Source organism: Papaver somniferum, unplaced genomic scaffold (genome assembly GCF_003573695.1).
Source record: "Papaver somniferum cultivar HN1 unplaced genomic scaffold, ASM357369v1 unplaced-scaffold_8, whole genome shotgun sequence".
NCBI classification, from domain to species: domain Eukaryota; kingdom Viridiplantae; phylum Streptophyta; class Magnoliopsida; order Ranunculales; family Papaveraceae; genus Papaver; species Papaver somniferum.
This window is the reverse complement of record NW_020650970.1, coordinates 589,806-650,753: the sequence shown is the minus strand read 5'-3', so window position 1 is coordinate 650,753 and position 60,948 is coordinate 589,806. Positions and strand designations below refer to the sequence as shown.

The window sequence follows — 60,948 nt, the reverse complement described above, 5'->3', positions numbered from 1 at the left end:
TTTGATGGAAGTTGCATATGTTGACAGGCTTTGTTAACATCAAATGCTACGTCAGGTCTTGTGACTGTGGCATATTGAAGTGCACCAACTGTACTTCTACAAAGAACTGGGTCCTCAAAAGGATTTGTATCAGCATCTGCAACAGAAGGTAATATAAGAGTGGATGTAGACTTAGCAACATGCATTTTAGTCTTGATGAGCAGATTGGTGACATATTGTTCTTGAGATAATAAAATTCCCTTTGAATTACTGATTGCTTGAATACCCAAGAAAAAATGTAAGGAACCTAAGTCTTTAATATCAAAATCTCTCCCCAATGCAGCAATGAGGCCATCAATTTCATAAGATGAACTACCAATATATCATCCACATATATGAGTATATAAAGAGAAGATTGGTTAGTTATCCTGTAAAAGAGAGAAGTATCAATTTTAGATGGCAGAAATCCATTTGAGCTGAGAAATTTACTTAACCTGTCAAACCAAGCTCCGAGGGCTTGTTTTAAGCCATATAAAGATTTCTGAAGCTGACAAACATGATTAGGAAAATTTTTATCTGAGTAACCAGGTGGCTGCACCATAAAAACCTCCTCATTCAAATGACCATGTAAGAAAGCATTTTTCACACCCAGTTGTCTGATCTGCCAATTCTTGTAAAGAGAGATTGAAAGAATAATCCTCACTCTGGTTGGATTCACTACTTGGCTGAAAGTATCTTGATAATCAATGCCTTCCACTTGATTGTAACCTTTAAATACTAATATAGCTTTATATCTCTCTATAGAACCATGAGCTCTTCTTTTTATTCAAAAAATCCTTTTGCAACCAATAACATTTTGACTATCAGAAGCAAGAACTAACCTCCAGGTTCCATTTTGTAACAAAGCAGTGATTTCTTCATCCATAACAACTCTCCATTTTGGATCTTTGCAAGCTTCTGTGTAACAGGTAGGTATTGTAATATCTTCACACACAGATTGAACTTCAGAAGCAAATATTCTTGGCTTAGGTTGGAAATACCCATTTTTCCTCTAGTATTCATTGGATGAGCATTAACAACTAGTGGAGAGAAAGTATTAAGAGTTGTAGAACTATCTGGTGAAACAATTGAAGAAGACTCTGGTGTAGTACTTGAAGAGGAAAGATCAACTTCATTTGAAATAAGAGCTGGTGTTGATGAAGAATCAATTGCAGGTACTGTGGAGGGTGTGAGAGAGATAGTTGCAGAAGGACTTGAAGAATAAAACAAAGAAGCATATGGAAATAAATTGTCATCAAATTTGACATCTCTGGAAATGATAATTAAATTTATTTGTTTGAGGGTTGAAGCATCTATATCCCTTGTGCATATGACTGTAGCCAAGAAAATGCACTGAACTGATCTTAGTTCTACTTTATGATGGTTAAAGTTTCTCAAACAAGGATAGCAAGCACATCAAAAGGTGTGTAAAAATAGGTAATCGTGTTTGAGATTGAATAAACATTTCAGAGGTGACAGTTTATCAAGATTTGGTGTAGGTAATCTATTGATCAAGAAATTGGCAGTTTCAAAGGCATATGACCAAAAAGATATTGGTAAAGAGGCATGATGCAATAGAGACAAACCAGTTTCTGCTATATGTCTGTGTTTTCTTTCAACTGTGCCATTTTTTGCATGATCATGAGGACAGGAGACTCTATGAGCAATACCACAAGAATCTATATAAGTAGATAATTCCTATATTCACCACCCCAATCAGATTGAACAAATTTAATTCTTCTATTTAGCTGATTCTCAACAAGTTGTTTGAATTTAATAAATGTGTCAAGCACTTCAGACTTATAAGCTAATAAATAAAACCATGTGAACCTACTAAAGGAATCAATGAAAGAGACATAATATTTGTAGCCATTAATGGAACACAGTGGAGAGACCCATACATATGAATATATCAAATCTAAAGGACCACATACATTGTTAGTGCTTGATCCAGTTGGATATGGAAGAACATGACTTTTAGATGTTTGACAAGAATAGCAAATTGTAGAAGATAAATGAGAATCAATAACCTCATCAACTGATGATAGAATATGCTTGAGTGTCTGATAGGCTGGATGACCAAGCTTACTGTGCCATTGTGCTGTTGCAGAAACTCTTGAGGATAATGCTTGTTTTATATGATTGGTGGTGAACTCCATGTGGCACAATCCATCTCTAACAGGACCATGAAGCAAAACCTTGTATGTAACCAGGTAGTTTATAAGAAATTTATCAGCATGAAATTCAAAATAGCAGTTATTCTCCTTTGTAAATTGAAGTACTGAGATCAAATTCTTGGTAATAGAGGGAACATGAAGAACATTTGAAATAGTAAACTTAACAGAATCATTGTGTAAAGTAGTTGAACCAGTATGAGTAATATGCAAACCTGATCCATTTCCAACTCTCACTTGATCAGTTCCTTGATATTCAGAGTGCAAATTGAGATTGGACAAATCAGAAGTTATATGATGAGTAACTCCTAAGTCAGGTATCCACACAGAAGAATATGATGCATTACAAGACTCTCCATGAAACAACAAATGCTTCAGGTTCAGGGCACCAGTAATCATCATAATCATCATAGTAAGAACCAGTGGATAAATAGTAAGCTTGCACATCATTTGGAACATATCTGTATCTGCATTCTGGTGCTTGATGTCCTGGTTTCTTACAAAGTTGACACTCCACATTGTAGTTATATCTTGGTGGATAAAAATTATTGGAGTTACCTTGGCTGCCAAATATGGCACCATTTCTATCACCTCTAAAACTTCCTCTAAATCGACCTCCATTTTTGTTACCTCTAAAACCAAAATTACTAGATCTTCCATAATTGCCTCTTGCAGGAGCAGTATGCCAAGACTGATTTTGAGAGTAGTGTGGATAATCATTGGTAGGATAAGTGTGATGTGGATAATTGGTGGAGCCACCATATTGTTGTTGTTGCTGATCAAACTGATTTGGCTTTTGCTGTTGAGTGACATTAGCGGAAGCAGCATTGAGATCAAGTTTTGATTCAACATTCACACGAGCTTCTTCTGATAATAACGATCCTAACACTTCCGATGATGTAATAAGGTTCTCAGTTTTTAATTGTTGAGTGTAGATCGACGTTTTGAAAGCATTATACTTAGAAGGTAAACCTTGGAGGATATGAATCACTAAATCTTCATCTGAAACAACTCTACCTATTTGTGCTAATTGATGAGAAATTGAACGACCTTTATTGAAGTAAATTAACATTGAATCTGAGCTTTTCTTCAAACCAATTAAATCAGTTTTGAGTTGTACAAGACGAGGTTTAGTAGAAGAGTTAGAATTGTTCTCTAATCGATTCCAGATCTCATGAGAAAAAGTGCAATCAATAACTTGAGAATGAATCTCTTCTGTACAAGCAGAAAATAACCAAGATAAAAAAGCAGAGTCTTGATTTACCCAATAGTTATAAGATGGATTCGGCACAAATTCATTCTCAGGATCATTATCGACAAACTCAGAATCAACGATGATCTTAGCTCCTTCATCAGATGTACGACGATAATACTTCACAGGACAATAAAGAGATCCATCTACAAATCGAAGTAGGTTATAGGTTTTCAGTAACATAGCGATTTGAGATTTCCATAAAGGATAATTGTTGGTTGATAATTTGGATGGTGGTTTGAAAGTTAGAGGAATGTGTTTATCAAAAATCTTCCATTGAAAATTGGTTGATGAAGATGTTGATTGTGAAAATTTAATTGAGTTAGGGTTGTATTTCAGTATTTGATACCATATTGAGAAGATTAAATGTCGTTAGACATTCTTCTCAGATTTGATTTAATTTCAATTTTGAATTGATTTCTCTTACAAACAAAGACAGGTAAACCTTGACTATTTAAACACCTGAAACTAACAACCTGGAGAGTCGGTGAGCAACATACATTTAAACTGTCAGGTGGCAGTTATCACACACACACTAAGCACATGTACACACACACACTAATTTCACACAAGTACAAAGTGATTTCCTAGCAGAGGTTTGGAAGCCCTAGCACATTGTTGTTCATCCTTAGAGATGGTTAACCTCTCATGGTGTTCGCCGGTTACTGATTTAGGAATAAGGTTTCTCTTACAAAACATCCGGGAACTGCGAGCACTATATATTAACTCCTGCATCATTATAACAGGTATTGGCTTTCTTGGGTGTCCAAAGACCTTAACCCATCTTGATGCCTGCAGGTGCAAGCTTAAATTAGAGGGGATTAAAGCAATTGTGAAAAACCAAAAGAGAAGCATGCAAATTTCAGTGTAGGAGCATCTGATAATGAAGAAGAGTTGAAATTATTCTAATGATGATTATTTGATGATGTTGATGCTGATGAAGATGATTATATGATGTTGATGGTGATGATGTACGGTGATGATGATGAAGATGTTTGAATTATGGGAGGATGTTTGAATTAGTTCAAACCGGTCAATGGGTTATTTTCGATATATTTGAGATTTAAATACTTTAGGGTTCGTGTAATTTTAAATTTTGAATATTTTTGAATTTAGTCTCACAATTATCCTAGTCTTTTAGGAGTCCAATTTTGTGCACACTCCTTTGAAGAATGTGCACATAACAAACAAATCTTATTGGTTGTCCTACACAAACCGTTATCTCATGTTATTAAATTAATTTTTGTTTTATTTTAATCTAATTTAAATCCATAAAAGGCAATAATACTAATTCATATCCTTAATGTTGTTACCAACTATAGACTGTTCGTCCTCCGATTTTAACGATTTTGTAGTTTCTTTAGCCAAAGAATGAAGCGTGGTGCAGAATCCTTCTTTGTCTCATCAAATATTTAGAGATTGCGACATAGCTATGATATTATTGTTAAACCAAAAGATATTGCATTTGCTGGTGGTGATTATTTCTCCCCCTACAGTAGGATTAACTTTTTTAAACCTGGGTTTATTATTCTTGCTCGGGTTTGAGACGATGGATTTGATGGATACTTGTATACACATTCCACGGATTATGTCCTCCAGATGTATACTGATCATTTGATGTTTTGTTTAGTTAATTGATAACTCATAAGCACTAACGAAATCAATTTTATATACATTTTGATCCAACGCACTTGTGTGATTAGGTAAAATAAGAACATGGAACATGGAACTCTTCTAATTCGTTCAATCAAAAAACAAAAAAGAGAACCTGGAGGAACCCGAAGGAGGATGTATAAGACCGATCTATGGTAAACTTAATTACCTTTTTTTTTTCACTATGAAATCACTACAAATTAGGATAGAATCAGCACGAATTAGGATAGAATATATGATTTCCTATTTTAGGTTAATATTGAATTAAAAAATTAATTTATTAATTTAAGATAACCTTGTTTTAGAGAACCAATCCTATTGGCTTGTTTCGTGCACAAAATTGGACTCGTCTTTTAGGAAGTTTATTTCCGTTTTTATATTTAGGAATAAATTGTTACCACGGTTGTTTTTAAGTGTTTTAGGGTTTCATTAAGCCTATAAAAGGCCGTATCTATTAGTGAAAAGATACGGAGAATGTTTAAGTATTTTTGTTCAACAAGTTTTCTCTAAATCCATTTTATATTTCACTGCTAAATTTTCTACATTTCTTGCCCTTGATAAAGAATAAGGGGCACACCTTAGGGTTTGTTTTATAAACGAACTACACTCTCTCTCATTCTCACCGAACCGAACTGAAAACTTCGCCGTTTTCGTCTCCCTGTTTTGGATCTCTTAAACCAAGAAGCTCAAGTGGTTAGCGTGTAACTACTGATGAGGATTTTGTATGTCTAGTGAGGGAGAAATGGTGCATAAACCACAGCTTGCGTCAGTAGGAACGTATTGTTTGGTGTGAGGAAACTTATTAAAACTTCTCTCCGAGAAGCAGCAAAAAAAGAGAGGATGAGATGCTCTGACTTTAAAAAGATCAAGCGAGGAGTGACTAGTGAGGAGCCATTTCAACGACGATATCATATTATAGGTTTGTTCATAGACCATCAATTAACTGATCAGTACTAAGAACTCTTGGAATGGTGTGGCACGGTTTCTATAAGAGGATGGGAACTCTATTCTGCATGGTCCCCGTCCATCTCTTGAACTTCCCCCCCAATTTAAGGCTCTCAAAACTGGAGACGGTAGTCGAGCTGGGAGATGCTTTAGGAACAAACTCTTCCCTTGTAACAGTTGCCTAGAAAATGGCAAATGAAACTTACAAATTTATATCATTTTGGTCTTCAGAAAAATATTTAAGACATTACTCATGCTTTAGGAAATTACTCGGTATTGGTAGACGTTTAATCTTTCTTCATAAATCAATCACAAGTTCTTCAAGCTATTTTCAGTTTTTATTTGTTAGAAGTTTAGAAAAGTGGCAAGGAATTCTTGCCAGTGTATTCAGGCGCATGAACCAGATAACCTTTCTCCAAGTGGCATAGTTTTTCTAGTCAATGGCTTATTGATGAAAATTTCTGAAAACAGTATCATTCAAATCTAACTTTACATCTCCATCCACAATTAAAGTAGATTTTTGTTAGAGGGAGAGCAAAATATGATCTAAAGAGTGCAAAAATCGTGGTTGACTCATTGACTAGCTACGATTCAAAAATTTTACGCAAATTGGACTTAACTAACCTTGTTAAACACGGTTTCATCACAAAGCCACTATCCAACATTAATGATTAACCTAATCGAAGATGTTTGTTTCATGAACTTCTATCCATGTCGCTGTACACCACCACTGCCCTCCTTCTGGTAACTACCAACTTCTACATACCTATAGCATTTCCAAATATTAAGCTATTTTTCTTTTCTAACTCCGTCGAAAGTCAAAGACCGGAAAGAAAACCAAGGTTGTGATCTGTTCTTCAATCTCTTTCGTTGTAGTTTCCGTTAATTAAAACTACTTACTAAAATAACAGATTTTACCATCTATTTCCCAATCACTTCTACCATTTAAAACTCAATCATTTCTACCATTTAGAAAACTGGTGCCAAAGTTGAATCGTTATCGCTATTTATAAATTCAGTAATCAAAGTTTTTTATCTGATTGAATCCCTTTTTCCTTTGGAATTGAATAGATGATACATTTGACAGAATTTTCAATACCCTTCTTGCATAATTAAATAGCTAGTTCTCTAGTAGTGGCGGAAATTGAGCAAGTGGTGGTGGTGGCGGTGGCGGTGGCGTCATGCCAGTGATGGTGGTTGTGGCTGCGAAAGCGGCGATGAAACAAAATTTTAGGTTAATCTGTTTAGTGAGCGTGCGAAGAATCCATGTGTTATTAAGGTTATTTTTGTCAGAGTCGCATAAAGCATAAATATATTAAATCGGCCTAAATGAATGAGTTAACAACGATTTTTGTGCTTCTTAGATCCCATTTTGCTCTCTCTTTAACAAAAATCTTAAAGTAAGAGTAGTTGTTCATGAACCCTAATTTTGAACCACGCAAAAACTACCTATACTGATAAAATGTGGAACCCACCGGCTGGAAATATACATGGATCCTGCTTATGGTTTTGGTTTGAGGGTGCGGTTTACATGGAGTCCAAAAACTCGTCTGTTAAGACTTTTTGTTAAAGGAAAAACCTAGTCAAGTTATGTTGCAAAGACATCCCTAAATAAAAACGGGGTCATGAAATATCATTTTGGTAGTGTATAAAACCAAAATAAAAACGTCTCAATTTAGGTTTTTAGATTTCAGAATCCCCTTAATCTTCCTCCCAAAGGTATATATATATTTAGATTTTTACTTCTGTTAATAAAAAAATAATAACATACTATAATACAGCTTTTGAGTTTTACAATATAAACCTGGTGTAATGTCTCTATTTTAATCTCATTGTAGGATTGCGACTTGGATGTGCAGGAAACATTAGGATTTTTGGTTGGCTTGTGTAGAGTGGAGGATGGTGAGTATGTCAATCAGTGAGAAGGGCATCAATGGTCTGGGGAAGATCTATATCTCTAAAGCAGTACAAGCACAAGGAGAGTATAAAACTGGTGATGGCAGTCTGCCTAAAGGCGGTAAAATCTCAACTTGTATCACAAACCTCCCTAGTGATTGTCTAAATCATGTATTTAAGTCTACAAAAACTAGAGATGATCGTAATTCCTTTGGTTTAACTTGTCATCGACTACTTCATATTCAAAACAATAATCATGAATCCTTATGGTACGTGTATGGTTACGGGTCACTTATGTATCCAAAAATGAGTCCTGAGATCTTTCCAATGATGCTTTGTAAGTTGCTGACTCGATTCCAACACCTCAAATATTTGTCTCTTAAGTCTAAATGGTCGTCCTAAGATAACAAATTTTGTTAAATCCCGGTCACAATTCTTTGGATCCGAAGTTCAATCTCTGCGCTTAGATGATTGCTTAGGGTATTCAGATATTGAATTGTCTTCAATATTTTCTTGGTTCCCTCGTTTGACATATATAAGGTTGAAATTTTCTCGTATCACCGATAAAGGTTTAAAGCCCCTGGCAAAATATTGTTTATCCTAAGAGACGGTTGAACTCTCATGGTGTCACTCGATTACTGATTCAGGATTAAGTTTACTCACACAAAACTGCAGCAAACTCCGTAGCCTCGAGGTTGACTCCTGCAACAAAATAACAAGGTACTGACCTTCTTGAGATACCAGATTTTGATTCATTACAGTTGCTATTCTTCGGATCAAAAGTTCGAACACCTACTCATAGATGATTGCTCTGAGTATTCAAATGTTTCTGGATTATTGACTACGTATAAGGTTTCTCTTATAGTATTGCCACGAACACCGTAGACCTTGTATTGGTTCATGCAGCAGTGTAACAGGTGAAGGCTTTATTGGGTCAGACCTTAACTCCTCTTGAAGCAGATGTGTGTTAGAGTTAAACTAGAGGGGATTTAAGCAATTCTTTGTGAAGGTGGGCTTGTATTTTTAGATCTGTCAGAACCTGGTTTCCCATAAAAAAAAATAATAAAAAAAAATTAATCAATGGCAGTTGTTTTTCATATTCGGTCAATCTATGCCCTCTGCTGCTACTATATGAGGTTGCTAATGCTGTGGCTCTATATATTGCAGTTGAGTGGTCTTATGGGTGTCATGCAAGTAGACTTCATCGTATATTTTACAGTGACATAGCTGAGGAAACAGAATTTTGGAGTACACCCACTATCTTGACGATTCATCGGATTTAGTGCAATTCGTTTTTGTTATCTCTTTTCCAGCTGTTTGTCATGGGGATGGACTCTCACTGAACTTATATTGGGGTTGCTAATAATGTCTTTGTCTCAACTGTGGATTTAATATTGGTTGTACTACTGTAGTCTCGCCTGCCTTGTTTTGGGTTGCTCCGTAAACTTTATCAGAGTCCGATTACAATAATAACCAAGACACGTCGGTTTATAAGGAAAGCTGATATACGACTTAATATGCGGCTGGCTTTAGTCATTGAGCTTGATGTTCTCCATCTTAGTACTGACTTCGATGTTGGTTATTAAGTTGCTGTCAAGTTTCTCCATGATATGGTTCTAATAATCTCCTTCTGTGCGTTGCTTGCGAATGTGGCTTGGAATTTTTCTTGACTACAATGTGGCTTCACTTGGGTCTTTACTTGGAACTTCCCGCATATACCCAATCGTCGGACTCAATCTCTTATTATTGTTGTTTGTTGTTTCTCGCTCATTTTTCACTCATTGATATTCAACTTCTTGTAACACACCTAAAGGTACTTATTTATCATTAATGGTGGAGGTCTCTGATGCAAATCTCGAGTGGTTATTTGTTGTCATACATTTAACAACTCTAGAGTGCTCCGATGTCTTAGAAATACGATCTGATATGTTACTGGAAGCTGGATAATATAACAAACGTACCGTTGGATTTAGTCGGTCATGAGAAGTTTGACTTTTGTTCAAACTCTACCTTGTATAACTTGTTCCAAAAGTTTAGGAACTTAGGGGCCAAGTTAGGAAACCTTGTTCCTAAAGTTAAGGTTTCTTAAGGGCTAAGTTTGTATTCTCTATATATAATTAGAATTGTAGGTTTGTTGAAATCCAATCTAAAAGAGTGGTAAGTTCTCGTGCTTAGGATTTTGGTCTTTTTGTTAGGGAGGATCGTGTGCTACCGTGGAGGTCAATATCGGTGTGAGAGAAAAACTTGTTGAGAGAGGATTTTGGTGTTGTAGTGTTTAGGGTTTGGGGCTTTGCCCGAAACCAAGTTTCTAGACGGTTTCCATGATTCTCCTCTGTTACTAGCAACTGTGAAGACGGTGTAGAAGACAAGACATGAGGCTGGTTCGGGGAACGGTTAGTGAATTGATTTTTATGGTTTCTTCGATGGTGTTCTCGGGTATGTCTTGTCAACTCTTTGGTTCTGATCTTGGGTTGCGGAAAGAGCATGTAATGGTCTTTGATTAATGGAAGTTTTTCTGATGGTGTTGTCCGTGGGTGTAGCCTGTAAAGGTGAACCACGTATATCTTGTATTGTGGTTGTGTGTTCTTGTTTATCTTCTGTCTCTCTTATTATTTCTCTCACGTTTGGTTTAAATTGCCAATTTCCTTTTGGGATCCTGATTTCCGCTGCGCTTAGGGTGCCAATTTTCCCAACAATTGGTATCAGAGCAAGGACGGGCTGTTGTGATTGAACCTCGAATTGAACGATGGTTTATTGGTCGGGTGGAGAAATATGTTTTGAAGATAATGTTTCAACCGTTGTTGCACAAAGATGGGTTTGTGATGTGATTTACAAATCGGAGGTTCAACTTGGTAGAAGTTTATGTTCTTTGTTTGGTTTTATGATGTAGTATGGGATGCAAAATAAGGCCGAATGAGGTGGAATACATATATACTTCTTGAAGAGTGTTAGTAGTCGTACACTATAAAGGATGGGGCTGTGAAGTCTCATGTAGAAGCAAGATCAGCAATGCTTCGAAGTTATGCATGAGATGTTATAGATTTATGTTCTTAAGTCTATGTTAAAGTATTCTTGATGGCTTGCACGTAATATCAAGAATGTGCCGGATCTCGAAAGCATGTTCCACAATAATATGGGCATTCACATGGTATATATTCTAAGCGAGTATGTTGGGGGTGATGGTGGTAAAGAGTATGTCAGATTAATGGTGGCTTTGAGAATAGCTTAAAGGATTAAGCCTGTTAATCACAGTGGAAATATTTGATGGTTTATTTTCAGATACACAATAATCATGACATGTGCTGGAGTATGATATTGAAGCTAATTCTTCCTTTCTGGGTTAGAGTTCAATATGTTGTTAGCTTACTGGTTAGGTGGAGCTAGCGGTGATTCTTTTGGATGGTTCTCTTGGTGATCAATGGTGGAGAATGTGCAAGAATTTGTTGATGGTGATTGAATATTTTCATGGTGTTTGTTAAGCGTGTCCAGTTTCACAAGTGTTCTTCATCAAGAAGATGGCTTGAAGACTTTTATCAACATCATGGTATTTTGATCGAAGAAATGGTTCTATGAAGATGGAAGTTCAAGTCTGAGATTCATAAGTAATTCTACGGGTATATAGAGATGGTGAATAACTCTGGTGAAAGACGAAGGTGATTTCCTGTGATCGTCTCATGCTTGAAAGCATGATCCGAGCTGGAGAATTGTTGGATTTAGTCGGTCATGAAAAGTTTGACTTTTGTTCAAACTCTACCTTGTATAACTTGTTCCAAAAGTTTAGGAACTTAGAGGCCAAGTTAGGAAACCTTGTTCCTAAAGTTAAGGTTTCTTAAGGGATAAGTTTGTGTTCTCTATACATATGATTAGAATTGTAGCTTTGTTGAAATCCAACCTAAAAGAGTGGTAAAATTCTTGTGCTTAGGATTTTGGTCTCTTTGTTAGGGAGGATCGTGTGCTACCGTGGAGGTCGATATCAATGTGAGAGAAAAACTTATTGAGAGAGGATTTTGGTGTTCTAGTGTTTAGGATTTGGGTCTTTGCCCTAAACCAAGTTTCTAGATGGTTTCCATGTTTCTCCTTTGTTACTAGCAACTGTAAAGACGGTGTAGAAGAGAAGACATGAGACTGGTTCGAGGAGCGGTTAGAGAATTAATTTCTATGGTTTCTTCGATGGTGTTCTCGGGTATGTCTTGTTAACTCTTTGGTTCTTGTCTTGGGTTGCGGAAAGGGCATGTAATGGTCTTTGATTAATGGAAGTTTTTCTGATGGTCTTGGCCGTTGATGTAGCCTGTAAAGGTGAATCACATATATCTTGTGTTGTGGTTGTGTTCTTCTTTATCTTCATTTTTTCTTATTATTTCTCTCACGTTTGGTTCAAATCACCAATTGCCCTTTCGGACCCTGATTTCCGCTGCGCTCAAGGTGCCAATTGTCCCAACACATACTGCATGGTATATCGAGTTCAACCCAACCGCAAAATTACCAGTTTTTAGAACTACCAGTTTTTCAAGCTTCTTGTTGTTTCAAAAATCAACCAAATAAGCACACTAAAAAATATCTCTACAGCCAAACTAAGGGACGGGCAATAGGCTCAGTTAGCACTTTTCTAGTGGTAATAAGCACGCTAAAAAAATCCATGCACCCACTATTGTGATTTCCTAGTGGTAATCAAGGAAGTCGATTGTTTTCACTATTGTCAAATCAGTTCTTTTTTTATGTAGTAGATCCAAGAAAATTTTTCACCTGTCGTCCAAGCCATGTTAAGGTTGATCGTAACAGATAAAAGCTGGGGAAGTATATATGATGTTGATGCCAGTTCAAGATAATCTAAAATCCTAATCTTTAAAGAAACAAGAATAAAACACATGCAATTAACTAAACTTCAAAACACAGAATAATTAAAAAACCAAATCATATAATCACTATTAATTAGTTAATACCAAAATAGAGTCGTCTTGACTACTCAAAAACATAATTTAAACCATAAACCTAATACTTGAACCAACATAAAAGAAAAGAAACCCTATCTATCTAGATGATCATCTGGTTTTCTTAGGTTTCGAATCATTCAAAATCCCACTGGTTCTCCCTTTTGACCTCCTCCTTTTCCTCGGGGGTGAAGTCATTCTTGATGTTGAATGTCTTGAGAATCTCCTCTGGGGTCTTCCCCTTGATCATATCAGCAACAATCTGGCAAGTCAAATCCAAAAACTCCTTGACATTCAGATAATTTGCAGCCAAAATAAGGTCGAACAACGTAGCTTGGTCGACCTTAACAAAATCAGCATCTCAGTTCTTAAGTTTATCATCTTTCTTTTTCTCATCAGCATCACCGTCATGTTTCCTGCAATATTCAATAACTTTAGCCAAAATCTTGCTTGTTACATTGGGTAAAGGTATTCCGTTATCAGCACAATCATTTTCGATCATATGCTTAACTGTTTGAGATTGAAGAGCAACAGATTCTTCAACATAAAAAGTTTCTCCATCAGAACTCTTCAAGGTTACTATCTTTGACGTCGACATATCCTATGAATTAAAAGGTTGCAAAGAAAAAACTAGTAATAGAGAAAAAATCTTCTGAACAGAGAAAAAAAAAGCGAAGCAGACACTACAAAAATAATCACTTTTAGCTACGCCTAGAATGCGTGGCAATTGTTCAAAAATCCTTGGCGATAAATAGTTGGCCACGGCCAAATGGGCGTGACAAATAGTCCAGTGGATAATTGTATTAGCCATGTTCTCTGCCACTTGTTTGTCTGCGTGGCAACTGCCACATGATCAATTGTCACGGCCTGTAGCCGTCACTATTCCTCACACATGTGTGCCATGATTTTCCAAACTTGCCACCTATTATACCCGTAGCAAAAGGTTTGTTCTTCACCTTTTCTTATATATTATGTATTTTCTTTGCATTTCTTGATTATTAGCAGGTATCAACACTTTATACTAAAAGCATTCACCAAAAGTACAAGAAGGAAAGATTATTTACTGATAGACGCATTTATGTGTCTAATATATCTCAATTGTATATAGTGTTAGTGCTCGATTCTATACTTATTTGGTTATTTTATTTATTTGTAGGTGTTTTTAGAAGAATAAGGTTTTGCGGCGAAATTGGCCGAAAATGCGGCGTTTGGACCTCCGTTGATAGAGTACCGGAAGCACCTCAGAAATACCTCGGAGGAACCCCGAAAAAGTGCGGAAAATGTCCCAGAAAACTCACTATACGGACCCTCAATTTTGGATAAGGGGTAACCTAATTACTAAGGGGTGACCCATTTCCAGGCAGCTGCTAAAGGGACACCGGAGCTTGATAGGGGGACACCCTTCTTCTTCACGTTTAAAACAGAATTTTTGCGGGAAATTGATTTTCAACTCTGGCAGTTTAGGGTTCGAATTGTTGGACGTGTTTTATGGAGATTCAATTGCCAAACTCGATTGGGATGGACTTTAATGGACCAAACAGGGTTTATGTGTGCGTTTGGGTCGAGCATATTGGGCTGAATCGTCGATATCAAGCAAAACAGAGGTGATGTTTTCACGGGTCTGCTGTGGAGATAATTTTGGAGATTACGTGGAGGATTAGGGAAGATATCTTCTCTTATTCGATTCCCTTATATCTTGGGAAAGTTTTGTAACAACAGAAGACGCGTACGAGAGTTTGGAAAGGGTCAGCAGCCGTGTAGAAAAGAAAAACCGTAACTTGGCAGGGAGGAAAAAAAGAAAAAAAGATTTCTCGAGATTTATGGATCTGGGTAGTATATAAAGGAGGATACAAGTCTCATAAAGGGGATCAATAGTTTGGGGTCGAGACAGAGCCAGGAGAAGTGAAGAACGGGAGCTGCAGGAAGGAGGAGTTCTGCTGCTGCTGCTGCCATTAAAGAGCACGAAGAACACGAAGAACAGACTCCAGAGGACAGTCGTTTATCAACAGTGACAACGACTTGCTTCCGTGGGTCTTAAAATAACAGTGCAAGCAGCAGCAGCAATCTGTCGTTCTAAAACAGCAGCACAGTACTATCGTTCTTGACGGGTTTTGTGAGTCTCAGAACTACTATTTTTATAACTTTTGACTCTTTTAATCACACTTTGAGCTTTGAATTAATATGTTGAGTGTGTGATTGATATGAATAGCTAAACCCAAATATTGGGATGATGGAGGAAACCATTCTTTATGCATGAATAATTTTTTATTTAATTCTTTTATGACTATTTGCATTATTATGAATTGAATTATGATTTTTTCTTAATTATTTGTGATTTCATTTGATGGTTTATGCTTGGGACTAATCCTTTTGATAGGCCATGCTTAAGATTCACACTTAATATTTTTAAAATCTATTTTGGCAAATAAAGAGTCGATGTTTAGAAGCTATAACTGTTTAGAATAAATGCATGAATCGCATGAGTATAAGAATTGGTGAAATCCTGAGTCCTAGTATCTCTTGATCCTGTGACAATTTTGTATATATTTTTGCTTTAAAAATATTTTCAAGTCCGAGCATCGAATCCTTATTTACAGCAATCGAATTACTACAACAAAATGGCGCCGCCGACGCGGACTTGTATATAGATTTGTTTTTAGGTTTAATTTTTTTTATTATTATTTGTTCCTTTTTACGTTTCTTTTTGTGTCTTCGATTTACAGGCTCGAAGTGGAATACTAAGGACTTGGGAACAAAAAGCTTAAAGCTAAAAGCTAAAAGAGAAGACAAAAGACATAATTTTTGTAGGACTTAATTTTTATTATTATTTTTTTTGTATATAGTTTTTATTTATATTTTTTAGAATTTGTAAATAGGCTTTATTTTTCATAATTTTTGTAATTTTTGGACTTTTTATTTGGACATTATTCTGGACTTTGGACAATTTATTTTAATTTTAAACCCTACAGAAGGGTATCCTTAAATACAAACTGTTTGCAGGGAAGGACGACGATTACGATATCGTCTCGGCCCCTCGGGTTCGTACATGACATAGGAGTCGTGGCCCGAGTCGACGACAACTGTTCATCGCCCGTCTGGTACGGGAGGTAAGTCCAATCGAAACACCCGCGAATCTCCTGCAAGTGGGTTACTGTCTGCCTTAAGGTGATAATTGTTTGAGGACGAACCGGACTGTCTTTATTTTCCTAGTAAAGGGCAAGGCCTGGCCTAAACAAGATAAGGGTTCGGATTTCATCACCGTTCTCTTCTTGCCCGCCTTAGGAAAACGAAACCGAACGCGAACCTAAGCTTAAAATTTGGAATAGAACGAGACCGATAGGGTAACGAGCTTAATAGGAAACTCGTTCGAAAAATATTGGTTGCTCTTTAAGCACATTTCAAAGTTCATGATGGTTTCTGTGAGTTGAATGCGTGACTGCGCCGCCTTGTGATAGCGGTGAGGCCTTGGGTATCAAAGCTTCACTAAGCTTCCCTCGCCTCGATTCAACTTACATTAGCTCGGATTGATTCCAGAGGGGTGTGCTCAAATTGTAACGAATTCCTTTTCGAAGGAATAGAAGCTGGTCTAGAAAACAATCTAAGTGGAGCCATCATGTTTTTTGTTTGCTAGATTCTATAGGTTTGATTTGGTCGAGTCGGACTTGTTTGTGATTGCGTAGAATTCCCCTGCAATTAAGAATGTCGAACTGGTATGATAGAAGCCAATACAATGAATATCGACCTGAATTTGAATATGGACATCATCAGTATTATGACCATAGTGAGAATAGTGGCTGGGGACGCCAACCTTTTCAAGGTTATGGTTCATACCATGGTGATCCCAATTACTATCCGCACGCGCATCAGTCGTATGAGCAAGAAGATTATAGTACTAGTTCTTCGTCTCTAGAGGATACAATCAAACTATTGAAAAGTAGTCCTTATTATGATCCTTCAGTTCCTATTCCTTCTCTAGAAGAGACTCTTAGGAATTTAGCTGAGTCATCACGTCAGTTAGATGAATCGACGTATAAATTAGATGAGGTGAATAACGTAGATATGGACGAAAGAACTGCAACAACAACTGAATCTGTAGAAGATATCCTCAATAGATTAACTCAAAACTTAGATCCTACACTAAGGGAACTTTGTTTGGAAGAGACCCTTGAGAGGATAGCTGAGTCGACACGTAGACTTGAGTTAGAGACGAACGAACGTATTGCTCGAAATAACTTGAATTGCCAATATAGTGTATCCAATAATACCCTTGAGAATGAAGATACTTTTTCACATAATCAAGATAACGAGGTTATAATTGGTAACACTACTTATTTAGATAAGGTTCAATCATCTTCGTACTATTATGATGATGAGGATAGTAGTGATGAAGAATCTGAAATATGTAGGCATAGTAATCAGGAATCTAGTAATCCAATTGAGCTTTATAGTGATTATATTATTTCTACTTCAAATCCAAATAATTTTTATGATTATTCACCTATTCAAAAGGACGAGGATTTGATTAGGGATACCACCGTTTTAGACGATGTAGTTTTTCCTTTTGATTACGAAGCCGATAGTGGTTTAGAGGAACGGGTTCATTTCGAAAATACTGTTTTAGAGTATAGCGACTTAGAAACAATAGTCTTGGAAGAAGAAGATAGACCCGTACAGATGAGTAAAGATGCACTACCTGATAATAACTTAGAAGAATCTCTTGAATATTTTAAGGACTCTGAAGATACGGAAATTCATGAAATAATTAGAGGTCTATCTAGAGAAACTGAAAACTCTAAGTTTGGGGGTGATTATCACTTCCCTAGTGCCTTACCTTTAACTCTCAGAAAGTCCCCACACTTAGGACTTGACATCAATGCCTCAACCATTTTACAAGATTACTTTCATACTCGTTTTCCTGAACCTAGTGATGTCCATAAGGAAGTTCAGTTGTTAGAAACCCATCCTCTGGTTGATGAGGTTAGACCAGGCTATGATACTAAGATCGACTTTGTTTTCCCACCAAATATTTTTCAAAAAATTGTGGGAACGTATAAATTTCAAATGTGTCAATTATTAAGTTCTGAGACTAAACCTAATTACTTTAGGATATTAGAATCGACACATTTTCTTAAGAATGACCACTACTCTCACTGTGGTCAATTATGTAAGTCAAACCTGATTGACTTAGAGGATCCTCAATTATTTAGGTTATTATTTTGTCTTCTAAGTTCTTATTTAAGTATTACAGACTCTAGGACCTAATAATTCGGATCTCAATTTTGAGGAGTTGCAGCCTAAAGAAATATATTTAGACCCTTTTATAGAACCTGAACCTGAACCACAATTAGATATAGATATCTTAATCAGGAAACTAGGTAAGGGCATGCTAGTCTTGTACATTTTCTTGGTTCACTGCAGTTTCCTTTTGTCAGCTCTTTTGGTGTTAAAGACCCACAGTTATTCCGGCTACTGTTATACGGTTCGAGTTGACTAAACTTTTCTTAGTCTGGCTGAAGACTTTAAACTTAGCACTTCTTGGGAGGTAACCCAATCTCATGCAACCAGGTAATATCCTTCCGTAACTCTTTCATTCAAATGGTAACAGTTTCTCCTTGTTCATGCTTTTAATTTCATCTTTAGAACATTGAGGACAATGTTAGGTTTAAGTTTGGGGGTATGGGAGAAACTTTTTAGTATGAATAAATAAACTCCAGAGCTTAGAAATTTATGCTATTTAGGATGCACTAACCAATCTAAGTGGATGGAAGCATTTTGATTGTAGGAGTTTGAGGAACCAATCTGATTAGATGGAAACATCTAAAGAGTCTATTCATAAAAGCACAGAGCTCAGGTGTTAGAAATAACATGATAGTTTCACATATCTCGTTGAGTCCTTTTCACTTCTATTTTTATTTTATTTTGTTTTTAAACTATGTTTCTCTAAGTGATAGGTGGGGCCCACGATTCAAGTTGTTACCAATGCTAGGGTGAATTAGAGTGATTGAGATACCATGAAAAAAAAAAAGTTGAAAAAAAAAGAGATAAAAAAAAAGATGAAAAAAAATGGTAGTTACCAAAAAAAAAAAAAAAAAAAAAAAAAAAAAAAAATTGAGACCAGACCATTTGACCAAAAGGAATAAATTCAATAAAGTCGACCACTGGTACCCTTGTATATGCCAGTTGTGTTGACCTAGAGTTAGGTTATCGACCACTGGTACCCTTGTATATGCCAGTGTGTTGATATTAGTCAGACTAGTATCTCAATCCATTAGGATAGGTTCATTTTGGCGGAGGCCTTCAGACAGATATGGGAAACGCCGTTCACTTAGTAAACATCAAAACCATCTATGTTTTCTATATCCATCTTCTTGATCTATCCATGTGATTAGTTTAGACTCCGAATATGATGTCCATAGTGCAACTATCTGAGTAGAGCTCTGTCACTTTATATGAATTTTAGTATGCTTGAGTGCAAACTCGTGTACAGCAATTGGAATTTCGCATCAGGGTACTTCTTCCTGTAGTCAATAAGTATGCCAACCAAGGAGATTCTTTAGTGCCTTCCAAGGTTCTGCGTAGATAGCTAAGGTCTGGAGTACAGGTTTTGTGGGTATATCTCTGGTAAGCCCTCCCGAGACTATAACTCGGCCACTAGGGCCACCTAGTGGTTTAAAGGCTTATTGCATACACTAAATGCAATCGACGATGCCTGCGACAGTGAGTTAGGATTTTATTTTGTAGTTTTGATTTGCTCGGGACTAGCAAATAATAAGTTTGGGGGTATTTGATAGACGCATTTATGTGTCTAATATATCTCAATTGTATATAGTGTTAGTGCTCGATTCTATACTTATTTGGTTATTTTATTTATTTGTAGGTGTTTTTAGAAGAATAAGGTTTTGCGGCGAAATTGGCCGAAAATGCGGCGTTTGGACCTCCGTTGATAGAGTACCGGAAGCACCTCAGAAATACCTCGGAGGAACCCCGAAAAAGTGCGGAAAATGTCCCAGAAAACTCACTATACGGACCCTCAATTTTGGATAAGGGGTAACCTAATTACTAAGGGGTGACCCATTTCCAGGCAGCTGCTAAAGGGACACCGGAGCTTGATAGGGGGACACCCTTCTTCTTCACGTTTAAAACAGAATTTTGGCGGGAAATTGGTTTTCAACTCTGGCAGTTTAGGGTTCGAATTGTTGGACGTGTTTTATGGAGATTCAATTGCCAAACTCGATTGGGATGGACTTTAATGGACCAAACAGGGTTTATGTGTGCGTTTGGGTCGAGCATATTGGGCTGAATCGTCGATATCAAGCAAAACAGAGGTGATGTTTTCACGGGTCTGCTGTGGAGATAATTTTGGAGATTACGTGGAGGATTAGGGAAGATATCTTCTCTTATTCGATTCCCTTATATCTTGGGAAAGTTTTGTAACAACAGAAGACGCGTACGAGAGTTTGGAAAGGGTCAGCAGCCGTGTAGAAAAGAAAAACCGTAACTTAGCAGGGAGAGCCGTAGACAGAGAAGAAGGAAGGAAGGGAGGCTGCTGCTGTTGCGGCTTCACAGCCGTTTACGGTTTGAAGTTTTGTTTCAATTCCGTTTTTGGATTAGCTATTGTTTTTATTTGAAATTTGTTTATGGCTTTTGAGAAAGCCATGGCTAACTAGATCCATATTAGGGTTTAGGTAGAAACCAATTCAATTGTGTACTCTCTACGATGATATTTTTAATAATGATTTGATTGATTAGTATTTTCACTTCATATAGCTTGGTGTATAATTGTTCATGTGATTATTTTGATTATTTATGCTTTAGGATTGATAAATAATGCTTTATAGAATCACTACCGATGAAGCGAAGGAATTTACAGCGGAGAAACAATATTTTGGAATTTAACATACTATCTTCCGAGACATGAAATTAATTTCAATATTTGTCTTGAGTAATATATAAAAATTAGTAGAGTTCATACGATTTAATTGGTGGAAACCGAAAACCCTGATAACCCGTTTTCATTTTGTTTATTGTTAAAATTATTATTATTTCATTTTGTTCCGGCCTTTTGAAAATCGTTAAAACATTACTTATTTGATTATTTAGTTTTGGTATTAGTTAGCAGAGTATTTCACACTCCTCGTGGGAACGACCTGTACTTGCCATTGTCTACTAGTTAGACGCTGTGCACTTGCAGTATTTTATTGTAGGTTTCCCAACCTATCATTTACAATTTTCATTCATTTATTAAAGAAAATCAAATACATATGGAAGATTCAAATACTACAAATAAGCTACTAAGTTGAATAATATAATCGACAATCCAGGATATTGAAACAAAAGTAAACACGACTGACATTAGGTACTAGAACTGGAACAAATTTAGGGGTGTATTTGTATATTCTAAAATCAAGATTATTTGGCACGGGGTCCATCTTATATCAAGAGGTGCATCCTAAAATTTTCTTCTCCCATCACCTGAGCTCCCAGGAATCTATGAGTACTTTCCTGAATTGTGCCCCTAATCAGGCTTGGTCGGTGAAGCTTTAGATTTCTCGAGTAAAACCTGCCTAACACAAACACAACGAAATTAAAGAGACTTGAGCATCACCTGGAACCAATCAACATAAGATGAGGTCACAAACATAAAAATGGTAAAAGATATTTCCCATAAAAAAAATGGCATGTCATAAACTTCAAGTATACAAAGTTCAAATTAACATTCAATGGATAGCTAAGATAGTGGCAAACTCACGCTTCAGAAGAATCGAAGATTCAGACGCTTCTTCCTGTTAGAAAGATCAACACAATAAAAAATCGATTCCCATTATTCGTCCTTGGGATTCAATCTCTTTATGCCTCCATCAGCATATATGACCTGTATTTATAAAAATGGAGAACATGCAGGGCATCAAACATAAGGTGTATGTTTTCTTTTGTAGTAGGAACAAAATAATCAATTGAGCCTTCATAAAACATGCAGGGCATCAAGTAAATACATCATGTATGCAACATCATACATTCTTTAGATGGAGGATATCACATCAGTAAAGCTAATAAGTACAACACAAGAAAAAATTATGTTATACCAGCTTCAGATCCTCACCACTGCAGGCTTCTACTCATCTGCCACCCGAGATTACCATGGATGTAGGCGTAATCTAGGAGTGCATTCAACCCTTTCTAATACCATGGGCATCATACTTGATAAGTTCTTTAACGCTCCAGCAAAATCTCAATAAGTCTATGACATAAAATTTGTAATTATTAGTGAACTTTGGTGTAACTAAGCTATACATTACAAGCCTGTATAACTAAATCGATCCTTAAACAGTAAAATGAGTCGATCACTAACCAAAATTTAATAAATTACTCCACAATCACCCACTGCCATCTCATAACAACTTTAAATCAACAAATTACTCAGTACATCCCTTATATAGTTCTTGTACCTATTTGACATATATAAAAGATATTTTTTTCATAATATGGTTGGACACCGTAATCTGTTTTTCTACTGAGTTATTTAATTAAATATTATTAATCCAAGTTCCAGTGTGAGCCAATGATGCTAACTTCCTTTTTAAATGTCTTTTAGGGTCTAGGTTTAAATTCCTTTGTACAGTTGCATACAGAAGGGTAGTCTCACCTTGTTCTTTACAAATTTGGGTACTTGTGATTGAGAGAAGCAGCGACTATCTCAACACACTGCATACTTAATAGAATCAAACAAAATTTCAGCTAGTTTAACATAGTTCAGAAACGTGGGTCAGAACTTGTGTTACGATAAAAATGTTAAACTTTGCAAATATAAATAACTCAAAAATAATTGCAAAATAGGCTACCAATAACATTACACCTTAATGCATGAAAATTTTCGAAATGATCCCCAATCGACCATGCATGACAGACCAAACTATAAGTTAATGGAGATTAAAGCTAATTATTCTCACTCGATACAAGCAACATCCTGAAAAGCAATATCTACCCCTCTATATAAATTGAAGTTAAGAGTTATGACCCTTAATACAGAAGACAATTTGTTGCCAAATAGACACAGAGCCCCGATGAATTTCATTTTCCTTAAATATATTTTGCTAAATTTCTATGAGATTGGTCTCATATATAAAGATGATCCTACATATGCAATCAGAGTAGTGAAAAAGTAAAAATTAATTGAGTAAAACCCTTTGGTATTTGTAGGAAATCATTGAAAAATCAATACCTTCGTAGAATACTAAACTTCTTTTTCTCTTGTTGAGTTTATTACATCCTTAGCTGTGATTGTAATGGTGAAGGAATTACTACTCCAACTTGTGGGCCTAGACATTAAGAGTTCAGATAATACATATCCGAGAAATCTGTATCTACTATCATCAAAACTTACAAACAGACAGTTGAATGCAAAGATGTGATTGATTTATCACAAAATACAATCCTAATTTCAGCTTGTAATTTCCTCAAACACATAAGATGCACCATATTTTCATAGAGAAACCCATAAAAAAAACAAATAGAAAATTCAGGTAAATCACAACCTAAAAAATGAAATTAAAGGATAACCATACCAGGAAACTAAAGGAATTACTGGAGCAATTTTTTTCTATCTTGGCGGAAGTATACCTGAGCTACAAATCAATGAAAAATATTTGATTACTTTACATCAAATCTGTTCCAATATCAAAGAAACAGTTTAAATAGAAGAAGATAAACTACTGCACTATAAAAAATAATAGTTAAAATGGAAGAAGATAAACTACCGCATTATAAAGATTTAAAAATCTAGGTACAAAACGGACAATAGACTACTTCATAACCCTAAGTTCAGAAAATCAAAAGAAAGAACTAATTTTACACAACCCTAACTTACCTGCAGGATTGCCTTCTACGTGCAGAGGAATTTAAGGTATGGACGTTCCTTTTTTTAATATACATAGTCGAAGGAAAAGAGGAAGAAGAAAGTTGGGAAACTGGGGAGTTATTTTTCATCTCAGATGAAACGTGGGTTGATGTAGTTATAGGACAAAAACCATTAGCCACGACTTAAATTTGTGCTAATTTTTTAGTGAAATATTAACCACGGCGATACCTTTTATGCCGTAACAAAAATCCTACATCACCCACGACCCGCCATGCCGTCAATACAGGTCATTTGGAAAGCTGATACCTTATAAATCTGTACCCGAGGAAAACTATCATCCAAGCCGTGGCAAATGAGAGATCTATTGCCACGGTAGCCAGTTTGACGTGGCTATATGTGATCAACAGCCACAGATATATGAAACCGTGGCAGTAGGGATGTGGCTAAAAATAAACATTGTTGTAGTGAGACAAAGGAAAAATTGGAACGTGAGAACTAATACCTTTGTGCACAGGTATATATAGGCCTTATGAGAATCTGAAAACTTGAATAACAAGAATTCCAGAACCAAATAGAAGTCTAGAATAAGGAAAGGATCGATATATGGAAGTTGCCTTCGTTTAGAAAACAGGAAATTATATATGGTAAGATGATGAGATGTGTTTTATGATCTAATTTTGGAGTCTCTCTCCTAACAGGGACTCCACTGGAGTACAACGATGAATTCTCCCCTACTACCATATGCGATGTTGTTCGTGTTAGCTAGGCAGGGTCAGGTGTTTGTGCTCACATCTTAGCTAGGTAACACTTTTGACACCGAAGATTTTCTTTATGATAAAACTCCAGAGCTGAAGATTTTCTATGGAATACAAGGAAGGGTCGAAAATTTCAAACATGGTAAACTATAGTCCGTGCTACTAAAGAAAGGTGGTTTAGGAGTTTGCAACCTTAGAATTATTAAGCAAGCATTGCTAGCAAAATGGTGTTGGGAAAAACAAATTATGGTACAAAATTATTGAAGACAAATATGGTTCTGATTTCTCCAGTTGGATTCCTGGCAAAGCCACTCTTACTTTTTTGTGTCTCTTGTTGGCGTACTATTGGTGAAACGACGACTTTAATCGATCAAAACTCTGTAGTCTTTATGCATTCAGCTAGAGATATCAAAGATTCCCCCAAATTGATGATGACCTTGCTAATACTCGAAGATGAACCCTCTATACATCAGGTGTGTTCTCTGTTAGCACTTTATATTCTAAAATGATAGAATCAGATGGTATCGACAACTTTCCGCATTGTTCCATTTTGAAATCAGCATCCCACCAAAGATTATTCTTGTAGTTGCAGGAAATCCTACAACCACATCCATTCAATATTACATAATTTTCTAAGTAATCATGATGGAAATCACTCGTTTATTAATCAACATCTTGGGATCGAATACAAAATATTACAAAAATTTTACTTATTCTTCAAATAAACTTTCTCTCTCTTAATTTCTTGTCTAACACTCAACTTCGAGATATCTCTCAATACACAGGTTCCTTCCCCTTATATAAGGTACTACATAGTGGATGACAGCTAATAGATCCCCTATTTTCGGAATCACTGTGCGTTACAATCGCTTATGTATATTCACTCAATCTCGCACACTTTACACTTCACACAGATCATCACACTTTACTCGTGACTATGCTGACATCATTAAATACGTCATCCTTATTTTAACATGTGCGATGATCTTCTCCTACCTTAGATGACGTTTACCTCGCATGCATAATGAATGTGTGATATTTCATTCCTACATTTTTCCTCTTCTCATTTCGTTCTCTTTATAAAGTGGGCGATATGAGAAATTTTCAATCCAACTTATCGCACATATTTATTTCTTCATATTTTGTTTTACCGACATTCTTCCGTAATTTCAGCCTTTCTTTCTGCACGTGTTGATTCTTCTGCCTTTTACCAATACAACCCGTCTCTAACCGGTCATTTTTCTTATCTATTTATGGATTTCCCTCTAGAAATAACTTCTTCATTTCTTTAATTTTGTTTATATCTCTTTTCCTCGAGAAATAACTTCTTTATTTGTTTCATTTTGTTTATATCTCTTTTCCTCGAGACCTCTACTCCTTGAATTCATCTGTTACTGCTGATGCTGTTTTATCTCCATTATTTTCATGGATCCAAATCCAAGGTCTGTACGTTCTATCAAAATCATTCTCTTTTTATTCTGTTGATTGCAATTGTTAATCAAAATTGTTAATCTCGATCACGATTATTGATCTTATGAATCACGATTGTTGATCTTATGATTGATTTATCTCTCTTACTGTTTGCAGAAAAAGTTCTTCTTGGAGCGGCCTCAAAGTGACTGTTTCCAACCCTAAATCTTCTTTAGATATCAAGGACAAAGAATCTCTCAAGTGGAAGTCTTCTCACAACAAAGGAGTAAGAAATATTCTTGTTTTTACAAACAATATTGTTGCCTCTATTTCTTATCTGCGTTGTTTTCGTAGGATTACGATTGTGAGATGGGTGGAGGAAAAGGACTGAAACCTAAGAGAGTTCGCAAGCCCACCACACTCGAATCAAATTTTTCCATACCTGAATTTGGCATCGTAGAGATTATTCCTCCATCTCCAGTTCAAACTAATGTTTTCCCTTCTCATCCGAATGTCTCTGTTACTCTTGATGAAATTTTTCCTCCCGAAAGGAAATCCGCTACTAATCAAGGTCTACATGGTACCCCCACTCCTTCTTCTACATTTGTTCCGGATGTTGTTCAAACTGTTTCAACCTTTGTGAACTCTCCTTTACCCATTAGCACCGATACCACTCAAAATAATTTGGATATTCCCAACTCTACGAATTTTACTACTTCCTCTCCTTCTATTTCTGTTTCCCCTTCTTCATCTTCCTAATTCTTATTAGAATCTCTTTATCTTGATAAGGAAGCTCTGAACATTGTAAAGTTTGCTTCTCAAACTTTACTCGACATTATCAATTCTACTCAGTCATCCATCAGTGATCCTCACAAAATTCGCATATGTTCTGATTTAAGTAAACTTTTATGCGAGTTTCCTTCTAATAAAGCTACAAGAGAAGAAATCCATTCCCAAATCGATCCAAGTTTCCATACTTCTTTAGATGTCTTGGTAAGTACTTATTGCATATGCTCTTTCAGTTGTAATATTCTTACTATCGATCCTTACTTTCTTTCTTTCTTAGGAATCTCATCGTCAAATGATTTTGGTTGAAGGGCGTTTTAAATCTAGTTGTTCTCAACTAGAACTTTCACACAAGAACACCCTTTTAGAAAAAGAAGTTAGTAGGCTGAAAGAAGAGCTTGCAATCCTTGATTCCGAAGGTCTTCGCAACCAGAATCAAAAACTTAGAGGTATTTTTATTCTTACTTATTTCTTCTTGTAGTATATTTCTTCTCTTATCCCACTCTTTAAACTTCTCCATGCATTTATTAAGATTTAAACCAGAAGCGAGTTGCGGAGAAATTCACCTTCCAATTTCTTGCTGAAGATATTCGTGCGAATAATGAGACGCAGATTCAATTAAATCAATTAAATAACCAACACTCATATTCGCTTGACCAGATTAACAATCTAACTCATGAAAATAGTCATCTTAATCAAGAGATTGAAGTATTAAATTCTCAGATTTCCCACCCGTCTAAGTTGTTATATAATGTTGATTTAAGACATCAAACCTTATCAGAAGAGAACCATACTCTTTCTATGGAGAAACACTCTTTTTTAAAGAAAGAAGCAATGTTTTCGCATCAGTACTTAATTCTCTAGAAAATAAATGATGATCAAGAACAAGCTCTTCGTTCACTATAAGTTCAACATGAAGCATCATTTAAGGAATTAAACACCCAGAACGAAAAAATCATCCAAATTAAAATAAACTTGACTATGAAGATGAACCAGCTTCAAGAACAATATGATCAACTGAAGCATTCTCATGATGAACTTAAGAAAACAAATAATTCCCTCTCTGCTGATAAAAAGAATATTCGATCTCATCTCAATGGTTTAGTTGGTGACGATTTCGATAAAGCTATGGAAAGTATGAAGAATAACATTGTTGCCTTTTCTAAGTTCTGCGAAGGTAGTCAGCTTGAGTTGACTGCCTTAAATTTTCTATTCCTTTTATTTATTTCTTTGAATTTTTGTTTTCAAATTATGATTCCATATTTCAGAATCCGAAAAGTTGAATCAATCCACTATATCCCAGTTGAGATCTGACTTAGTTAAAGTTCGCAAGGATCGTACGAACCTGGAAATTGCTTATACGAATATTGAGGTTTCTCTTACTGATTCTCGAGACAGAGCGCGAAGAAGATTCACATATTGTTAGAGCATAGATCGGTCGACCTCGCATGCGTTGCTATATCAATCATGTTTGTCAATGTTAGTGATCAAAACTATGAGTCTTGATTTCTAGTCTATTATAGCTAAGTCTCGGACTAGGATAGAAAAGTGTAGTTGAGCTCAAGGACTTCATGGCGATTCATCATACAACGACGAAGATCTACTCAAGGAACCGTGGAACTTCATAAACAAAAAGGTATGTGGAGACTTGAACTTATCTATCACTCAAAAGTCTATCTCTTCTATCTCCTACTTCTTATGAGACAAAAGTCGTATACTATATAGACTGGATCATATACATTTGATATTTCGAGCCGAGTATATCTCTCCTATCTATTTCTCGAAATCATGTGTTGGTAAAGCGTTTCGCTTTGATGAAGTTTATCTTCACTTAGTGACGAAAGTCATGAAAAGTTTCAATTACTTTGAGAATTGCTCTGACGCGAAACGGTCTGTGAATAACGGATATATAAAGTCCTCTGAGAATGTCTCAATGATTGGAATGAAAGTTTAGATTATATAACCATGTATTCCTTAATCCGAAGTTTTCGAACTTTGTTGATTGAGAGAAACCGGAGGAATTGGCTTTGCCAAGTCCGCGAACCCAGTCCGCGAACTCAGTCCGCGAACTGACGGAAATTCGTGTACCGAGAATTTCTGCTGGTATTTTCCAAAAACTCGTTTGCGTGTAAGTACGCGAACTCAGTCCGCGAACCTAGTCCACGAACTGGCGAAAGTCTCTTTGCCGAGATTTTCTGCTGAGTTTGGAAAACTCCACTGGTTGTCTTAAGTCCGCGAACTTGTTTGTGATCTTAAGAGGTTATGATCTAAAGATGTGCTCTGAACATGAAACTTAAATTACTAAGGAATGCTTTATGCAAACCGTGGATATAAAGTTCATGAGCCGATTCAATCGAATCGAATCATCTTTGTTTCAATTGTGTCTTGTGTAGTTACATAAGATCTCATAGCAATTGAACAACTCTTTAACTAGTTCATTTGAGTCAATTGAACTAGTTATGGTTAAGAAGAACAAGGTTAATATGAAATGCTCATATGGTTAACCTTTTGGGTTACTATGTTGAACCAACATACACGTACACGTTTGGGCATGGTTTTCACAGACCCAGTAAACGTCTACCCAAGTGTGTGTGACAAGCTAAGTTTTTGATCTAGCAGTTGAGAAATATTATCTTGAATCCAAATCAGGTTTTCATCTAACGGTGAATATGAATTGCTTTGTAACTAAGGCAAAACCCTGATTTGAAGACTATATAAAGGAGACATCTAGCATTGTGCAAAACTAATCCCCCACACGTCTGTGTGATACTAGTGCGCTCGCTAGAGTCGATTCTCCTTTAACCTTTGGTTTTCTTCTATAAACCAGGTTAACGACTTAAAGACTTCATTGGGATTGTGAAGCCAGGCCGATACTACTTTTATCGCAGTTGTGTGATCTGATCTTGCATCTTCTATCGTACGATTACAATCTTTGATTGTCTTGAGATCGTGAGAGTTCTCCGATAGGCAAGATAAAGAAGTCACAAACATCTTCGTCTCACTGTTTGTGATTCCTTGACAAATCTCTTGTGTAGTCAGGAAGGATTGTAGAGAGGTGATTGATTAATCTAGGATGTTCTTCGGGTATATAAGACCAGATTATCAATTGATTCCTGTTCACGTTGATTTCATATCTTAAGACGGAACAAAACCTAGGATTTATCTGTGAGAGACAGATTTATCCTTTGATAGACTTTTCAGTGTGAGACAGATTTGTTTATTATCAAGTCTGCGATTTTGGGTTGCAGCAACTCTTGGTTGTGGGTGAGATCAGCTAAGGGAATCAAGTGCGCAGTATCCTACTGGGATCAGATGCTTAGGAGTACAATTGTACCTTGTATCGGTGGGAGACTGATTTGGGTTCAACTATAGTCCAGTCCGAAGTTATCTTGGAGTAGGTTAGTGTCTGTAGAGGCTTAATACAGTGTGTATTCAATCTGGACTAGGTCCGGGGGTTTTATGCATTTTCGGTTTCCTCGTTAACAAAACATATGGTGTCTGTGTTATTTCTTTTTCGCATTATACTTTATATAATTGAAATAATACAGGTTGTGTATTCGTGATCATCAATTGGAAATCCAACCTTTGGTTTTTGATTGATATTGATTGATCCTTGGACATTGGTCTTTGGTACCGTCCAAGTTATTCCCATTATTTGATAAAGACTCGCTATTTATTTTAGCTTGAGTAAAAATCAAATCAAGAGAGAGATATTAACTCCTTGAGTTACTTTTATCTAGATTGAGTCTGACTGTCTAGTTGATTCTCTAGCAAAGTATTTCAGAGTTAGTCCATACAGATTTCTAAGTGAAATATTGGGTGGTGTTGTTAGACCCCCGCTTTTTCACATATCTTCAAAATTTCGCAGAAATCAATGCCAGGAATGTTGAGAAAGAAGTTATTCGCAAGGCTCATGTTAATGCTCAGACTTTAGTTAATCAAATCCTTCTGAAAAATTATCTTTTTCCAGTAACTGTCCCTCCTCTTAATATAAGCGAAGACGAGAAATATCCAGAGCCAGATAGTGACTATGAATTTGTAAGCAACGATGAAAAAGATCATGAGGATGATATTGATGCTTCTTTGTCAGAGGATCAACTTGAGAAGAACAAATATGGCAATGTTGATTATGTTTATAATGCTACTGTCGAAGCTAAGGACCCAAATGCAAGCCACAAGATTGATGATGTACCTTCCAACAATGCTTAGTCTTTGCACTCCTTAATTATCTGAATTCTCCTCTTATGTTTTGATACATTTTGAACTTGTTTCTTAATCAACAAAGATAATATGTTTTTATTTTAACTCCCCTACTTGCCTCTTATTATATGTCTTGTAAGAAACAAATATATGAATTTTACGGATCCTGCTATTATATGTCTTATGTTGCCTTCCTAAGTAAAGGTTTTATCTTGCGTTAGTTTATCTTTTATTTTTGTGCGACGAGATCGCAGGCGGTCGTTACACCTAAATGTAAGGACCCTTTGATCTCGCCTTATCATATTCTTGTATTTTTTTCCTCTTCAGGTTTTTCTCGTGCATAAATATGATAAGCCTTAATATTCCCTTGAATAAAAAGCCTTATGACATTTACGTCTTTTTGACACAATTCAGATCCCTAATGGAGGGTGTCCTCCTTATATTCCCCCTGGATGCCCTTTCAAGGAAGCTTACCTCTACCTGGTTAAGGTTGGCTCCTCCCATCCGGTAATGCAACAACCAGTTGATTTTGCAGTCTCGTATCCCTCTACCGATAAGGTTTATGGTTACGATATCACACCCTAAGTGGGGTTTCTTCGGACCGAGTACATCATAGTCAGGACTTGTCAAGAGTGTCAAGGTACGCTCCAGACTCCCCGGGCACTCTTGACTCAACCGTGTACCTCAACGCCCTGATCGAGTTTCTGCACTCCTTAAGAGAGACTTTCTTACCTTAGTCTCGCAATCTAATGCAATGAGCTTAGATTGAAAATTTAAGGCACCTCTTTTGGATGGGCTTTTTCGTTTTTTCTCACCCCGAATCTCCATGACTCAAGTTCCAGGGTCGATGTAGCTTTCCTTTGAGTCATGCTTATCAAGTTTTCCCCAAATGTGACGTGCGATAGGTATTACTTGTTGCCTCTTGCATTTATGCGAACTAGGGTGCACACCACAGTTGGATGCCTCTCTTCTGTGGTTATATATTCTGCTGCCTTATATTAAGGTCTTATTAGAAGGACTTATATTTGCCTTTTTCTGATTTGAGAACGAATGGAATCTCCGAACTTGTTTATTGAATTGAATGTTACATCCATGTTTAAAAAATAAGAACTCACATTCTTGACTTCGCATTGTTGTACCTGTGCGATTTATATCGCATATATTTATGGATAATATTTCTTCAAATATAACCTATTCCAAGGACGATCTAACTTTCTTCCTACATTTCTTCCTTCAGGATCTCCCAACTCATAAGCTCCATTTCCAACTATTCTTTTTATTATATATGGTCCGTCCCACTTCTTTTCCAACTTCCCATCACCTCCTCTCTGATAAACTGGTATTTCTCGCAATACTAATTCTCCTGGTTGAAATTCTCTTATTTTAACCCGCTTACTGTATTCTCGAGCTAATCTTCTTTGATAATTTTCCATATGTTGCAAAACGACCTCTCGAACTTCTTCTAGATCATCAAGTTTTGTTAAAATTAAATCCGTACTTAGATTCTTCTCCCAAGCTTCTTTCTTTGTAGTAGGGATAATGACTTCTGTTGGTAACACTGCTTCTACCCCATATGTTAAACAGAAAGGGGACATTACTGTCGCTTCCCTTCTTGTTGTTCTATATGCCCATACACATTATGTACTTGTTCGCACCAACCTTTATTATGTCCTTCCAACTTCTTCTTTAATGTGTCTGCGATTGTTTTGTTGGTATCTTCTACTTGTCCATTACTCTACGGATAGAGGGGGTAGACTTTTCACTTTGAATTTTGAATGCATTTAGCAGCATTTCTATATTCTCACCTTCAAATTGTTTTCCATTATCAGATACTAATTGTGCAGGGATGCCAAATCTGCATATGATATTTTCAAAAATAAACGTGAATATGTCTTTATCACGAATATGTTGTAATGCTTTCACTTCTGTCCACTTTGTGAAATAATCTGTTGCGACAATTAAATATCTTCTTTGCCCTATTCCTGGTATAAACTGACCAACGATGTCAATTCCCCATTTTCCGAATGCCCATGCGTTTGCTGATGTGTTTAGCATTGCCCCCGGTGCGTGTATTTTCTTCCCATGACGTTGACACTCTTCGCATCATCTTGATACCTGCTTTGCATCTTCGTGAATGTAAGGCCAATGATATCCTTATATCTTCGCTCTGTATGCGAGTGATATTCCACCACTTTGATTTCCAGCATCCCCATAATGTAATGCCTTTAAGATTTTCATTCATTCTTTTCGCGTAAGACATCTAAGAGAAGGTCCAAGAAATGATCTTCTATACAAAATACCATCCCTTGATTCATAATTTGTTGCACGACTTTTTAATTTATGTGCTTCTAATCTTTTTCTAGGTAACTCTCCCTTATCAAGATATAAATGAAGCTCAATTCTCCAATCTTTGTCTTCATTCACTTGTTCTCCTTCTTCTTCTGTTTCGTCTTCCTTCTTTATAGATGGTAAATAAAGTGTTTGTATCTCTATATCTCTCATAATTGGATCTGTTAGCATGGAGGGTATAAAAGCCAAGGCATCTGCAAGCCTGTTATCTTTTCTACCTATATGTCTCCAGCTTATATTTGGAATTAGCTCTGCTAATTTCATGACCAATCTCTTGTATTTCTGTAAAGATGGTTCATTTGTACAATATTTACCTTCTATCTGTCGAAAACTAATTGGGAATCACTAGTTACTCGCGCTTTCTTTATCTCCATTTCAATTGCTAACCTCAATGCATGTAAAACTGCCTCATACTCGGTTTAATTATTTATGGATGCGAACTCCAAACTGAATGAGTAAGCCATTCGCGCTCCTTCTGGTGAAATAAAGACAATACCAATACCGTTTCCTTCTCTATTAGATGATCCATATACTAGTATCTCCCATCTGTTTGAATTTTGATCTGTTAATAAATCTTTAAGATTCCCATGTTCCTCATCCACGTCCATCATATTTTCTACATACTCATCTTCCTCCAATGGAAATTCGTCCAGGAACTCTGCGATGATTTGTGACTTCGGTGAAGATAATACTTCAAAACCGATTTCAAAATTTCCCAATTGTGCATTCCATCTTTCAATTCTCCCTGATCTTTTTGAATTTTTCATCGCAGGCTCAATTGGTACTTTTGTTAATACCTTAATCTTATGAGCCTGAAAATAAATGTGAAGTTTAAAGGATGCATACACGAGTGCGAGAATTAGTTTTTCAATCTTTGAATAATTTTTCTCTGCATAATTGTACGTTTTGCTTATATAATATATTGGTTTTACTACCCCTGATCCGAACGTAACAAGACCGCGCTTAATGCATATGGTGTTGATGCCAAATATAACAGTAATTCTTCTCTTGGCTTTGCCTTTTGCATAATGGATAAATTCATTAAGTAATTTTTTATGCTTTGTAATGCCTTGTCACATTCCCCTGTCCACGCAAATTTTGCTCCTTTCTTTAATATGTTGAAGAAATGTTTACACTTATCCGAGGAACGGGAAATAAATCTTCCCATCGAAGCTATTAGTCCATTTAACTTTTGAACATCCTTCACCATTGCTGGGAGCGACATATCTCTAATCTCTTGTACTTTGTCTGTATCAACTACGATTCTCTTCTTAGAGAGTATATAAACCAAAATTTTTCCTGATGATACTCCGAAAACACATTTTTCTGGATTCACCTTGATATTGAACTTTCGCATCTGCTCAAAGATTTCTCTTAAATCATCAATATGATCTTCCGCCTCTTTGCTCTTTACTAACATGTCATCGACATAGACCTCTACTGTTTTATGTATCCATTTCCCAAACACCTTTTCTACCATTCGCTGATACGTCGCACCCGCATTCTTCAATCCAAACAACATTTTCATATAGCAGTATAATCCCCGGGGTGCGAAAAAAGCGGTATGTTCTTGATCTTCATCAGCCAAAGGAATTTGATTATAACCTTTATACCCATCTAGCAATCAGATTCTACCATTTCCTGAAGCCGATTCTACCATTTGTGGAATATCTGGTAAAGGATAATTGTCTTTCGGACATGCTTTATTTAAATCACTGAAGTCGATGCAAATTCTTATCCCCTTGTTTTTCTTTGGCACCACCACCATGTTCGCTATCCATTCTGGATATTTTGCTGGTCTTATAATCCCTTCCTCTAACATTTTTTATAACTCTGTTTCTATTTGAGGATGATATGTTGTTGCGATCTTTCGTATTCTTTGTTTAAATGGCTTTGCATTCTTTTAATATCCAATTTATGGACTGCAACAGATGGATCTATTTCTGGCATTTCTTCCATACTCCATGCAAATATATCGCTATATTCGCACAAGATGTTTATTTTTTTTTCTTCTTTATCCATCTTAGTTCCTATTTTCAGTATTTTTGGTTCTTCTTCTGTACCAACATTTACTTCTTTCGTTGGTTCTGCTGCAGTGAAATTCTCTCTTGGTTCTCCCATTGGTGTTGACTCCTTATTCTCTTGAATTGGTTCACCTTACTTCTCTGGTATCTCGCTTGGTATTCCTTTCCCTTCCTTCGCTCTAATCATGTATATCCGAAAATTCTTCTTCTTTCCTTAACTCCTTTGCTTTTCTCCAGCGATCCTTTCGCTTCTTTGCACGTCCTTCATAATTTTTTACATCTTCTTGAAAAATGTAGTTGCAAGAAATCCTACAACCACACCCATTCAATATTACATAATTTTCTAAGTAATCATGATTGAAATCACTCGTTTATTAATCAAGATCTTGGGATCGAATACAAAAAATTACAAAGATTTTACTTATTCTTCAAATAAACTTTCTCTCTCTTAATTTCTTGTCTAACACTCACCTTAGAGATCTCTCTCAATACACATGTTCCTTCCCCTTATATAGGGTACTACATAGTGGATGACAGCTAATAGATCCCCTATTTTCAGAATCACTGTGTGTTACAATCGCTTATGTATGTTCACTCAATCTCGCATACTTTACACTTCACACAGATCATCACACTTTACTCGTGACTATGCTGACATCATTAAATACGTCGTCCTTATTTTAACATGTGCGATGATCTTCGCCTACCTTAGATGACCTTTACCTCGCATGCATAATGAATGTGGTATATTTCATTCCTACAATTCTCATGGTATGGAGCTTGATACACGACAATTCAAATGCTAGGGATAATCTTTTGTCGTAAAGGTGTAACACTACACAACTGTTTTGTACTGTGCGTAGATGATACATAAACACATGGCCACACTTTCCTACATTTCAAAGTGGATTTACAGAGTTTGGTCAATATGTTACTTCCAAGTTCTTCCAATGCCTGGTTCATTCCACCAAGCGTATAGACATTATCTTATTATTGGCATAGTACTAACTTCTCAAGCAAAGGAAATTACTTATGGAGCTTAATTCCAGCTGCAATTTTTCGGACCTTCTGGAAGGAACAAAACAGCGGAATCTTTGATGATAATCATACCTTCTAAAACTGACGGTGATCCGGGATATGGAGTCAAAACTTCGATTCTCTTATGGGCTACAGCTAATGGGAAAGAGTTCATGTGAACTTTACTAGTCCAGTGATAAATGATTGGATAACCTGTTTATGTAATCTATTTTTTTTCTCTTTTTTCTTTCATAGACTTTGTAAATTCTCTACAATCTAATATATTCTCTTTTCTGATCAAAAAAAGAAATCACACAGGAGATTGTCTCCGGAAATATTCTTTCAGGGAATTAGAGTAACATCCTCGGGTACTGCATTGAGCTAAGAGAAGAAAATTGGGATTTGCGATTGAGATTGAGTTTTACTATAGAGCCAAGAGAAGAAGAAAAATCCAACAACAACAACAAGTCACAAACTAAGCTCTGGTGATTTGCTGTTACTTGATCTCCACATATTTTGTAGTTGCAGGAAATCCTACAACTACACCCTTACTAAAATCTACAAATCGATCTAAGTAAACTCCATGAAAACCACAAGAATATTTATTAAGATTTTTAAATGGGATACAAAGGAATAAGCTAACCCTAACTTGGGAAGCAAATAATCTTTCTCTCTCCTAAATATCTTGCCTACACTCTCCAAAAAGTCTCTCTCAAACAAGATCGCTCGGCTCTTTATATAGGGGTTTACATAGTGGATGACAGCTAAGAAAGCCTTTATTTTCGGATTTGGTGTGCATTATTGACGCACGCTTATTTTGACTCTTATCACACAGACTCTATAACATCTCATAGTTCTTCATACTTTACTTGTGATTAAGCTGACGTCATGTGATGCGTCATTTGGATAAGCTGTATGCGATTGTCTTCGCTTGGTCTTGATGATCATTATTTCGCATGTTTGACTGGTGTGCCGTATTTTGTATTTACATTTTTCCTCTTCTCATGTCGTTTCTTTGAAAAAGAGTACGATATGAGAAACTCCAATTTATATTGCCGCACCCTTTCACCTTTTCGTATTCTTCTTTGCCGACATATTTCCGTAATTTCAGTGTAACCGTCTACACGTGCTGATTTTTTCCCCTTTTTACCAGCACGATCAAATCTAACCAGTCATCTTTTTCTTCTTATTTATTAACCGAGTTGGAGGAGAGATAATCTTCTCTATTTGTACTTCAGCTTCTCTTTTTTTTTTGTAAGCTCTCTGCAAATCTTCTTCTTCTTCGTCTTCTTAAAATTTCTTCATTCTAATTTTTTCGAAGTCTCGATCTTACTGCTGCTCTAATGGATCCTCTCTCAAGGTTTGTATACTTTATTGAAATTATTCTTTCTTAATCTGTGAGCTTGTTTTGATTTCAAATTGATCTCTTCTTGACAATATTATTGTTTCCATTCCCATACTGGTTTTGTTGCAGCAAAAATTCTTCTTCTGGTACAACCAAAGTTGCAGTAAAAAACCCCATGTATTCTGCAAGTTCAAAGGATAATAAATCTCACAAGAGAAAGTCTTCACATAACAAAGGCGTAAGAAATATTTTCTTCTTGTGTAAAACAGTATTGTTTCCTCTATTTCTTATCTGCGTTATTCTTCGCAAGATTCTGAATGTGACATTGAGGGAGAGAAGAAGATAAAGATTAGAAAAATTCGCAAAGCTCCTTACGTCAAGACTGGTCTTGTCGTTCCTGACTTTGACTTTAATGAAACTGAGACTATCATTCCTCTGCATGTCAATGCTAGTGCACCCCCAAAAGGTTTGATTGCTTCAACTCCTTCTAATGTTAATGCTGACGCACCCCTTCAAGGCTTAATTGCCTCTGCTCCTTTTATCCTTCCTTATTCTCCAAAGGAAACCTTCGCTTCCACAAATGTTACCCTGGATGATCATGCGATAACATAACTCCCCATTTCTGCGACAGTAACCGCATTCTCAGTGAATCAGACCCTCTCTACCATTGTAAATATTCCTTTATTTGCAAATATCCCCTCATCTTCTGAGAATACAATATTTGTCGCTCCCGCAGAAAACGTGACCTCTTCTATACCTGCTTTTTTTTTTTTTTAAGATTACTTCTTTTGAGGCCATCCCTATTGATACTTGGGGTTTAAGGGGAGTAAGCTCCGCTGCTTAAGTTTTATCTGAAATTATTATTGCCGCTCAATTGTCTATTATTGATCCTACTAAGCTTCATATCTGCGATGCTCTGAACAAACTGTTGTGTGACTCCTCACAGAATAAGTCGACAAGGAATGAAATCTTCTCTCAGATTGATCCAAGTGTTCATATGTCCCTCGATTTCTTGATAAGCACTCTTTCACTCACACTCTTTTTATTCATTCTTCTTTTATTCACATTTATTCTTATAACATTTTTCTTTTAGGATGCTCGTCGCCGCGTGGTTCTGGCCGAAGGATTTTCTGATTCTAGTCATACCATATTGGAATTATTTGCGTCGAATTATTGTTCTTGAAGGAGAACTTAGCAACCTGAAGGAAGAACTCCAGACTGTGACTCTTGAATCTGAAAATCTTCGCAACAAGAATCAAACTCTCAGAGGTATTTATTTCTTTACTTATATAACTCTCTCTCCTTAGGAATAGCTTATCTTTTGTATCCATGTATTTTGAATTTCTTTCTGCGTATATTAAGATCTAAACCAGAGGCGCGTTTTGGAGAGGTGTGATTTTCTATTTTTCGCTGAAGATGATCGCGCGGAAAATGAGAGGTTGCGGGACCAGATAAATCAATTAAATAATGAGCATTCGTATTTGCTTGATAATATTGAAAATATAACAAATGAGAATAACTTATTAGTTCAACAAAATGAGACATTAGGCTCCCAAGTTTCTCATCTATCTGAATTGTTATAGTGCTGATTTAAGACATCACACTTTGTCAGATGAGAATAAGGGTCTATCCATGGAGAAGCGATCTTTCTTAAAGAAAGAGACAATGTTTTCACGTCAGTATTTTATTCTCCAGAAAATTTGTGATAATCAAGAGGAATCTCTTCGCAAACTAAAAAGTCAATATGACGAATTGTCGAGGATATTAACCGCGAAGAATGAAAAGATCATCCAAAGTAAGATAGATTAACTGTGAAAATGAATCAACTTAAAGAGACACACGCGCAGCTAAAAGAATCTCATAATTCCCTTATGAAAGAGAAGACCTCCCTTGCTCAAGATGAAAAGAAAATTTGATCTCGTCTAAGGGGCTTAGTTGGTGATGATTTTGATAAGGCTATGGAGAATATGAAAGATAGTAGTCTCGATTTGTCTCGATATCTTCTTTCTCAGAGAGAAGGTAGTCACGGCTAGCTGACTGCCTCAGATTACTTGTCTTTTTCATTATTACGTAAATCTTAACCCTGCGAAATCTTCGCTCTGATTATAATTTCCTATTTCTCTTGCAGAGTCCGAGAAATCACATCAATCCACTATTTCGCAGCTGAGATCTGATTTGGCCAAAGTTCGTAAAGAACGTGAGAAACTCTCAACTACACTTACATCTTCTCAAGATCGGGCAGAGAGGAGATGTTCGTATATCCAAAGTTTTATGGAGGTTGGTATGAGAAATGCAGAGAAAGGTGTCGCTCGCGGAGCTCATATTAAGACTCAATCTCTTGTAAATAAAATTCTCCTGGACAAATCACTTCCTTTGGTAACTGTTCCTCCTCTTGACATAAGCGATGACGAACAACTTCCTGAGCCTGATAGTGATTACGAGTATGTGAGCGATGAGGAAGGAGATCCTGAAATTCCCCTTCAAGAAAGTCAGCTTGAGAAGGACAAATCAGGTGAAGACTTATCCAAAGATCCCAACAGCGATGTCAATGTTGAAGCTTCTACTGTTAACCAAGATGTGCCTTCTGATAATGTTTAGCTTTTTCCCTTTTTTCTTTATTTTGATGTTTCTTGAAACATATTCCCATCCTTAACATTCGTTTCTTGACAAGGAAGATAATATAAATTTTTGTTTTAATTCCCATACTTGCCTCTTATTATATTCCTTGTAGAAACGTGTTGGTAAAATCGTGCGACTATTGCCTCACACTCTTGATGTTGATGCGTAGTGTGATAAGTTTTCCTCTTTAGCACTTCCTGCAAAACGATGTTAGTATGAGTTTTACTTCTCGTGAGTTATTATTAAGCCTTCCTAAGTAAAGGTCTTACTTTTCCTAAAGTAAATTTCAGTTTTTCTGGGACGAGATCACAGGCGGTTTTTACACTTTCATGTAATAACCCATTGATCTCGCCTTATCATTTTTCGGCATTGTTGCCTCTGCATGTTTTATTATCGCACAAATACGACAAGCCTTGATACTCCCGTGAGTAAAAAGCCTCATGATATTTGCGTCTTTGGCACAATTCAGCTCCCTAATGGAAGGTGTCGTCCTTATATTCCCCTTGACTGCCCCTTCAAGGAAGCGTACCCCTACCGGGTTAGGGTGGGTCCTCCCATCCGGTAATGCAACAATCAATTATTTTCGTGGCCTCTTATCCCTCTGCCGATATGGCTTATGGTTACAAGACCGCACCCTAAGTGGGGTTTCTTCGGACCGAGTGCATCATAGTCAAGACTTGTCAAGAGCGGCCAGGTATGCTCCAGACGCCCCAGGCATTCTTGACTCTACCGTGTACCTCGGCGCCTTGATCGAGTTTCTGCACTACTTAGTAGAGAGATTCTTACCTTAGTCTTTCAACTAAGGCGCTCTATTGGATGGGTTTTTGTTTCACCCCAAATCTCTATGGCTCAGGCTCCAGGGTCGGTGTAGCTTTCACCTGAGACATGCTAACTAGGTTTTCCCAATATGATGCGCGTTAGGTCTTATTATTGCCTCTTTATGCATGTGAACTAGGGTGCACGCCATAATTGTATACCTAGCCTCCCTAATTAGAGGTTTTTACTTCTGCAATCTTCTATTAATCTTATCATTAGGTCTTATTTTTTCCTTTTTATTGAGTTATATGAATCACACATAGAAGAAAAAATTCTTTGCTTTCATTCATAATCTTTGATAATACACCCTTGTTGAATATTGAGAAATTCGCATCTTCAACCGTGTTTACTCCGTTTCATTTACACGCGACTGTTTCTTCACTTATGCGAGTATCATACATCGTTTGAATTACGGATAATATTTCTTCAAATACAATATGTTCCAAGGATGTTCAAGTTTACGACTTGTTCTTCTCCCTTCGGGGTCCATTAACTGATATGTTCCATTGCCGATTATTCTCTTTATTATGTAGGGTTCGTCCCATCTTTTCTCTAACTTTCCATATCCTCTTTTATGATAAGGCGGTATCTATCTCAACACTAGCTCCCCTGGCTGAAGTCTCTTTCTTTGACGCGCTTGTTATATTCTCGCGCTATCCTTTGATGGTGATTCTCCATATGTTGCAAAGAAATTTCTCTACTTTCTTCTAGATCATCAAGTTTTGTTAAAATTAAGTCCGTACTTAAATTATTTTCCCATATTTCTTTCTTAGTTTTAGGTATGATGACCTCAGTTGGAAACACCGCCTCTACTCCGTGTGTCAGACAAAAAGGCGACAATCCCGTAGCTTCTCTTCTGGTTATTCAGTATGCCCATACTGCATCGTGTACTTGTTCGCACCATCCTTTGTTATATCCTTCCAACTTCTTTTTCAATATATCGGTAATTGTTTTGTTAGTTGCCTCAGCTTGCCCATTGCTCTGGGGATATAAAGTGGTGGACTTTCCGCTTTGTATTTTGAACGCATTAAGTAGCATTTCTATGTTTTCTCCTTCAAACTGTTTTCCATTATCAGAAACTAACTGTGCGGGGATTCCGAATCTACAAATGATATTCTCAAATATGAATGTAAACACATCCTTATCTCGGATATGTTGTACCGCTTTCACTTCTGCCCACTTTGTAAAGTAATCTGTTGCTACTATTAAATATCTCCTCTTTCATGTTCCTGGTATAAAGGGACCTACAATGTCTAAGCCCCATTTTACGAATGGACAAACACTTGTTGATGAGTTCAACGTCGCACCTAGAGCGTGTATTTTCTTTCCGTGACGTTGGCATTCTTCGCTCCGCCTTGATACTTCTTTCGCATCTTCATGCATGTAGGGCCAGTAATACCCTTGTATCCTTGTTCTGTACGTTAATGACCTTCCTCCACTATGATTTCCAGCATCTCCATAGTGTAACGCTTTCAAAATTTCCATTCCCTCTTTTCGCGTCAAACATCTAAGAGATGGTCCAAGGAATGATCTTCGGTAGAGCACACAATCTCTAAGTTCATAATTTGTCGCTATACTCTTTAACTTGTGTGCCTACAATCTATCTCTTGGGACTTCTCCTTTTTCTAAATATAAATGGAGTTAAGTTCTCCAATCTGCGTCTTTATTCGCTTGATCTTCTTCTTTGTTGTCTACAATCATTACATCTGCGTCTTCTTCTGTGTTATCTTCCTTGTTAATAGAGGGCGAAAAGAGCGTTTGTATCTTTATACACCTTGTGTTTGGGTCTACCATTATAGACGGAATAAAAGCGAATGCATCTGCTAAGCGATTATCTTTCCTTGATATGTGCCTCCAATTTATTTTTGGAATCTGGGAAGATAGCTTTGCGACAAGCTTCTTGTATTTCTGTAGAGATGGCTCATTCGTGCTATATGTTCTTTCTATTTGACGAATAACCAATTGTGAGTCACTAGTTATTCGCGCATTGTCCAACTTCATTTCAATTTCCAACCGTAACGCGTGCACCACCGCTTCGCATTCAGTTTCATTATTGGTGGACGCGAACTCCAACCTGAATGAGTAAGCCATTCTTGCTCGTGCTGGTGAGATGAAAACTATTTCGATTGCATTGCCTTCTCCATTTGACGATCCATCCACCAGTATCTCCCACCTACTGTGATATATCAAAAGGTCTTTAGGATTCTCATGTTCTTCTTCTACATCCATCATTTCTTCTACACTTTCATCTTCTTCTAATGGGAACTCTGCCAAGAAATCCGCAATTACTTACGATTTTGGTGAAGATAATATTTCATACTTGATCTGAAAGTGCCCCACTTGTGCATTCTATCTTTCTATTCTTCATGATCTTTTTGAATTTTTCATTAGTGATTGGTGGGTTTTGAAAACAACCTACAAACTGACCTGCAAGTGCACAGGGTCAGTTGTAGCTAGTGATGGGAAGAAAGGGTTTGTCCACAGGGACTTGGAGGGGGCTATTGAAGTTTCCTAGATAGTCTGAGCTAGTGACAGGCAGTGAACTAAAGAATGAAGGTACTAAGGTCTTTGAATCTACTTCTTGATCCTAAACTAAGGCAGATACTAATCAACCATGTTCTTGTTTCATCTCAGGGCAGATTGTAATGGATGATTTATCAACTAATTTTACTAGCATACCCCTAGCATCAGCTGTCTTTCTACAGCACAGCTGATCACAGGTTTGCTTGCACAACCACTTAATCTATCAACTCTAAGGCATTTGGGCTCAATCCTTCTAATGTACTGAATTTTTAACCATTATCACTTACTTACCCCTAGCATCAGCTGTCTTTCTACAGCACAGCTGATCACAGGTTTGCTTGTTCAAATGGATACTAGCAGTCCTAACTCATTTGTAGCACTACAAGAACAATGACAAATTACTAACTATCTTAACATAAAATCAAGAGTTTCATCTAAACCCTAGCACATGAAATTAAAACATGATAAACATAATTAACATTTGAAATTAACTGACTTCAAAACATGAACTGAAAAGAACTTGGAGGCACTGGCTATTCCAGGCCCCTTGGGTGAAGCTCTGGCTAGCCCAGGCATGCCAATTTCACAACCCATGACCCCAATTTATAGTCAGTTACAATTCCCCCAAAATACCCAAATGTCAGAAATTAGGGTTTCACAAAAAGGTGAAATTGACTTACCTAATACACTGATAACAACTCTAAATCTTCCCCCCATGCTTCTGTTGATCCAATCGCATCTACCCATGCTCTGATTTCTTCTCCAACTTCACCTATTCTACCAATTTCAAACCTAGGGTTTCTGTGAAGAAAAAGGGTTGAAATCGATAGAATATGTGTCTAGAGAGGTAGGGTAATGATGGGTTGTGATTACAAGTAGCCATGATGGCTTTTGGAAGAGGCGTGGTGGTGGTTGAGGCAGAGGCAGGCGGAGTTGGTGGCGGACATGGTTTTTGCAGAGAATGGGGAAGAAGATGGGGTGAGCTCGATTAGGTTCTGGCTAGGGGTTGTTTGGTTTGTGGGATATAGACTTAGGTGTTTGAGTGTTGAGCGGGATCATCGAACCTTGATGTTCGGTGATGAAAGGCGTAGGATGATAACTTCTGAAACGGATCTAACGGAGAAATTGAGACAGATCGTGAGCGACCGTTGGATGCAAAAATACAACGAAACTGACGGCTCAAGATGGAGTTAGGTGCTGTAGTGTAAGGCGGAGATATCAAACTTCGATGCACAGCAAGGGAGCGACCGTCGGATGCTTCTGAGAACTGATCTGACGGCTGAAGACGCAAGCGGGTATGGATTTGGGTTTTAGGCTTTTGGGTATAGAAGATGGGTTTGGGAAATCTTGAGCCCACTTCTTCTTTAAGAACAACTTTCTTCTTCTTGAGCCCATTTCCAGCTTTTTGGACGTGCGCTCCATTCTTTGCGGCTTCCTTGCGTAATTTCTTCCGGCTTTTCACCACTCTTCAGCTCTTTTCCGCTCCGCAAGTCATCCAGACTTTATTTATTACCTAAAAATGCAAAATTAAGTAAGAAAAATATTTATTCTTGAAAACAATGAAAATACAGAATATGGGATAAAATGTAGAATTACTGCACAAAGGATGAGTTAAATGCCAACAAAAAGGGATAAATATATGCACTTTTTAGCACTCATCAGTGATTCAATTGGTACTTTTCTCAATACCTTAATCTTGTGGGCTTGAAAATATTTTCGAAACTTTTGTGTCGCATAAACCAGTGCGAGTATTAGCTTTTCGATCTTTGAATAGTTTTTCTTTGCGGTATTGTATGTTTTACTTATGTAGTATATTGGCTTTTCCACTCCTTTATCCAAACGTAGCAAGACAGCACTTAACGCATGTGATGTTGATGCGAGATATATTAATAATTCTTCTCCTGGTTCCGCTTTTTGCAAAATAGATACATTCATCAGGCAGTTCTTTATATGTTGCAGTGCTTTGTGACATTCTTTTGTCCATGCGAATTCGGTCCCCTTCCTTAGGATGTTAAAAAAGTGCTTGCACTTGTCTGATGAATGCGAAATAAACCGCCCTATGAAGCTAACAATCCATTCAATTTTTGTACATCTTTCACAGTCGCGGGTTGTGGCATGTCACGAACCGCTTGTACCTTTTCTGGATCGACTTCCATTCCTTCCTTAGATACAATATAACCTAAAAATTTGCCCGATGAAACTCGAAAAATACACTTTTCTGGATTTATCTTGATGTTGAATTTCCGCATCTTTTCAAATATTTTTTTCAAGTGGTCAGCATGATCTTCAGCTTTTTTACTCTTCACCAGCATATCATCTACATAGACCTCCAATGTTGTGTGTATCCATTTTGCAAATACTTTATCTACCATTCGTTGATATGTCGCACCTGAATTTTTCAGTCCGAAATGCATTTTTGTATAACAATATAATCCTTTGGGTGCGAAAAAGGCAGTATGTTCTTGGTCTTCTTTAGCCAAAGGAATTTGATTGTAGCCTTTATATCCATCCATAAGTGAGAGTCTATCATTTCCTGACGCTGCTTCAACCATTTGTGGTATGTCTGGCAATGGAAAGTTGTCTTTTGGACATGCCTTGTTTAAGTCACTGAAGTCGATGCAAATCCTTATTCCATTATTCTTCTTTGGCACCACCGCTATATTTGCTATCTAATCTGCGCATTTTGCTGGCCTTATTATTCATTTTGCTGGCCTTATTATTTGAGGATGATATGTGGTTGTTATTTTTATTATCCTTTGCTTGAATGGTCGTGTGTTCCTATTGATATCCAATTTGTGGCATGAGACAGAAGGATCTATTCCTGGCATTTCATCCATACTCCATGCGAAAATGTCTTTGTATTCTCGTAAGATATTGATCGTTCGCTCTTCTTCTTCCTTCCCCATATTTGTTGCAATTTTTAATATCTTTGGATCATCCTCTGTTCCAATATTTATATTTTTTGTCGGCTCTGTGGTGGTAAAATTCGCTTCTGGTTCTCCTAGTGGTGTCGGTTCTTTTATTTGTGTATTGGTGCACCCTCTTATTCTGGAATTTCGCTTAGTATTCCTCTTCCTTCTTGTGCTCTTATCATGTATATTCTTAATTCTTCTTCCTTTCTCATCTCTTTGGCTTTTCTCCAGCGATATTTTCCCTTCTTTGCGCGTCCTCCATAATTCTTTACATCTATCTGACCGCAAATCTTCGCACTCTTTATATCTCCTCTAATTTCTCCTATTCCACTTGGTATTGGGAATCTCACACATTGATGAAGAGTTGATGCTACACCTTTTATCGCATGCACCCAAGGTCTCCCCAATAAAATGTTGTATGGCGAATCGACATCTATCACGCACAATGTTACCTGCGTTTCTATTTCTCCCAACGATATTCACATGGTTACTTCGCCTTTTGGTTTTGTTATCTTTCTGTTAAAACCATGAATATTGTATGTAGAACGTGCCATATCCACGTCCTTGTATCACATCCCCTTAAACGCCTTTTAAAACAAAATATCTACCGAACTACCTGTGTCTACCAAAGTTTTGTCTATCGCCCACTTTTCTGATTCTTCCATTCTTTCGTCTTTTGTTTGTCGCTCTGCGGTTATTGAAATCACCAAAGGATCTATTTTCCTTAAGTTTTCTTCTGAGACCTCATCCGCTGCAAATGTTATCTCCTTTTTTTTCTCACTCCATTAAAGGTGACATTGTATCCACCGTCATGATTTTCCTTCCTTCATAATCACGTTTGTGTATTCTTCCTGTTACTCCTGCATGAAAATCTGCGTCAGAGATACTTGTTTTAGTTATTGAATTACATTGTATACTTCTGTCATCTCCTTTCCTTCTGACGATCCTTATTTCCTCCATAGATGATTGTTGTTCTGTCTTTATTTTCTTGTTAGCGAATTAAAGGAAAATTTTCCCTTAAAGACCTGAAAACCGGAATAATGAAAATTGCTTTTCTGAAACTACTACTTGTGATGAAATTTTTCAGATCTGAAATTCTAAAACTCTCAAAAATGAAAAGGTGATAAACTATGAAGGATCCAAAACTTATTTTTGCAGAAATTCACCAACAGGGTATATCATTCCAAGCTGTTTTCTAGCGGCAAAATGTAGTTGCAGGAAATCCTACAACTACGCCCTTTCTAAAATCTACAAACCGATCTAATTAAACTCCATGAAAACCACAAGAATATTTATTAAGATCTTCAAATGGGATACAAAGTAATAAGCAAACCCTAACATGGGAAGCACATAATCTTTCTCTCTCCTAAATATCTTGCCTACACTCTCCAAAAAAGTCTCCATCAAACAAGATCGCTCGGCTCTTTATATAGGGGTTTACATAGTGGATGACATCTAAGAAAGCTTTTATTTTCGGATTTGGTGTGCGCTATTGACGCACGCTTACATTGACTCTTATCGCACAGACTCTATAACATCACATGGTTCTTCATACTTTACTCGTGATTAAGCTGACGTCATGTGATACGTCATTTGGATAAGCTGTATGTTATTTTCGTCGCTTGGTCTTAATGATCATTATTTCGCATGTTTGATTGGTGTGCGGTATTTTGTATCTACAGATTTGCATATAGAGGGGGAAAGAAAGAAATTGGGTTTTGTTTGGAATTGGAGATACTCCAATAGTCCAATGGAGATTAAAGCTTGGTGTGACGGAAATAAAGGGACGTGTAAGGACACTAACAATTTAACTATTTGACCGCTATGACTAACGGGTCAACGACCCAAACACTATAAAGGACAAATTTAGGATCCAAATACTAAAAGGTACCAAAACCTACGAGCCAAACACTAATTATTTTTTTTGATAAAGAAAAGGGCAAATTTGATTAAAAATTAGATGTCACCAGTGTCAATCTAAAGATGCAATATTACAAAAAAAAAATGGTTAACTATTGCTATTGCTAACAATAGCTTCCGAGTTACAAATAAGAGCACTAAGAGGATAACCATCAAACAACTTAGTGGAAGAAGCCCAATTATACACCGAACACTAATTAGCTCTACTGCATTTCTATCACCGAGACTCATTGTTGTTGTTCTTGCTGTTGGATGTGGATTGTTGAGGTGAAATGTTGCTACATGTTGAAGGTTACTCTGCGAAGTTTGGTTTCAGAAACAGTTATTAATTGCGTTCATTCATATAAATCCAAAGCTATATATTCCTCTCATCGGATAGAAAAAAGTAAAGAACAAAACGCTCGAAGTTAGAGAATCCCTTAACTAAACTGGGTCATGAAATAACATTCAGCAGTATAAAACCCTAAAACAGAAAATGTTTCTGTTTAAGATTTTTTCTTTTTAGGATTTTGGAACTTCATTATAAGAACCCCTCGGCCTCCTCTACCACTGTATCCATATTCCTTCCATTCCTGTTGCGTCAGAAGCGTTTTTTTTTTTTTTTCATTTTTGCTTTAGTACTTCAAAAACTATCAGTCTTCCTTTGATTTGATTTTAAACATGCATACTGTATTTTGTTTCGATTTGGTGATTTCAACAAGATTTTAGCGTTGCATAATGGCGAGTAAACTATCATCATCTAACCGCAAGTACAAAAAAAGGTGGCGTCATATTATTACATATGAACAATGGTCGGGTAAGGTTATTATATATTTTGTTGAAGAGGAGGAGAAAATGATGGTGAAATAGGTAAAACCACAAACCTCCCGGGTGAGTGTCTAAATCATACATTTAAGTGCTTAATAACTAATGATGACCGTAATTCATTTGGATTAACTTGTCGTCAATGGCTTCGTATTCAGAAAAATAATCGTGAATACACCCGTAAAACCCCAAATCTCATCACCCGTAAAACCCCAAATCCCATCACCCGTAAAACCCCAACTCTCATCACAAACCTCACCGGTGACTGTCTGCGTCATATATTTCAGTGCTTAAAAACTAATGATGACCTTAATTCATTTGGATTAACTTGTCGTCAATGGCTTCATATTCGTAAAACCACAACTCTCATCACAAACCTCCCAGGTGACTGTCTAAGTCATATATTTAAGGGATTAACAACCAAAGATGACCGTAACTCATTTGGGTTAACTTGTCGTCAATGGCTTCATATTCAGAATGATAATCGTGAATACTTACGGTATTATTGGAACAGTCATGAGCCACATGAATATAGTCCTGAAAGCTTTACCGGAGTTCTTTTTAAGATGCAGATTCGATTCCAATACCTAAAATATTTGTCTCTGACAAGGTGCCCTAAGATAACAGATCTGGTTACATCAAAGTCATAATTCTTTGGCTCAAGTGTTCAAAGTTTGGACTTACATTATTTCTCTCAATATTCAGATATCGAGTTGTCTTCAGTATTTTCTTGGTTCCCTCGTTTGGCATGTATATGTTTGAAATCTTCTCATATTACTGATAAAGGTTTAGAAGCCTTGGCAAAATGTTGTTCATCCTTAGAGACGGTTGACCTCTCAGATTGCCAATCAATTACTGATTCAGGAATAAGTTTTCTCTTGCAAACCTGCCGCAAACTGGGTTCACTCTATATTCACTCCTACAGCAGTATAACAGGTATTGGCTTTCAAGGGTGTGCAAAAACCTTAACCCATGAAGTAGGCGGGAGCAAACTTAAAGCAGAAGGGATTAATGCGATAGTTAGTGGTGGGCTTGAATATGTAAGACTCCCAACATCCTCTGAAGTGGCAAAAACTGGAGAAGGCTCTATTAATGCTGAAGCTGTTGTGAGGATTCCAAACTGTTTTCCTTTCTTAAAGAAATTATTTCTATCAAATTGTGAGGATGTAGGGCTTCAAGGATGGGAAGCTATTGGTCGGAATTGCAAGAATTTAGAACTCCTTACCGTGATCAAGTGCAGAAAATTATGTGATCATGGGCTGCAAGCTTTGTGTAACGGCTGTTACAGGCTTTCCAGATTATGGCTAGACGGTGACAATAGTTGTAGCAACTCTGCTCTTGAAATTTTCAAGCGCAGAAAACCCAATGTGATGTGTCATATCTTACACGGTGAATGAGGAGAAAGATGATTGAAGAACCACCATAGTTCATTTTGAAACAGCTTTGAGTGTCTTATTGGTGAGAATTTTCTTCAGTTTGATATTCCAATTAAAATTTCAGTGTTTAATTGCTTGTCCATTTGCATGAAGATTCTTGTTCTACAATTCAAATTTGGGTTTCTAGAAACATTGCTGAGCAACCAGCAAATTTCTTTTCTTTGAATGTACGCAATAACTTTGATATTTTGAGTTCATAGAGATGTTCTTTGTTACATTTTTTATGTCCATTGCAGCTATTGGTCTCGTAGATATCCACCAAATATGACTTCGTCAGATCGTCTTACGTTTGTATTCTGAAATCAACTTCAAATACAACAGACTCTATATTAAAACTGGTTGCATTTCATTTGGATCTGTTGATATTAGTCAGGTTCATAAAGTTGACGAGGTAAGGACAATTCTACACATTCTATATGGAATACTCTAGAGCCGTATGTAACTCCCAAGAACTACTTGTTCGGTAACGGTTCTTCAATAAGATAACTAAACAGTCCAAACTTTTACTGCTTCATGGATTACAAATGGCCGAGGTATAAGTGCATAAAAAAGAAGAAGAAGAAGAAGATGAAGAAATGTGATACCATTAACGAGGATAAGTTTTACCTCCCAGGGGATTTTTTCATTCACCGCCACTTCAAAAGATTACGAGTCACGTCATTGTAAGCATGCATCTTGCTAGGGTGCTAGTATCCCTGCTAATTGTGCAGCAAGGTCGCACACATTTAGTCTCATCTGCATCCAGTACATCAGCATGATGGATTTCAATATCAAACTATAAGGAGGTAGAGCTAGAAGCATGGAAGCTATCTGTCGGAATTGCAAGAATTTGAAACAACTTTCTGTGTACGGGTACAGAAAGTTATGTGATCCATGGTTACAAGCTTTGTGCAACAGGTGTAACAAGCTTTCCGGTTTATTTATTGACATTAGAAATAGTTGTATCAGTTCTACTCTTAAGCTTTTCAAGCGCAAAAATAAAGAACAATGTGATGTGGCGCACTTGGTATTAGAGATAATCCGTTTTTCAAGTTAGTTTTAATTCAATCTTGGAATACGTGCAAAGCTAGATGATTTCCATGAAACACACTAAGTAAGCAATCTCTCATGTCCTCTTTAATCAATTGTTGTTTTCATCTTTAAAACCCTCTGCTGCACCAACTATTGCTGAGAAGTTCGTGCGACCCTTTCTTGGACGGTTTGAATTGTAATGAATTTCAATTGTTTAAGCATCTTGTCCATATATTTGCATTGCATTTTCTACATATTTCTTGCAGTCGCCAACAATATCTTTGTACCGTACTGCTGACTCTCCTGTCTCATTAATCTGAGGTTGATTCGTAAACTTCATCAGAGTCGGATTACAATATTGATTAAAACATGTCGATCGGTTGATAAGGAAAGCTGAAACGAAAATACTTAATGTTGTATCTTGCTTGATATGAATACAGTTTTTTGAAGGGAAAGTAGTTTTGAGTGCTCTTTTAAGGGCCTTTACACAATAGACTAGCTAAACTTACTAATCTGATTTTTTGTAAGATGCGGGGTATTGTGTGTGGTGTAGACTTCATCAATTACGTAAGTATTGGGGATGAGATGAAATTGAAAACGAGATTTTTGGACTCAGAATCTGTCGAAGTTAGACAACCCCTTAACTGAACTGGGTCATGAAATAATATTCAGAGATAAGGATTTTGTACCTGTCGTTCAAGCCAATTAACTAGATCAGCTATTACCAGGGAGGGTTGATCCTAACAGATGGTAAAGTATAGATGGAAATTCCTCAGATGGAAACCAGCTGCCAATGGCGATTTCTCAGTTAAAACAGCTTATAGAGCCATTTTGGATGATACACAACCAAGACCACAAAACAATAATGAAATAGATTGGAAGGCTCTGTGGAGAACCAACCTTCCAATTAAAGTTCAACACTTCTTGTGGAAATTCCTTCGTAACTGTCTTCCTATTAGGGAAAAAACTTCTAGACACAAGATATCAAGAAGTTATTTGCCCTTTTTGTAGAAACCATGAGGAGAATCTGCAACATCTCTTTCTAGAGTGTCCCATTTTCTCTTCTGTTCTGGCTGTTATTGATGCTAGTTTTTTGCAGATCTTACATGGCAAGGACATTCATCACTGGATGAAACTCTGGTTTGATAACAATACTCAAAACAGACCTACTAATGTTGCTCAATTCAATAATGTTTGTTTTACTATGTGGGATGTTTGGAAATCCAGGTGTTGTGTGGTTTTTGATAACTTACAGGTTATAACTAATTGTGGTAAGTATTAAAACACATATGGCTGACTGGACAAGAGTGCAAACTGTCTCTTCTCCTTTCAGAAGAGAAAACACTCAGGCAGTTAGAACTAAAATCTGGAGAAAACCTGACTCTCCAGATATTAAAGTCAATTTTGATGCAGCTTTCTGTAAGTTAAATAAACAAGCTGGATTTGGTATAATAAGCCGTGATTTTTCTGGTGTAAGCCATGGAGCTAGGGGAGCAGGCCGAAGCATTGGCGGCCTATGAAGCAATTAAATGGCCAAAGGAGAAAGGAATTACACACATTCACTTGGAGGGAGACAGCCAAAGTGTAGTGAATGCAATCAATGGGATTAAGGGCGGGCATCCAACTCAAAACCGATTAGACAATGAGTGGAGTGACCCTTCCATATTGTATATATAATTTGAGGCCGAAATACTAGCTCCAGAATGAAAATTAGGCCAAAAGCTTGAATTCTAGAGCTCCTGGCCCCCAACCAATAGGGAACGAGAGTTTATATTCTATTGCTGCTGTTTTTATTGCACTCAAATGACTGGGTGATGACTAACCGAGGCTAATAACAAAACCCTAATTATCTTTTCACCACCCGGAGCTAATAATGAAATCGTAATTATCTTTTCATCTATCGCCTCTTTGGTATTCTTCTCCTTTTTGGTATTCTTCTCCTCTCTGTGATGTCCACCCAAAGCTAATAACAAAAAAATCCTAATCTTCTTTTCATGCCATTATCATCTACTGATGGGATTAGGGAGCCCAAGCACAGTTTCGTCTCTGCATCATACATCGGTTGCAATAGAGAGAAAAAAAAAGTTAGGGTTTTGTTACGTACAAGAAAATCAGCAATACGAATCCGTCTAGAAGACACGCCAACACGGCTTTCTCTCCCTGTTATTTCTTTCGCTTCATATTTTTGTGGTGATTCTGTGATATTTTGTGATGTTCCGCTAAATGAATCCTTTCGTGAGCTACGAAAGAACATGTGATCCAAATAATATCAGTTGTGAGTATATCCATCTAGCTTACGCCATCAGTTTGTTTTTGGATTTTTTTCCCTTCTACTTAGTTTATGCCACTAACCAGATACTTAGTTTACGCCATCAGTTTGTTTTTGGATTTTTTCCCTTCTACTTAGTTTATGCCACTAACCAGATTGCTTTGAGGTCTTAATCAAAATCCCTGGGAGTTAAAATAAATTCACGTTAAAAAAAATGTTGCCTAGTTTTATTTGACGTCAATACAATAATGAAATCAGCTGCAAATGTAGATTAAGGCTTATTAAGCGCCCACCAACTTTTACATTTGTTTGCGACACCAAATTCTTGGATAGTGATGTGTTGCTGCATACTCTGGTTTCTTTGTTGTTTTTTCTTCATTGATTTACTTTGTTTTACTTTGCAGGTACGATTGTTAAGATTTTTATTACTTTGTTTTACTTCTGCTGCTATATATTACCATTGCTACAACGCGTAAAGGTTAATCTCTCTACCTAGCAGTCAAGAAAAGAAACGCTAATTCTCTTCTGTTTGCTCCTAAGTCATTGTTTTTTATTGAAAATTCTAGGGCTTCCGGAATCAATCAAGAAAATCAATCGAGCTATCTTTCCACATCTTTAAAGAAAAGAAAATCTCTTGCAGTATTTTTTACCAAGGTAAACCTCAATCAGTTTCTTAGTAAACCTTATTATTTTTATCTAATATTAATTTATCAACTATGGTTATTGATCAGCGCTGATTTAACTTTCCAACTGAACTATCTCGATTCAACACGAGCTCATATATATTATTTATACCAGTTTTGTTTTGATTTGTTATTTGTAATAAGTTATTTTTGTTATCGCAAATTGAGATGAAGGAAGAGAGTCGAGAGACTTGATGAAACCTTGGACAAAGATGAGGCCCAAAAAGGACACAAAAGAGCTCGCTGAACAGGTGAACAATATAATCCTTTGCATTTTTGGTTTGGTTTGTCCTCTTTTTTTTTTCCATCCACCTCAATAGTGTTCAAACTTCTCACCGTTTTATGTATGATACAAAAAAGGATATAGGTTATGGATTGGAGGCACAATTAAGCCAATCAAGAAGTCATGACACCATAAATAGGCCGATGAATAAAAGAACTGAATGTAGAAAATGATATCTGTGAGGCTTCATAAGCATAAAAAATAAGGCCAGGAATAGAGCCTACCAATACCATACCTAACTACTAGGCCTCCTAATGAGTGAGTGAGCCACAAAAGAAGAAATTTCCGGCATGGAAAAAGATAGAGGCGACCTATCTCATACTCCATTTAGTAATCACACCATTGATGCTATTAATAGTTGGTAAGAACCCACTCTGATTGATACAGTAGATACATTCTTATACATAAAACTCTGTTTTGGGTGATAAAATATATGAATCTAATTTTCCTATCTCCATGATAGTTACAACATTTGGCATTTCTGAAAATGTATTTTCCGAGGATGATCTTTGGTGGAGAAAATGGTATATTTTCACCCAGTATGTCTCTGCTAACCTGCAAAGATGAGGAAGATTAGGGAGAGGATTGTAAAAATCCTTGCCCAACAAAAAGGAAATGGTTGGTATTTCAATATTATTGGTAATAATTTTTATTTATGACGTCCTTACATTAATATTTTAAACCGCAACCACACAACAAAAGCATTTTTATATGAATTCTTATATCACAATGTGGTTCGGCTTGACGTGAGAATAGCCTTTTTAGAGAAAGATGTCCCTTTAAAAGAATTTATATAATTGGTGCTTGCAAATAGGAAAAAAAATAATTTAAAGTTCTTATATCTTTGGTAGGTAAGACTACTGTAGCATCATGTATGAGTAGGTGCAACATGGTCATCTTTGACGCGAAGACAAATGTAGTGAGAATATAAACTTTCACATTTTCTGCTGTTGAAATTAGTTGATTAGTACCATAAAAACTTGCAAGATATGTTAGCGTACCATGAAATACTGCTTAATGTGGTTTTCCGTACAACCAATGAAACTAATAAGCATCTACTGGACGAAAAGGATGATAACACAAGGCATTTGAACTGTGAGGGCCCGATTCTAGCTATGACAAAAACAAAACCAGTGTTACATTATGTGCTATAACAAGTGGCGGAAAAATAAATGTAGAATGCAGGTTATTTAAATAGTTAGATTGTTTAGCCGCATTGTTTAGTGGCACTCTAAACTTTTTACTTTTTAGTTTTAAATTATTAAACCGCATGGTAGAAATTATGCACACCAGAATTATGCACTTAATCCCGTGCAATGCACGGGAAAGATACTAGTTATATTTTAAGTTATAATTTTTTTTTACTCGGTCAATAAAAATAGAATAAAAAAGCGAAACTGTACAGGGATCAGGCTAATTTAGCGCTAAGCCAAAAGGCCGCACGCAAAAGAAACCTAAAAACGATAGTAAACCTCTCCAGGCCATTCAACAGATTGAATAAAACCTGGCCTACCCTCATAAAACTCATAATGATCTTCAGCCAACAAACATGCTTGTTTGGCTGAGACATCTGCTGAAAAATTAGCCTCTCTGTAGCTATGAACATAGCTAATATTGTTGTAAAAAGCCTTCGCTATTCTCCATCTCTGCGTTAGTTGCCACGGTAACTCTCCTTTTTGAAGAGCAAAGAGGAAACTCATCGAGTCTGATCTGATACACAAGTTCTTCACCTTCCATTTTTGAGCAATAACAGCACCATAGATAACCGCACAAACTTCAGCATAGAAGTTAGTCTGCCAACCCAGGCCAACGCATAAAACTCCCAAGACTGCCGAATTGGAATCACGGAAAACAACACCAGAACCAGCTTGCCCCGGGTTGTCAAGTGACGCACCATCACAACAGATCATAAGTTCACCAGGATTTGGTGGCGACCAAGTTACCTCAATTGGATCAGAGTGATCGCAAGATCTATGCTTCACTCGAAAGAAATTAACAATACGCAAATCATCCAAAGTATTATGCATGTGGCCCTTCATTCTAATAGAGTTATCACGAATTACCTGATGAACTCTACCTTTAAATTCCAGCCAACGAACCCGCATGTTCTCAAAATAAGCTTTGTTACGTAACTTCCACAGCTCCGTGACTATTGCCAGATTAGCAACAAGCCAAAGGTCTTTTATCATTCTACTCCGACCCTTTGCCACCTTGTAAGATGCCACGAGATCCTCGTTTGGTTGAAGCTTAAAAATAGCAGCTGCCCAATTCCAAATCCTCTTTGCCAGTTTGCAATGCCAAGTGATATAGCTAACATCTTCGCAATCTTCCCTGCATAAACGACACATAGAAGGCATCTCCCTACCTGTCTTCTTCATAACATTATCATCGGAAGCACAGGATTGTTTATGAAATATCTTCCAATACTGAACACTCAAAGTAGGATGCACAACACTTCTAGAGAAAAGAGCTGCAGCTGGTGACACTTCAACAGGCCCACGTATGGCAGCCTTGGCCGACTTGACAGAGAAAGCACCCTTACTGTCCAAGTCCCAAATTTTATAATCATCTCCACCACCAATAAGAGGCAAATTATCAACGCCAATATTGCAACGTATCATCAATTCTTTAGTCTTTGGAGGAATAACCCAAGAACCATCAACAATAATATCACTAACTTTGGCCTTAAAATCGTTAGGCCCTTTTGTTGTAATGCCAAGGCGGCTTGCAATTGAAAAATCAGCACACCAATTATCAAAGAATAAGGAAGTATTAGCACCGTTACCTATAATTGAGCGTGTATGACGTTGCACAAAGTTATGAACCAATCTGATTCCTGGAAAAAAGAACCCAACTTATAATCAATCAAGTTGCCACTAACCTTGAAATATTTTGCCTTCAAGAATCTTGCCCAAGTCTTATTAGAGTCACGAATCGAAACCCACAACTTCATAAGCATGGCCCTATTAACATCATTCAGCTTCTTTAGCCCAAGCCCACCTTTACGCCTAGAACGACATAAATCTTCATAAAGGACCGTGTAATATTTGCGCTTCTCAGCATCACCAGACCACAAAAAATTGCGGATGGCCCTCTCCACCGTCTTGATGGCCGTGCAAGGCCATTTATACACAGCCATGGAATGAAGCAAATAACTAGAGATAACTGATTTGATCAAAACTAACCTGGCTTGAAAGACAACAGCTTACTCTTCCAACCTGCCAGTTTATCCATAATCTTTTCCATAACCTGTCGAACATGAATATGACGCACAATACCAGGTTTCAATTGGATTCCCAAATACTTATCCGGGAATAGCGCGCTCTCCATGCCCATGAAGTTCGCAATAGCAACAGCACGAGAATGTCTATCACCCCCAAAATAGAATTTGCTTTTGGCATAACTAACATATTGCCCGGAAGCACGTTGATACATGCCAAGCATCTCCTTCAAATTCTGCAGACTATGAAGATTGCCTTTACAGAAAATAAGAATATCATCCGCAAAGAGTAAGTGAGTTGGAGCCACGCCTTTCTTACTCACCATGTGATGCATACTTCTAGCAGCAAACAACTTTGATAGATTGCGGCTCAAAACATCTTCAATAAGAACAAAAATCAGAGGGGAAAGAGGATCACCTTGACGAAGACCTCTTGTGATACTGAAAAAACCTTCAGGGCTACCATTAATCATAATAGATATACGGGCAGAGTTAAGAATACTAAGCAACCACGAACACCATGCTTCAGAAAAGCCATACTGACGAAAAACTTCAACAACAAACTCCCAACTAACCGTGTCAAAAGCTTGGGCTATATCCAATTTAAGGCCGAGATTACCATGCTTCCTTTCAACACTAATCTCATTGATCAGTTCCGAGGCCAAGGCTATGTTCTCATGAATATTTCTTCCTTTCATGAACGCCACTTGTTCTTCAGAAATCAACTTATTCAACACCGTGCCAAGCCTGGTCGCCATAATCTTTGTAATGATTTTGAAGAAGAAGTTGCTTAAACCGATTGGCCTATAATCCTTAATAGCATCAGACTTATTATTTTTTGGGATTAGAACAATAAAACTAGAGTTAATGCCATTAGGAATTTTCTTCATTGCCCAACAGTTAGCAATAGCATTAAAAAGATCTATAGAGATAATGTTCCAACAGATTCGAAAGAAAGAACATGTAAATCCATCAGGGCCAGGTGCAGAATCCGCTCCCAGATCAAAAACCGCTTCTTTAACTTCCTCCAAGGATGGAATAGCATCCATAAAAACACTCTCAACAGCTGAGATGCTCTCATGCTCATAATCAAACAAGCTCGGATCGATATTAACAGCTCCACCATTGAACTTTGCACGATAGTGATCAACAATATAATCTTTTATTTCATCCTGCAAAAACAAAGTAGAGTTAGTAGAAACCTTCAGTTCGGAAATTGTGTTTTGGCTCCTCCTCATTCGAATGGAATTGTGAAAAAAACGAGTGTTTTGATCACCATCTTCCAACCAATTAGTTCTCGATTTGTGTTTGAGCATAGTGGCCAGCTCAGAACGCACATCATCAACAGCTTTCCTGGCATCAGCAACCTTCAAAAATTGAATTTCACAGCTTACATTATGATCTAATATATCATTCTCCTTATCAAGATTCAGTTCCGCTTGTTTTAAGCGAAACTGAACATCACCAAACACCATTCTATTCCAAATCTTCAAAGCATCCTTCAATCTCTTCAACTTAGAGGTAAAAACAAAAGGAGGAGCACCATCCAACCTAACACTCCAATTGTCTTTAACGAAATCCAAAAAGGAAGGATGAGAAAACCACATCTTCTGAATTCTAAAAGGAGCCCTCTTCGGCCTTGGACTATCAAAATCAAAACCCAAAAGAGGGGAATGATCCGAGCAGATCCTAGGCATAGCTTTGCACCTCCAGTTAGAAAACTTATCATGCCAAGCACCATTGATAACTGCCCTATCATGCTTAGAAACAATTCTATGAACTCCACTCCGACAATTAGACCAAGTATATTTCTTCCCAATAGCATCCGCTTCCACCAAACCATTGGGTCTAAAGGGACATTAACAGTGTGGGACTATTATCCTTCACATACCCTCTCACGTGTAGCCTCGTTGGGTCTAACACGTGGACTTACGTTGTGTGGTGACCGTTGGGCCTACTCACACACTGACCTAGCTCTTATACCAAATTAAAGTCTGTGGGCATCCAACTCAAAATCAATTGGCAATGAGTGGAGCGGTCCTTACATATTATATTTTAAGTTATTAAAGGGACATCAACAGTGTGAGACTATTATCCTTCACATGGACCAATGCAGGCATAATAGAAGACTCTATTTATCTTCTTAATAGTTTTACCACATTGAAATGTATGGAAATGTAATTTTATCCATCGTGAAGGAAATAATGTCACAGACAATATAGCGAAAAAAAGCTTTTTCTTTTCCTAGTTCACAAGAATGGCAAATTAATCTGTCATCTTGGCTTATGGCTGCTATTGCAGCTGATGAAACTCGATTAACATCTCATGCTTAATTTCAATAATATTTATCTTTCGTATTAAAAAAAGAAAAAAAAAAGTAAAGTATAGATGATGTTGATCCAAAATTCAAGATAATCTAAAATCCCTAATCTTTTAAGAAACAAGAACAATACACACGCAATTGAATAAAATTAAATCATAGAATAATTAAGAAACCAAATCATATAATCACTATTAATCAGTTAACCCAAAATAGAATTGTCTTCACTCCTCAAAAACATAATTTAAACCATAAACCTTATACTTGAACCAAATCATATTAATCTAGATGATCCTCTGGTTTGTTTATCTTTGAAATCATTCAAAAACCCACTGGTTCTCCCTTCTGACCTCCTCCTTTTCCTTAGGGGTGAAGTCCTTCTTGATGTTAAATGTCTTGCGGATCTCCTCTGGTGCCTTGCCCTTGATCATACCCGCAACTGTCTGGCAAGTCAAATCCAACAACTCCTTTACATTCAGATAATTTGCAGCCAAAATAAGATCGAATAACGTAGCTTGGTCGGCC

General features: G+C 36.9%; 1 protein-coding gene and 2 pseudogenes across 1 annotated transcript; all 3 read right to left on the bottom strand.

Annotated features, from left to right (window-relative positions):
- Window positions 1-13,002: 13,002 nt before the first annotated feature.
- On the bottom strand, window positions 13,003-13,464 carry LOC113344834 (annotated as a pseudogene).
- Window positions 13,465-55,927: 42,463 nt separating this feature from the next.
- LOC113344808 lies at window positions 55,928-59,800 on the bottom strand. Its single transcript, XM_026588717.1, has 8 exons — window positions 59,576-59,800; window positions 58,723-59,470; window positions 58,188-58,482; window positions 57,765-58,068; window positions 57,311-57,402; window positions 56,947-57,214; window positions 56,659-56,859; window positions 55,928-55,996 (listed from the first exon to the last, which is right to left on the bottom strand). The coding sequence occupies exons 1-8, from the start codon at window positions 59,798-59,800 to the stop codon at window positions 55,928-55,930; spliced, it is 2,202 nt and encodes a 733-aa protein (XP_026444502.1).
- Window positions 59,801-60,740: 940 nt separating this feature from the next.
- LOC113344835 overlaps window positions 60,741-60,948 on the bottom strand; it is a 460-nt pseudogene continuing 252 nt past the window's right edge.

What these genes read in the sequence shown, in the direction of transcription:
- LOC113344808 (XM_026588717.1), bottom strand. Translation starts at nt 59,800, where the DNA reads ATGCCTAGGATCTGCTCGGATCATTCCCCTCTTTTGGGTTTTGATTTT. An exon ending in TGAAGATTTGGAATAGAATG is followed by an intron (nt 59,471 to 59,575) that starts GTGTTTGGTGAT and finishes CAATTTTTGAAG; the next exon opens with GTTGCTGATGCCAGGAAAGC. An exon ending in TGAAGGCAAAATATTTCAAG is followed by an intron (nt 57,403 to 57,764) that starts GTTAGTGGCAAC and finishes TTCTCTGTCAAG; the next exon opens with TCGGCCAAGGCTGCCATACG.